Source organism: Homalodisca vitripennis, unplaced genomic scaffold, assembly GCF_021130785.1.
Source record: "Homalodisca vitripennis isolate AUS2020 unplaced genomic scaffold, UT_GWSS_2.1 ScUCBcl_2773;HRSCAF=7858, whole genome shotgun sequence".
NCBI classification, from domain to species: Eukaryota; Metazoa; Arthropoda; class Insecta; order Hemiptera; family Cicadellidae; genus Homalodisca; species Homalodisca vitripennis.
This window is the reverse complement of record NW_025778885.1, coordinates 1-65207: the sequence shown is the minus strand read 5'-3', so window position 1 is coordinate 65207 and position 65207 is coordinate 1. Positions and strand designations below refer to the sequence as shown.

The window sequence follows — 65207 nt, the reverse complement described above, 5'->3', positions numbered from 1 at the left end:
ATTATTTATTTTTGCCAGTCATTCCACAGCCTGACATTTAAGGGTATTTAAAGTTTAAATACACAAAGGTTACAAAAATTCTTATCAATATTGTTTTTTTTTGTATTATAATTTTGTAATGTAATCAATTTTCCTTGTGTATCTTGGTTGTATTATATTTAACCGTGAAATAATTTTAAACTACCATAAACAAATATGTTAGGTTTATAAGGAAAAACAGTGTTTACATTTGTTTAAATGTATATTTTGTTTTAGTAAATTGATATATATGGTTTTAAAAACTTAATTACAAATCTATAAATAACAGAAAAAACATATAAAAAACACATTTATATTAAAATAAAAGACTTATAGATAACATATAAAATGAACAGATGTGCAGAAATAGTTAAATGGCAGTTTTGACAATAAAATGAACATATAAAAGTAAAAAATTATACTTATAATATATATAATTAAAAGAAAAGGCTTATTATAGATATCACGTAAAATTAAAGGAGTTCAAAAATACTTACAAACTATTTTAAGCAACATATTTTGCTTATTGTTCTTTATACCCTTTTTACTGTATGGTAAATGCGGAAACGGAAATAATAGTTATCAATACTGTCCCTTGTTACTATTTTATGCTGAGTTATGACAAAATAGGTCTATAAACACAAGTAAATTAAGTAAACTTGAACAATATGTATCTAGCAAGAAAGAAACTGTCAAATAAATTGTTAATATTTCAAATTTAAAAATATTTTTGGCTATTGAAAAACAGCTAAATTTTGTTAATTGGTTAGTTTTATTTCAGTTTAACATGACTTGAAATACGTAGATACACTACAACTAATTACACAAAATTAAATATAATGAGTCATGCGTTGACTGCAATGCTGGATAGGAGAGTGGAAGAGAAAAATAGATTTTGCCTGCAAATGCAGGACACGAGAGCTTATGGACAAACCAAACCATTTAAAATCAGAGTTATGGTGCTGGATCTGCTGGATGCATTGCAGGCTACAAGAGTGATTGGACATTCTGCAATGCAGGCCAGGAGAGTGCAAAGGGTTTAAGAACAATATGACTATCAATTTCAAAACCCCACTTTTTGCTCCTTACTATCTTTTATTGTGCACACAGAAAACTTACGACATTGAATGTGGTTACTTAACAGAGAAATTCTTTTTATCTTTCTTTTCCAATGGAAATGGAAAAAAACCAGACTAATACCAATAGTTCTTGCAGAAACTGGCCAACTATTCTAATTCATTTTTGAAAAATATGTATCGTAATGAGATTGATTAACAAAAATAAATTGCATTTCTACTTGACCTTATTTTCTTTAAAAGAACCAAGAAATATATTTATTTCTTGAAACAAGTCTATAGTACAATACAGACCATTAATGATATTTTAGTGTAAAAAAAAACAAAAATTTAAATGTACAGCAAAATAAAATGAATACAGCAAACACCACAGCATGGTTGTGTAATACAATAATAATTAATTTAATATTACAAATTGCCAATTTTCTCTCAGTCTGGCTCAACTATAATTAAGTTATTAATGTTGGACAAGGCAGTATTGCAAGGCTATGAATAATTCTGAAAGGCAACAGACCAAACATGTGGGCCAAGAAGGTCACAGTCACTGAAAATTTGGCAACGAGAACCCATTTAGACCCAATTATCAAGACAATTAGTACACACCTTAAGTGCCTGAAGCAGTTCTCTAAAACTGTAATGCTCTGACTGACCAATACACCACCTAGCTACACACACACAGTATGGTCCTGTAAAATTAAAATATAAGCAAACATCCTATCATTTTATAGACAAATTACTAGTATTATACATATTTTACTTTTCATGACAAATAAAAATGCAGTTCTTTTGAAACAAATGTTTTTTTTGACACATTAAAAATACATAACATCTTTCTTACAAAATCTCAATGGCTTATATATTCTGATTCACAAGATTAAATTAAATATTCATCAATAAAATCATAATACTTGTACAAAAATATCAACATTTACTTAAAACATACTTTGTATTTTTTAACACAATCCTTTCTCTTTTTGCTAATCATTCTTTACAATGGTTCAGTTACTTTTTTGAAAAATAAATTGTATCAAAATGTCACCCTGTTATTTGTGCCATAATCTCTTTGAACCAATTACATCAAAATTTAAACTCAATTATAAATGTTTGAGTGGTGTTTTTTCTTTCTTTACAATTATTACTACAGTATGTAATACCACAACGTAATAAAAGTGTCGCTCTTTTCATTTGTTACTCAAATTTTCCAAGGTGATAGAAAAATTAAATGTAATTGAAACTGTAAAAACCACGATGCTGCATTCAATGTTGGGGCAGAAATTTTACAAAAAGGCAATTTTTAAATATGTACACTAGATGATATATTAAAGTGTTACAATGTACACTAGTTAACAGATAATGTGAATGTGTGTCCAATAATGATGTTTACAGTTATTGTTTTAACCTATTCACTAAATTAAAATAAAACAGTTAAAGCCAAAAAAAAAGCAACTTTAATCTTCAGAAGGTTTTGTTTCCTATACTTTGAAACCTCTGAAGAGTTTCACATGATTTTTACGCTTTTAACAAGTAAGAAACTTCAACAATTAGGCCTATGTGGTAGTGACTAAAATGAAGAACCGCTTCTTCAAAATCCTGCACAGTACTACAGCAGCGTCTCAGTGGATCTGCTAACCGGTTTTCTGCACTCTTACTTTCACCTTCACTGCATTCCTTAATACTTTTGTTTTAAAATATATAAAACAATTTATCAGGTTTTACCAGTCAGTATATAGAGAAGTTTCAACCCTGAATAAAGATAAAATCATGGTTAAGATCTGATCAACCCTCTAGGGTGAAAAGATGAGAATGTTATATTCCCACATGTAATTCATCAGCCACACATTTTTAATTCCACTTTTTACTTTTTTATATTTTTTTCTTATTCATCTCACAGCTGTGGGTATCTAAACCTATTGAGCACATCTGACCCAAGACTAATGCAAAACTGTTATGTATGGCAGTAGAAAGTCACAGTTTCTAAAACAATACTTATGATTGAAGATTACTCATGGGTAACATTTATAGCCCTTACATATATGTAGCCTTGCAGATGTTGCATGATGTAGCGGCAGTTGATAGATCCTCCAAGGGGTTTTCTGGGTTTAACGCTACAATATAACCTTCATTTTGATAATGTAGCAGGAGGACCAGCAAGAGGTATCTTTCCTTTTTTTCAATCCTTGAAGGAGCATGGTACCCCTGGTATTTTCTTGTATGTTTACTATGATTATTGCAGTCATTTTACATATTTGATATCTCTCCTCTGTGTGATCAATGATCAAGGTAGAAGATTTGTTGTCCTTCAAATGAAGGCTATTAGTATAATTTGAAATGCCCCACAAATAACACACTGCAAGGGTCTTTTTGTTGACCTGTAAGTGCTTTCATTGCTTTAATTGTGAAGGCTGTTATCCTTTTCCAATGTGACTGATGTGCTTGATCATTTCACTAGATTATTTCAATAGAGTAATCCTCTCTGTTTGCCTAATGTAAATATTCTAGCACATAAACAGTTTAGACGTCTAGGTATTGAAATGTTCAATGCTTTACCATTAAGCATATGTTACTGAAGAATTTGAAGGAATTTTACAATGTCACCAACTTTTGAAGTCATAGGTAATATTAATGTTAGTAATTTCATGGATGACAATTGTCCATATTTATCTTATACCTCTTGACAAAAATTTCTGATTCTTGATGTATTACGAATTTGAATTGCCGGTATTCTTATTCTTATTACCTTTTTGTAATACCAAGACACAATGTAGGTCCGCCAGCCAATGATAACCTCCAATAGTAATGCCACAAAATACATTTCTCAAACATGAAATGGTGGGATTCTCTGCTTACAGATATAACTGTATTTTCCAATAGATTACAAATGAACAGAATTAATTTTTCCAATACATCTCATTATGCTTGTCCAGGATCTATTTTTATTATTAAGAATCTATTTCATAATACAACTAAGTTCTGATAAACTAAAAAAGTCTGTTCTCACAATTTCAGTTGCTTAATCTTATCCCATTTAAAAAACCAATTGTTTTTTTTACAACACACTTTATTACGTTTACAACCATATAAATAAATTCTCCACTACGTTCTTACTAATATTGTAATAAGGGTTGGAACTTCTGAATGGACAACAGTCATGCTGTCTATATATTCTGAAATTCTTCAATGACTTGCTAACTCTTACTTGTTGCTCTATGTCTTAAATGTTGTTTTAAACTTAATTATATCTTTTTTGTTTTTTTTTTTTTGTTTTGAGTGGTCTGCACCGTGGTCGTCAGAATGGATTTTTTTGCCTATTCTTCAGTTAAGAATTCTTTACACAATAATAAGGCCTTGTTGTAAGGTGTTCTTTTAGCATCGACTTAAACTTTCCTGTCTTCCATATTTCTTATTTCTTGAGGAACCTTGTTATGGATTTTTTTTACAGGTATATCTTGGTCCATTTTGAGCCTGATTAGACTTTACTATAGGTACATGAATTTTCTCCTTTTGTCTAGTAGACCTATGTACTTCTTGATTTTTTATAAATCTTAATTTGTTTGTTTCCTTACTTTTATTTTAACCTAAACAAATATGGACAGGTACAGCAAAATCAAGGAGTGGCTCAAACAATCAGTGATTTTGCCAAGTTAGAATGATTCCGAAGGTGATTTTTAATCTTAACAAACAAGTTTATCTCAATGGAACATCGGTCTTTTACGGTCTCTAAAATCCGCCTGACATCAAACATCTGGTAGTGCAGTACTGATGAATAACGTAATCATGCAATCATATTTGTAGGTATATCATGATAGGATATCTTTATTGCAGGAAGAGAGGGATTAGTGAGTGCCTTGGGTAATGTAGTGCCGCCCACTACTACCACTGCTACCATAATCAAGAGCACCACTCCCTGTTGGCCTGTTAAAAAACCTATTTGTCTCACTAATCAGTACACTCCTCCACATGTGGGTCAAATCAAATTCCCACGAGATTTTAAGTTATTAGTAGATTATTTAATCAGTGGTACACAACAAAAAGTTTGTGTACCACTGAGAAGTTCAACGACTGGGTTTTTATGGGTTTTACTCATACATTCAGTCACAAGACCTCCAGTAAGCTCTCACAAAACATGCACAATTATTGGGTATATTCCCATGTATTTATTTGTATCACTGCATTAATATGGGTATTAACAAATTACCAAAAAAAATATATACTGTGCAGTGATTTAAGACAGAAAATGCTGAAACGGCACACTGGCACATCAGAAGGATAAACACTTTCAATTTGCACAGAAATGTCCCCAGCACATCAGTCCATATGAACACTATTTTGAGATATTTTTAAAATTTTCTGGAGACAACGCCTGGACATCAGTTTCTTCTGAGAGATATTACATACCCCTTAGACCCCTGAGAGTCCACCACCTCTACTTCTAGACATCAAGTATTATCTATAACAGGTATCCCGAAAGTCTTCACCAAATAATAAGTTTTGAAAAGAAACATATAAACCAATACCCAATACGAGATTGTTAAAAGAATAAAAGTCATGGTTTTTGGTATATACGATAAATTTAATCCCTAACCCTAAATGGGTGATATAATCCTTTTTTAAGTTATACAGTGATTTCTAGGAAGAAAGTTCAATAAATTGAAACTAACAAAACTGTATTAAACAACTCAATTCTGTAAGTAACCAAAATTATGCGAAATAGCTTGAGTCAAATTGAGAAACTAATATAGAGAAATACATTTAAATAATTACTGCAACATTTACATGAAACTTATTTTTAAAGGTTAACTCCAAATCGAAGCTAATATCTCAATTCCTTTTTTGGTCTGGTATATGTTAATTTTGAAAACATTTGACTCTGCTATCGTTATAACTTAATCAGTGTTTCTGTAAACCTGTTTAAGAATCAGATTTTATCTGTGATAGCCCTGAGGAGTTATCAATGGAAGTGTAATGGTAATATGAAACAAGTTTTGAATTATTCATTCATGTGATGACAGAGCCTCCTGGCCGGCTCACCCATGTACTTGGTTGTAAAGTGTTACACAGTCTATGTATATGTTATACATCTCCTACAGTATCTAAGGACAATTTATTTCAGACTTTATTTAGATCAACATAGTACATTATATAATAGCTAATGTCTCAAATACAATAAAAAAATAACATATTGAATGACAATAAATCAAATTTGTAATGTATAATTAATTATTTAATTCATATCTAGTAAATGTTTGAGAGCCTCAATTTACTGTTAGTCTATCTTTTTTTTCTAAGTAAATTTCTTTTGATTATAAAATTCTGACCAGTTTTTTACTGATTATGACAAACTTTTGTGTAATGTATTTACAACTAAAACACCCAGTCACTGAGTAAATTTCTAATGAACTTTTTGTTTTAACAATTTTGGATTCACAAGTTACCTTTAAATAGTACTTTAAATATATCTCTTTTAAGAATGATTTTTATGAGGATTTAACATATTACACAACTCTTTTTTAGGGTAATATGATTACAATCTAAAAGTCAAGTACCCAAAAGTATCATTACATAGGAAACATTAATCTTATATTACTAAATAAAAATTTAATTTTGATCCATTAATTTTAAAAAAGTGCGCACTTTTTTCTGACGAGTAACAAAATCGACTACAATAATCATAAAAGACACAACACTCGTATTGCCTATATTATTACAAAAAAAATCTATAGTTAAAATATTGGTTGAATAAACTACTAGAATTGTTTCAAACCACAGCGACTAATTAAAGAAAACAGGACTTGCTTCCGGTTCAATTAACACTACACCCTCAGGTTAATGAACGAGCAGAGCTAGTTTGGCAACCTCAAGAATGCAGAGGTCTCCAGATCCAAGTCTATTAATGGAGCCATACTTTAGCCAGCCAGTACGAAATCGCTGTTGAATTATTCATTGACACTGAGTATGGAGATTAGGGCCTGAGGGCAGTGTGAAACACAACTCTGAGATTGATACCGGCACGGTGTGTACAACACCTGAGGTGTGTCAACGGCCTTCAGGAGATATGGGAAATGTAATTATGAGGAAGGCCATGGGTAACACACACTTAATATTTCCACATTAGTAGCTTTTTTAATATGAATGTGTCTACATATACTACATGAAAATAGTTTTGGTTATCATAAACAACGTTTAATTCCCTAGGACAAAATCTTTAAACCTTTACTACAACTAAACCTTCGAGGTTTCTGTGTGGTTTTTTGGGGTGATAGGGTATTCACATAGTTTAAGGGTGTGGGTTGGGACTGCTCTGTAACGTTTATGTTTTATGGACCTCATTTTCGGAAGTTGGATTGATCACCCAACTAGACATTTCCACTGCGGAAGCTAGCCCGCAAAGTTGGCCGATGCATTCCCTAAAACTGAGCGTGCAGTATTTGCCTATCTAAGTTATGTTGGGCGCTGAGAAATTGCCGTAAGCGCTGTTGCCTAGCCAGAGCCGCCACTTTGGACCTTAGACCGGTGCGCCGGCAAGTTTAATCCCGAGCGGGTGATATGGCATTGTCTCGACAATTAGGCTTGTTCTGGATGAGCTCCCGACCTGTTCACTTGGATTGTGGAAGCCCTCTTCACGTCGTGGATTTTCAGCATTTTCTTCAGGGAAAATTTGCTTAGAGGTAAGGCAGACCGTCATTTTCTATAATTCAAATCTTTGTCAAAAGCAATATTTAAAAGCTTCAAAATTTAAATCATTATTAGAATTTTGCAATCATTAAAATAGGTTCTCTTTATTCATGCTTGGACAATCCTAAGTAAGGCACGTGGCACATAGGAACGATGTTTAATGTATGATTACTTATTTTACAAGTAATTAGGGTTTCGTTTATTGTATTGTCAATATTTTATGTTGTGTGATAAACTGTCCAATTTGTATTTTATTGGGAAAGAGCTGAATATGAAAATAGTACTGTCTGTTTAATGTGTATAGCGATATAAAATTCACTCATATAAATCTAACTGTAGCTTTAAATGAATACGAGCCAATTATGCAATATTAATTTTGAAGGAAGAAACTTGGAGTAGAATTTAGGGTAGTTAAAATCTGTTTCAGTAATATTTTGTAGCCATAAAATGTCTAATGTTAAAGTACATGTATATTTATTAAAAAAAAAAAATCAAGTACGTTCTTGTTTGTGAATATAAATGTCTCATTTGTTTTGTATGTTTAAAGAACGGGGTAATTTGTAAAATGTAAAGTTGTAAATTTGTCCAATTTTGAGACAACGATTGTGGTTTGTACACAATTGTTCGATGACAATGAATATTGCAGTAACCTTATTGAATATTGCCAGTAAACTTGATTTTATTTGTGCCACAGAATATGAGTGTTGTTATCAATATATTTATCTTAAAAATATTTACCTTTCGTCGTTAAGAACAGGTTATTAGCTGCTCTACTAGCTAACTGTCCGTATATAATATTTAATTATTGTCCACTATTTACAGAGCCAAATTTATTAATTGTTTCATATCTCGTAAATTTATTAATGTTTCATATCTCTGATATATCTCGTAGTAATGATTTTAAATGACAATTAATGATTTTGTTTAGTAAAGTTCTATGACAATTAATGATTTTGTTTTAGTAAAGTTCTAATGTGTCTAAACAATAACCTTATTTTCATACTTGTGATTTTGTATAAACTGTCCAATACTAGATTATCATTTATCTTTTACGTGTTATTTTGTGAGCTCGTGAGTTATGATGCAGTTAAGCTGCACAAGTATTATTTTATAGAAAAGGATTAAAAAATGTTTTGAAGTAACTGAAACAATATGTATATCGATATAATGAAGTTTAGAATTTTATGTAAATAAATGTAAAACAGTAACAGTTTTAAAGATTACATTCAGGTTTTAATTAAATGAATCCCAATTATTAAAAATATAAATAATATTATAAAATTAAACATATAAAAAAATAATGCTTTAGTAAATAGATTTATTAAAATGTTTAATATGAATCTGCAAAATTATTTGTTTTATACCATTGTAGTTTAATTATGTAGTTTAATTATTTGCCTACCAAAAATACTATATATTATTGAATATGTAGGGTTTTTATTTTACGTTCCGGACATCGTCAAGCGAACGGAACGGTTGGTTGACAGCCACAGCCATCAGCATCACGTCGCATCGCCGCTACCGCGTCGTCGCCGCTGACCGGTGGCCGTGGTGACATTGGCCCTCCCCGCCCCCGCACCGCACTGCCTCTGCCGCGGGCCTACTCACTGGGACTTCTATTCACTCACCGTATCGCCTGTCATGAACCGATAAGTGATAGAATAGTCATTCTTTTCCACTTGGTGAACTTGAATCAATATTATTTTGGATTTGGCTCGCCAGCACGGACTTAGACTGTGATAGTCAAAGTTAAATACAACGATTCTATTTCATATTAGTGCGGTTATGAGACTTCTGGACATTTCAGGGGACATTTCTGGACTCTGCCAGTGATGCAATTCGTCGCTTCATTTGTCAATTATGTTAGTTATTAAATGTCTCACTGTTCATTTAAATGTTTAATGTTTGTTTTCATGAGTACTCTTTTCAGCGGTGGCCACCTGCTTTGTTGTTTATTGTCATAATTGAATATTGATTATAGCTATTAAGTACTGATCATTGATTATTGTGATAGATTTTTATTATTGTCCGCCATGGTGATTTCTGATATATATTTTGGAGATTTATCATACTTTATTTAAATTAATTGTTGTGAATACTTGTGAATTCGACCTAAGGTCACTGATTAAGAATATTTACTTTCTCTCATGGAGTTTATTAGAAAGTTGAACTGATACTTATCAGGTTGATGAGCTGAATATGTTTCCTGTCTTTTGAAATTTTGAAATGGGTTCTTAATTTGATCATGTTTAAATAAATCCAAGATTTTCTGATATATATATAGTATTTAATTTTCCTTGAGAATTTAGTGATAGTTTTGTGGAATTGAAAAATATAACAAGCACAATTAGATTAAATAAATTGATGTATGCCAATTAAATTTAAATAATTTTGCTGTGTAACTTAGAGTCCCCTCAGGACTTGATTACAATTAGTTATCAGCACTTCATACTTAAGGATGGAGTTGTGCCGAGATACACAAACATAGTGGTTTAGTAAAATTTTAGTTTATCAAGGTGAAATAACTTTAGATGCTATTAGTGGATTTCCAGGAAACTAATAGTGTATTATTGGGGTTCATATCATAGCTTGTGAACCGAGCATGAATAAATGTTAGGGCTTTGGGTCTGCCTTACTGTGTGCTTTTGGAAGGGTTTCTTCCCCGTCGTTACCCTCAGCAACATTACCAACGGGGTGGCGCCCATTAAACAAATAATTTTCAACAACAACTCGAAGAACACAGTTAGGTTAGAGCCTTAGCACCTGGGACTTGGAGCTCTGCGCACAAGTATTATCAGAACCTACCCTTCTCCCTGAGTCTGAGTCGGAGCAATGTTGCCTAATGCTTTTGTGGCATGGCAAAATGGCGTTCCAACGTGGGGCTGAATATTTTGTGACTTGTTTTATTTTCTTATGAGGTCTTACAACTTTAGAAAATAAATATACTATAAGAATTCCTGGAATATACTCAGGTCCAATATTATTTTGGTTTTGTGCTTGGTCGTTCTAAACCTGGATTTGTTTTGAATTTATGAGTTTTTCTGTCGCTTTGTATAATTTATTGTCTTTGTTAAAAATGAGTGCCTATCATTTAAGAAAAGCTGAGATTAAGTATGAATTGAAAATTCGTGGATTGACTACAGAAGGCAATGCCAACGAATTAAGGAAAATATTCTCTCGGTGTTGCGCGGATAATATCCCGGTTAATCAGGCTGTGGTGAAATTCACTTGACCCCGAACAGGAACTTAGCGAGTGCGAAGGAACATTCTCAGATCTATCAGTTTGTGGTTCAAGATTATGAAGGTAACTTCAGTGACAATGAATGTAATCGGATCACCGCAAGACTTCATTACTTAGTAATGCGAATAGAGAGAATACCTATTGCACCCTCTTTGGACCTCGAACCAGCGCAGTTGAAAGATGACCTTTTGAAGAAGACTAAATATATGTTGGACACTTTTACTAACACAGCTCCGAAGACCAGTACATTAAGCAAACAGGCAGCTGATAACAAAACACCAGAGACATCGACTGAACAAGAGTACAGACCAGACACAGAACATGCGCAGATCACTAAGGAATGTGGTACTACTGTAGTCACTAACATTGGACAGCGTGCATCACCAGATGTTAATCAAGTAGGATTATATTTTACACCTAATGTAAATTTGGATTCTTTAACTTGTCCACCAACTCGACAGGAACAATTTTACCAGCCTCAGATAGTATGCAGTGGAAGTCGCTCTAAAAATTTATCAGTACCTGTATACAAGTGGGGTATACATTTTGATGTTGAGTCCGGACAAAGTGTTGGGGCTTTTCTGCAGCGCGTGGAAGAACTAAGGAGAGCACGTCGAGTCAGTACTACAGAACTCTTTGAGTCGGCTGTGGACTTATTTTCAGGTCAATCATTGGTTTGGTATAGGTCGGTTCAGTCAAGAGTTAAATCATGGGAAGAGTTGTGTCAAGAGATGCGCCTTGTATTCCAAACTCCAGATTACGATTTTAGGCTTCAACGGGAAATTCAGAATAGAGTTCAGGGAGATTTTGAATCCGTTGATATGTTTCTTGCATCTATGGAAGGATTGTACAACAGATTAGCCAAACCGGTTCCTGAAGAATCCCGGCTAGCCCAGATATTAAATAATATGAATTCTCACCTCCAAGATAGATTGTCACTTTGTGAGATTAGGACTATTGAAGATCTTAGAATGATGGGAAGAAGAGCTGAAGCAGGTCGTTTCCGTGCTTCTATACCTAGACAAGCACCCAGAAATTTTCCGTATTTGGAGCCTGACTTGGCATATGCAGAGTCATACCGGAAGAAAGGTGTAATTTCAGGCAAGGTCGCTGCTGTTCAGAAGGTTTCATCTGGAGCCAGTTCATCTACAAAATGTTGGAATTGTGGATCGTTGGGTCATCGCTTTAGGACATGTAACCAGGAAAAAAAGAAATTTTGCTATGGATGTGGGTCTCCGAACGTAGTCAAAGCTAATTGTTTGAAATGCTCTCCAAAAAACGTATAGATTTGGGAGCCAGCTTGAAAACTCAGGATGACTCCCAGAATCGAGGCAAAAACAATATTTTAATCAATTTCAGCTTCCATTCTTGTGGTAATGATCCGAGGCCTTACTTGGATGTTCGGGTATTTGGGAAGGGAGTCAGAGCTTTGCTTGACTCAGGTGCTTCTCATACCGTTCTTGGACGAGAAGGGATGTGGCTCTTGGATAAGGTCCCCTCTCGAGTTAAACCAACAACAGATCGTTGGGTGGAAACTGCCGATTCAGAAAAGCATTCAATTCAAGGACGTATGATTGTACCAATAACTCTACAAGACAGGACTAGGTGCTTGGAAATATTTATAGTTCCTTCATTGAGCCAGACTTTAATATTAGGGATTGACTTCTGGGAGAAGATGCAATTGGTAACTGACCTATCAAACAAAACTTGGGAATTCGCTCCATCAAACTTAAGAATTGCGTCAGTAGAACTTCAAGGGATCAAGGGTGAAGAACACTTAACCTCAGAGGAGAAATTAAAACTTAAGGAATTTATTGAAACGGAATTTGATGCCAATCCTACAAAGTTGGGACGGACTTCTTTAGTCGAACATGTGATAGATACTGGGGATTCCCAACCTATCAAGCAACGGTATTACAATCTATCCCCCGCTAGACAGAAGATAGTTCATGAGGAGCTAGATAAAATGCTCGAACTGGGAGTTGTTGTTCCATCCAAGAGTGCATGGTCAAGCCCAATTGTTCTTTTAGATAAGCCCGATGGCTCTAAGCGATTCTGTATTGACTTTCGGAAAGTTAATATGGTTACGAAGCGTGATGCTTACCCACTCCCACAAGTAACTGTCATTTTGGATAGGCTCAGGGATGCCAGATTCCTTTCATCTCTGGATATAAAATCTGCTTATTGGCAAATTCCTTTGTCTAAAGATAGTCGTGAAAAGACTGCCTTCTCAGTCCCAGGTCGTGGACTATTTGAATTCACAACGATGCCCTTTGGTTTACACAATGCTCCTGCAACCTGGCAGAGATTCATCGATTCTGTCATAGGCGCTGACTTGGAACCGTATGTCCTTCGTGTATTTGGACGACATTCTCGTTGTCACTAAGACTTTTGAGCACCACTTGGAAATCCTTAGAGAAATTTTTAAAAGATTGAAGTCTGCAAATGTAACCCTAAGTAAAGAAAAGTGCCACCTTTGTCGTTCTGAGCTGCGATATTTAGGATATGTAGTAGATCATAGGGGGTTAAAGGTTGATCCAGAGAAGGTAGAGGCCATCCTCCGAATCGCAGTTCCCACCACCCAGAAGCAGGTACGTCAGTTCTGCGGGACCGCTTCGTGGTACCGTCGATTTATCCCGGATTTTGCCTCAAGATTGTATCCGCTCACCCAGCTTCTAAAGAAGAAACAAAAGTTTGTGTGGAACGAAGCAGCGCAGCAAGCCTTCGATGACATTAGAAGTTGCCTCATCAAAGCTCCGATATTGACGTGCCCAGATTTTTCAAAAGAGTTTGTTATCTCGTGTGATGCCTCAGGAGTTTGGATTGGGGGCAGTGCTTAGCCAACAAGGAGATAATGGAGAACAGGTTATCGCTTATGCCAGTAGGACCTTGTCAAAGGCTGAACAAAAGTACTCCGCGACAGAACGAGAGTGTCTCGCAGTGATCTGGGCGATTGAGAGGTTCAGACCTTATGTAGAGGGGACACATTTCACGGTCATAACAGACCATTACAGTTTGTTGTGGCTCCACAACCTTAGAGATCCTCAAGGTCGTTTGGCAAGGTGGGCTTTACGCCTCCAACCCTACTCGTTCACTCTTATCCATAGGAAAGGTAAGGAACACGTGGTTCCGGACTTGCTGTCCAGATCTGTCGAACCCGATAACGTTCATGTTTCCTCTGTGAATCATCAACAAAATGATAGATGGTATCTCAAAATGGTTGATGAAGTTTCGAGCAAGAGTGATAAATACCCTCTCTGGAGAGTTGATAAGGGACGATTGTTCAAATTAGTTCTCAGTTCTAAAGACCCAATGAATTCAACTTCTGAATGGAAGGAAGTTGTGCCTAAGTATGAACGCTCAACTGTTTTGTCTAAGCTACATGATGAACCAACAGCAGGACATTTAGGGGTTCAGAAAACGTTCTCTCGCGTTCAAGAACGTTATTATTGGCCAAAAAATGCGAAAAGACATTTCCAAATATGTTTCTCATTGTCGTACATGCCAACAGACAAAGGATGGAAACCTGAAGCCAGCTGGTTTTATGGGAAGTAGAAGAGGGGTAGATGTACCATGGCAAATGATAGCAGCGGACCTACTTGGGCCATTCCCTCGGTCTAGTGCTGGGTACAAGTATTTATTAGTAGTGACTGATGTTTTCACGAAATACCCTTTATTGTATCCGATCCGAGCTGCAACATCAAGCATAGTGGCCAAACATCTCGAAGATGGATTTATGCATTGGGGAATACCGAAGTACATCATTTGTGATAATGGTGCTGAATTTTCAGGTAAACTGGTTAAACAGCTAGCTGATCAGTATAAAATCAAAATTCTTTACAACGCCAGCAGACACCCTCAAGCCAACCCCACCGAGAGAGTAAACAAAACTCTGGGAAATATGCTTAGAGCTTATGTTGGAAGCAATCATCGGCATTGGGACAAGGAGACACCAAAGATTGGATTTGCGTTGAGAAGCGCCAGACATGAGTCAACGACTTACACTCCGGCCTACCTGAACTTTGGCCGAGAGCTGAACATCAACCTTGAAGAAAACGATGACACAAGTGAAGTGATTCCAGAAGTAGAAGACAACAGGGACTACGGGAAGAAACTGGTAGAATTAAAGAAGATGTATCAGGAAGTTCAAGAAAGGCTTATTCAAAAATCACGAAAAGAATGCAAAACGCTATAATCTCAGGAGAAGACCAATGGACTTCAAAGTCAATGATCGAGTGTGGAAAAGGAACTTCCCGCAATCAGACGCAGCCAAAGCATTTTGTGCAAAATTAGCACCCAAGTTTACAGGTCCTTTTATAATATCAAAAAGAATATCCCCTTTGATATATCAGCTTCGAGACGAAGAAGGCAAGAACATAGGAAATTGGCACATCTCTGACCTCAAGGCGTATACTTAGATTGAGAAAATTTAAGAAATTTTCTTTTGGTGGGGGAGTATTGTAACGTTTATGTTTTATGGACCTCATTTTCGGAAGTTGGATTGATCACCCAACTAGACATTTCCACTGCGGAAGCTAGCCCGCAAAGTTGGCCGATGCATTCCCTAAAACTGAGGCGTGCAGTATTTGCCTATCTAAGTTATGTTGGGCGCTGAGAAATTGCCGTAAGCGCTGTTGCCTAGCCAGAGCCGCCACTTTGGACCTTAGACCGGTGCGCCGGCAAGTTTAATCCCGAGCGGGTGATATGGCATTGTCTCGACAATTAGGCTTGTTCTGGATGAGCTCCCGACCTGTTCACTTGGATTGTGGAAGCCCTCTTCACGTCGTGGATTTTCAGCATTTTCTTCAGGGAAAATTTGCTTAGAGGTAAGGCAGACCGTCATTTTCTATAATTCAAATCTTTGTCAAAAGCAATATTTAAAAGCTTCAAAATTTAAATCATTATTAGAATTTTGCAATCATTAAAATAGGTTCTCTTTATTCATGCTTGGACAATCCTAAGTAAGGCACGTGGCACATAGGAACGATGTTTAATGTATGATTACTTATTTTACAAGTAATTAGGGTTTCGTTTATTGTATTGTCAATATTTTATGTTGTGTGATAAACTGTCCAATTTGTATTTTATTGGGAAAGAGCTGAATATGAAAAATAGTACTGTCTGTTTAATGTGTATAGCGATATAAAATTCACTCATATAAATCTAACTGTAGCTTTAAATGAATACGAGCCAATTATGCAATATTAATTTTGAAGGAAGAAACTTGGAGTAGAATTTAGGGTAGTTAAAATCTGTTTCAGTAATATTTTGTAGCCATAAAATGTCTAATGTTAAAGTACATGTATATTTATTAAAAAAAAAAAATCAAGTACGTTCTTGTTTGTGAATATAAATGTCTCATTTGTTTTGTATGTTTAAAGAACGGGGTAATTTGTAAAATGTAAAGTTGTAAATTTGTCAATTTTGAGACAACGATTGTGGTTTGTACACAATTGTTCGATGACAATGAATATTGCAGTAACCTTATTGAATATTGCCAGTAACTTGATTTTATTTGTGCCACAGAATATGAGTGTTGTTATCAATATATTTATCTTAAAAATATTTACCTTTCGTCGTTAAGAACAGGTTATTAGCTGCTCTACTAGCTAACTGTCCGTATATAATATTTAATTATTGTCCACTATTTACAGAGCCAAATTTATTAATGTTTCATATCTCGTAAATTTATTAATGTTTCATATCTCTGATATATCTCGTAGTAATGATTTTAAATGACAATTAATGATTTTGTTTAGTAAAGTTCTATGACAATTAATGATTTTGTTTAGTAAAGTTCTAATGTGTCTAAACAATAACCTTATTTTCATACTTGTGATTTTGTATAAACTGTCCAATACTAGATTATCATTTATCTTTTACGTGTTATTTTGTGAGCTCGTGAGTTATGATGCAGTTAAGCTGCACAAGTATTATTTTATAGAAAAGGATTAAAAATGTTTTGAAGTAACTGAAACAATATGTATATCGATATAATGAAGTTTAGAATTTTATGTAAATAAATGTAAACAGTAACAGTTTTAAAGATTACATTCAGGTTTTAATTAAATGAATCCCAATTATTAAAAATATAAATAATATTATAAAATTAAACATATAAAAAAATAATGCTTTAGTAAATAGATTTATTAAAATGTTTAATATGAATCTGCAAAATTATTTGTTTTATACCATTGTAGTTTAATTATGTAGTTTAATTATTTGCCTACCAAAAATACTATATATTATTGAATATGTAGGGTTTTATTTTACGTTCCGGACATCGTCAAGCGAACGGAACGGTTGGTTGACAGCCACAGCCATCAGCATCACGTCGCATCGCCGCTACCGCGTCGTCGCCGCTGACCGGTGGCCGTGGTGACATTGGCCCTCCCCGCCCCCGCACCGCACTGCCTCTGCCGCGGGCCTACTCACTGGGACTTCTATTCACTCACCGTATCGCCTGTCATGAACCGATAAGTGATAGAATAGTCATTCTTTTCCACTTGGTGAACTTGAATCAATATTATTTTGGATTTGGCTCGCCAGCACGGACTTAGACTGTGATAGTCAAAGTTAAATACAACGATTCTATTTCATATTAGTGCGGTTATGAGACTTCTGGACATTTCAGGGGACATTTCTGGACTCTGCCAGTGATGCAATTCGTCGCTTCATTTGTCAATTATGTTAGTTATTAAATGTCTCACTGTTCATTTAAATGTTTAATGTTTGTTTTCATGAGTACTCTTTTCAGCGGTGGCCACCTGCTTTGTTGTTTATTGTCATAATTGAATATTGATTATAGCTATTAAGTACTGATCATTGATTATTGTGATAGATTTTTATTATTGTCCGCCATGGTGATTTCTGATATATATTTTGGAGATTTATCATACTTTATTTAAATTAATTGTTGTGAATACTTGTGAATTCGACCTAAGGTCACTGATTAAGAATATTTACTTTCTCTCATGGAGTTTATTAGAAAGTTGAACTGATACTTATCAGGTTGATGAGCTGAATATGTTTCCTGTCTTTTGAAATTTTGAAATGGGTTCTTAATTTGATCATGTTTAAATAAATCCAAGATTTTCTGATATATATATAGTATTTAATTTTCCTTGAGAATTTAGTGATAGTTTTGTGGAATTGAAAAATATAACAAGCACAATTAGATTAAATAAATTGATGTATGCCAATTAAATTTAAATAATTTTGCTGTGTAACTTAGAGTCCCCTCAGGACTTGATTACAATTAGTTATCAGCACTTCATACTTAAGGATGGAGTTGTGCCGAGATACACAAACATAGTGGTTTAGTAAAATTTTAGTTTATCAAGGTGAAATAACTTTAGATGCTATTAGTGGATTTCCAGGAAACTAATAGTGTATTATTGGGGTTCATATCATAGCTTGTGAACCGAGCATGAATAAATGTTAGGGCTTTGGGTCTGCCTTACTGTGTGCTTTTGGAAGGGTTTCTTCCCCGTCGTTACCCTCAGCAACATTACCAACGGGGTGGCGCCCATTAAACAAATAATTTTCAACAACAACTCGAAGAACACAGTTAGGTTAGAGCCTTAGCACCTGGGACTTGGAGCTCTGCGCACAAGTATTATCAGAACCTACCCTTCTCCCTGAGTCTGAGTCGGAGCAATGTTGCCTAATGCTTTTGTGGCATGGCAGCTCCCTGCCATGATCCTGTGACACGTTAGTATTAGGGGGATAGTCTAGCATTAGGGGGGATAGTCTAGTATTAGGAAGGATAGTCTAGCATTAGGGGGATAGTCTAGCATTAAGGGGGATAGTCTAGCATTAGAGGGGATAGTCTAGCATTAGGGGGATAGTCTAGCATTAGAGGGGATAGTCTAGTATTAGGAAGGATAGTCTAGCATTGGGGGGATAGTCTAGCATTAGGGGGGATAGTCTAGCATTAGGGGGGATAGTCTAGCATTAGAGGGGATAGTCTAGCATTAGAGGGATAGTCTAGTAATAGGAAGGATAGTCTAGCATTGGGGGGATAGTCTAGCATTAGGAGGATAGTCTAGCATTAGGAGGGATAGTCTAGTATTAGGAAGGATAGTCTAGCATTAGGGGGATAGATAACATTAGGGGGGATATTCTAGCATTAGGGGGATAATCTAGAATTAGGGGGGATAGTCTAGCATGAGGGGGGATAGTCTAGCATTAGGGGGATAGTCTAGCATTAGGGGGATAGTCTAGCATTAGGGGGAATAGTCAGCACTCTCAGTTATATCACCTTGGAAGGGGGAGGCTTTTGTTCCAACCTTCACCAGACAAAGTGGGCAGATTTCATGCGTCCCTCTCAAGTTTAGACTTGCTAAAACTTTTAACACTATGTAAAACACCACTCAGCTTTGGCGGGCCCCAGAAAAGATATTCGGCCGGGAACCCCATCATGTCCCGCCACCACGCCCCCGTCACACTGCTTCATCCCCCCCTCCACCATTATTCCATTGACAACATCTTAATATTTTGTTAACAAAAATTAATACAGAAATTCGGTGCTCAGTGTTTAACGTGATAACAATGATTTTAAAATTAATATTCACAGTTTTTTCAAAATTGTAATTAACCATAGTACAAATTTAGCCTATAATAGCGTTACAGTTATTAGATTGAGCTATCTCATTCTTCCAAACAGTCCCGACCTGAGCCCCAGTAAAATTCTTCAAAACAACCGGTATGAGTACGGGCCTGGTGGTGGTGTATCACTCCTGAAAATCCACGGAGTTGCCCAGACATAAATAACATCATTTTTCCTGTAGCCAGGGAAAGTACAAACCAGCTTCAAACTAACCCTCGTGGGGGTATCATGATCAATCTTTAAATTACTAGCCTCTCAATAACTCAAATGTTAAGTGGGTTTCACAATGGCTAGAGCTACGTACTGTATAGTTGAAAAGTTCATTATTTATTTTCAAAAAATAAATAATATAAATAGTGAGATTTAATTTAATCACAAATTAATTCCGAAGTAAAACTTTAAAAATAATATAAAATTATTTACTTTTTTAATAACAGAATTTTAAACAGTTCTTCAGGAGAATAACTTTATAGCAGTTCACTAAAAAAAATAAATTAATCATGATTTAATTCTTAACAATGCTTTATGTTATCCAAGAAGAATTTATGAGCATTTAGAAGCAACGTTAAAAGCATGTCTAAACATTTTAAACCGATTCGTATCAGTAAAATGTTATGTTATAAAAACTATATCTGTTATCATTTAAAGAGTTCTGACACTACAGATAAATATATATATAAGAGTCAAAGATAGCTATATGAGTATTTGTTGTTGGTATCATATTCAGAGATTGCAGATTTCAATTTGGCACAGGTTCAAGTAGAAGTATAGAACACATCTTGTGCATTAGCACTGCTCTTTTAATGTGAATGAAACTTATCACAAAATGATTCATCAAGGCTTTGGTATATTTTAGGCCTGTTTCAGTAATCAGCTCACTAATAGCCTACATAGCTCCTTATCATATCTAAACTTGTTCATTCTACATACTTTGTCTGTACTTTGAGTTCATTCATTGAACTTTATGTAAAGCTATAAATAAACATTATTCAATGCTGAAAGTTAACAACATTTATCTCCCATGTACATTTATTTTTGAAGGTAAATTGCACCATATCGGCATAAATAATACCTTTGTATTTATGTAAAATTAGACACAATTCTATATAATAATTTAGCGTATTTGCAAATATTCCATTTTGACGGTAAACAACAATAAGTATAGACAAAAGTTTTGAATGGTAAAAACAACATCGGCCATAAACCAATAAACAGATTGATTTTGATTGAAATTTGCATGCATGTATTTCTTGTATGTTTGTGGTTATATGTTAGTTTTAAAATACATTTGATCATTTTTATAAAATTTTTACTGTTTACGAAAATCACAATTTTGGTGAAAATTCCAAACAAGAAACTAAACATAATTATTGATACAAAAATAAAATTGTTTAAAAGAGGCACTAATTTTGTATTACAATTTTACTAGCATTGCATTACATCTGGTACATCAATATCGCACAAAGAGCAACTCTCTAAACATTTTTATTAGAAAATAATGTGTTTTATTATTAATTTGAGTGAAATGTTATTAAAATTGTGAATATTAAATAAAGATGCCCTGATCTTCTTTTAATATTTATATCTAATTCAAATCAGTAAGTAACCTCTCTATTTATTGACATTTAAAATTCATTAAATTTTGTATTTTCAACTTTAAAATCATGTTTTTGTTTTAAATGTTTTCAAGAACAGGCTCCAATGATAATATATTTATAAAAATAATAACTATTTTTTATTAATACCATTTTTTGGAAAAAAGCTCATTGAGTTCATTTCTCTGCATGTTTATCTTTGTAACTACTTATGTAAAACCAAAACATACTACATTATACTGACATCATTCACACAAACACTGCCACTCTTTGGTCAGGACCAATCAGCATATTTACAGCTACTTATTGTCGGCTGTCAAGCTACAATTTACGACCTCCTGACTACAGGGCTTGTTACTAATAAATGATTTATAGTGAGTCATTAAGTTGGTTATATGTCTCGGTTAATAACTTTGGTGGCTGGCTCGTGGAAAAATTGTCTTCCCGGCAGACCGACAACCAGATGTCTGTCAGTTAACCAGGCCTCGTGTCAGCACACCATGTCAGCTTATGTATTGCAGCTAGTTGAAGTCAGTTACAACAAGGTCTCTTTTCTGTATATTGACTGACACTTCATACTTCATACATAACAATATCAGGGACGTATTCAGTGAGAAAATAGGGGGTCAATCCCCCAACATTTTCAAATATAACTGTATTGAAATATAATGAGTTAAGACTGACATGTTATATGTGAGGTTTTAGTTGTGTATAGTTTACTTTTCCAATAATAAAAACTAACTATTGATACTAAATAAAATAATGATTATATTGGTCTATATTGTTTACACCCTCCACTTCCTAAACTACACAATATTATAATAATAATAATGCCCTAGTACAATACATAATACATACATACAATACACACATTAACATGTTCAAACCCATTGAAGCAATGATAATGTCTTACACAAGTCAGACCACTGGTACTGACAAAGCCACAGTGGCGTCAAGTACAGGAGTGTTTTTCACTGCCAAATTTTTACTCTTTAATAATAAATCGTAATTATACCTATATTAAATGTTCATTTAGATGTCTAAGAATACAAAATCGACCTTGGTTCCGGAAATCACTCTTCAAAATATTGATTTTTTGTAATGTTTACAACTTGAGAAAAAGAAACCGAAATCAGACAAAATCCATCTTTTCTCAGATACAGACTCAGAAAAACAACAACACTGGTCTTTCTTTCTGGTAGATCTTACTCAGTGTTTGTTTAGGCGTGTTGTATACAACCTCTATCCCAATGCACAGGAAGATCATTAGAAATATATAACAGAAATTCATTGTTATGGAATCAATGAAGAGTTAATGAAATTAAACTAATGAACGTGTGGTATTTTAGCGCTAAAGTCACAACAAACTGGAACTTTCTCTCTGAAAATGCCTAATTAAAAGAGGTGTTCCTCAAGGATCTGTCTTGGGGCCTGTACTGTTTGTGCTTTTCATTGGAGACCTTCAGGAGCACTTGGGGGAGGGTTGCTATCCAGTGTCATACGCGGATGACACTGTCCTCGTCACAAACAACAAGTCGGTGCAGGCACTGGAAATTGACACCCACACATCAATAACTAGAGCTAAGCACTACTGCCTGAACAACAATCTGATTTTCAATGCATCCAAAACCAAATGCATCATATGGGGAAGACATAAAGATTATGTATCTTTGCCACTGGATCTAGAACAAGTGCTCTCTGCAAAGCATTTGGGTGTCACAATTGACAATCATCTCTCATGGAATCAACATGTAGACATAATGTGTTCAAAACTCAGCACAGCTCTTTTTGTTTTAAAGAGAGTTAAACACATTAGCACACCAGAAGCTACTAGAATCACTTACTTTGCGCTTTTCGAGACACATGTTCGCTATGGAATAGTGCTTTGGGGGGCTCTTCTATCACCAACCTTCAGCGAGTCCTAGTTATGCAGAAGCGTGCAGTGCGAATCATGGCTGATTTAAATCCTCAAGAAAGATGTAGAGATGCTTTTAAGAACTTGGGCATACTCACAGTGGTGTCTATTTACATTACGGAGGTAATATTACTAGCTATCAGACAAAACTGCTTGAGGAACCGTGATATCCATGAACGCCAAACAAGACATGGCAATGACTTCAATCTGCCAGCCCACAGATCAGCCCTATTCGCCAAGAAGCCAACCTATGCAGGTGCCAGGTTGTACAACATGCTACCAGGAGAACTTAAGAACCTTGGCCCACAAGTTTTGAAGAGGAAAATGTTCAAGTGGCTAGTGGAAAAGACTGTATACAGCCTAGAAGAATTTATGACCATCAACACCTACTAATAAAAGTTAACAAAAATGTTTTAACTTATACTTTTTAAGATTTGACGCTGTCTCTGTTCTTGATGAATATGAAAATAAAGTCTATTGTCTATTTTGTAGAGTTGTGTTCTGCTAACTAAACTGTTTCTAGCATCTTTTAAACGATTTACAGAACCGATTTAAAAATTATGAATTCTTTGTTAAGTTCATAATCTGTTACACAGATAGAATTATTTATAACAGTTTACAGCACATCAGACAACATCACAACACCAATATATGAGCACATGGGTTACCTGTAATCAACCTGCCACTGGGACCAGTGAAAATTAACAAAGAATAATTTATGTTTAATTATGTTCGTGTGAAAAGTAAAGGTGACTAATACTTACACCACTTAAGTTCTTGAAGTAATAAATCAATATATGAGCACATGGGTTACCTGTAATCAACCTGCCACTGGGACCAGTGAAAATTAACAAAGAATAATTTATGTTTAATTATGTTCGTGTGAAAAGTAAAGGTGACTAATACTTACACCACTTAAGTTCTTGAAACACGTGTATCTTTCTGTTCTTTTTAGAAAATAGATAAATCTCCGGTTCACAAAAAAAAGTTAATTTCCATGTTTAAGAATACGCACACTACAAATCAGCCTGTCAGATACATCTATGCAGATCCTTCACGGTGAGCATTCTACTGTCAGTGATAAAGCAGCTAAGATGGAAACACGCTGACATTATAATTGGAGATATACATCTTGTAGAATCATAAGGTTGTGGTTGTGCGCGGCGCGGCACATGCAAAACAGGCTTTGTGTTATGAAGAGCCACGCATTTATATAGCTGATTTCGAACAGTTAATGCATGCCCTATTGCTCTCGGTCGTAAGAATCGCATTAACTCGTGTACGTACTTGTTCCAAGATTTCCATTACAAATTCACATGGACATATTGCAGTTCTCCCCATTTAATTCAATTTCCAAGCATGAAATGGAATAGGTTCTCATAAAAATTCAATTTTATGGTAATTTAATTTCTTCTCATTTCAGTGAGGTTACTAGTATGATGGGTCAAAGATTATTTAGCAGTTGGGAAAATCGCATACCATGCACTTATGGAAACCCACTTAAGGTACGGCAGCACTTCAGCAGCAAACCTGAAGCAAGTGCTGAAAATACAAAAATCAGCTGTAAGATCTCTAGCCAATCTGGATTGCAGGGGCAGCTGTAGACCAGCATTCAAACAACTAAAAATAAAGACAGTCACAGCGATATACTACGATATATATCCAAGAACTCATTCTACATGTGGACAAGCTTGGACTTCCCAAAGTAACACGACCACATTTCTAGAATACCTGGAATGCATCTCTGACAACGCCAGTCAGACATCGAACTGCCCTTCATGATAAGAAACCCTCAACAATGGGTGCACGACTGTACAATCAGCTCCCAGCTTCCTTCAAACAACTAACTGGGAATGCAATGAAGCGGAAACTCGATTTATGGTTATTGGAACATCCTATCTACACTGTTCAAGACTTCACTGAAGAGATCAGCCAGACTTGAGACTAAAACTCAATCAACCATAAATGACAATCATGTATCATACGTATATTCTGACACATAACTCAATGTTCATGTTAATAAAGAGATTTTGACTCTGATTATTTAATATTTAACAAAGAAGTCACATTATTAATTCTTTAAAATAATAAAATATGAGTTTATCATTTCTTTTTATAAACATGAAACAGCCTTACTACGGAACATTTATTACTGTTGTATGTACATATATTTTGTAGTTAAATAATACACGGAGATCCAAAGAGTAAGAAAGCAACAGGGCCTAATAGGCTGGATGCATTTATATGACAGAACATCTGATACCGTCTACTGACTGACATTGTATCATCTGAAAGTGTTTAGCTGTGAAAGAAGCACCAGTGGACCACCGCCACCATGACCACCCGGCCTCACACGTGCTCTCGATAAGAGTGAGTTACTTATGGCCGGCCTATGAGTGTGTACCGTAAATCGTTATCGGCCTTAACACTTCTGACTGTGTAGTCTTATTCTTGTACCATGGTTCATCCATTCTAATGTACTTCTAGTTAATTTGAGAACGAGACAGGCCAAAGAATGCGATGATGATATGTATAAACATTTTTAACATGATAGTAAAGTAAAAATTAAATAAACTCCACCCCACCATTAGTATCTAATCAAGTTACAACTTTTTGATTTCTGATTTTTTAGTGTTACTAATTTATTGTTTCACTGAACAAATATTCAATTGCAAATATTCAGAAAAATCCTGTTTCCTTTACAATCCTTTCATCGTCAAAAATAAACATCTAACAAAGAAGTATATTTTTTGGTGGTCAATCTGATTACAAGTGGAGAAGTTAAGTAATTTTTATACATGTTTCAACTAACAAAATATTTTAATGCATCCTTTTAATATCCTCCAAAATACATTTTACTTGTTACCAACCGTTTTACAGGTGTTTAAGTTTTCATATTAACACAACATATAAACTTTACAAACACATTTTATTGCCAAAATATAACCTATTTTTGAAGGGTAATTATTGCAAATAATTATTAAAAGCTTGTAAAATTAAAACTGTCATTTCCAATTTTTTAACAATATTATGTTATATTAATATTAAAATCTATAATCAGAAATCATAGAAGGTATATTTTTCTCTACAACGCATTTTACGGCTGAAATCAAAAGTTACAACAGTTTTACAGTTCCCAAAAGATTGTGTTCATCAAAACTTCAAACAAAACTAAATTGTTTTATAAAAAGTATTATTCCAAAGTGCCATTGGATTTTATTTAAAATTACAGAAATGATCATGTTTGTAAAATTTATATTTATTGTATTTATAGTACTGGACAGAGCTCTCTTTAGAGTCTGAAGCAATAATTGTTGAAGCATCATTTATATTATTTTTAATATCAACTAGCAGTACACATGGCTTCACACTCAATTTCCTAGGCTTTGCACTCGCATGAGCACTTTTGGTTAGCGTGAATTATATTTCTGAAGCCAATGTTAAGTTTGCCTTGTTGCCATAATCAAGAAAAATATAAAAAAGTATATATATATATATATATATATGGTCATTATAATTTACTTCGGTCTCAGTATTTTATGTGCCATATTTGGTTTCGTCTTGTTTCTCCGACCAAAATATATGTATACATACACAGGGCTGAGAAGTTTTTAAATTTATAGTAAAAGTTAGATGGTAACTTAGTCTTTGATATCTGCATTACAGTACTGACCAAGCACTGTGTACTTAATATTTGCTAAAATGTGTAGTTAAAAAAATATTTTTACTTTTAATTTTATTATCTGGATATTTGCTTACACTGTGCTAAACAGCGGTTACAGAAAAGGTTGACATAAGAAGTAATTAACAACCTTAATTTAGTTCTTAGTGAAAGAGACTAAGAATGTCCATTTAAGATTTCAGTACAATCGGTCCAGTAGTTTTTATGTAATTTAGTAATACATATGACCACACAGACAGACACATTAGACTTTTATATCTTAATGGTTCCAAAATATTGTGACAGGCTCCATTCATTACAAACACTTACAAAGTCTGAAGGATAGCTGAATGTTTCTGGAGCGAATGAAACTCACTTAAAACAAAGCTAAATGACACAAACAGCTTGTAAGTTGGGTTTTTAAAATGGAAGAGTAAGCAACTGTTAAGAGCCTCCAGGGAATACAAAGCGGACGAAACAATGGTGGGCCAGTTGTGGCTAGCATGTCAATGTATCGTCATGGGTGTCCTTTGCTCCACTTCTCCTCCATTAATCTTATCTATCTCCTGTATCTGTACTCCCAGTTACCAGCATCCCAATGTGCTGCTCCACATTGCTTTAGTTCCACTCCGAATTCCTCCTACTCAGGTGGTCCATTCAACCCATTAGTGGATTCCGTGTGTGTCACATGTATCAAGACAACAGTTGTAGATTCCCTTATAATGATCGGTGATAATTTATGTAAAGTATTTATTTCCGTGCGTTTACATTTTTGTTATAAATAAATAGGGTCAAAATATGGCACAACATATTAACCTTTATATAAAGTATAATGAAGTCCACTATATACAAACTACCATAAATTCACGGAAGGTCAAACTGATATTTGAGGTTCTAAGGTGAACATTTCATTTTTATGCAAAATCAAAATAAAATCCTTTTGTTCAAGTTACTTACAATGCAGATATGTTATAACCTATTTTAACCATTTAATAGAACATCGATAGTAAAAACAAAATGAATGAATAATAAAATTCATAAAATATTCTGTTTTAAACCAAAAACGTGCTATTTAGGCATAAATTATATTCTACGGAATCCAAGAGTCTTAAATATTAAAAAGGTTTTCTGAAGTTACTTATAAATTAAACTTATTTTACACAAAATTTTAATTCAATCAAAATTTGAACAGTTGAAGATACCTGAAGAAGAAATATTTATTTTTTGCGGATAGAAATAGCTTTGATTGCTTGAAATAACTTTATTTGAAGGTTTAGGCTAACCTTTTATAATATTTTATTTTTTAACATTTTAACCATATGTAGACATGGACATTTATTAATTATTTAATAAATAAAGTAAACAAATTGGAAGAAATTAAGTTTTTACTGCCTATTTCCTATGGCTTAAAGTAGAAAGATTGTGTAATAATGTGTATCAAATTCATAAAGCAATTCTGTTACATAGACTTTGTAAGTACTGTTTCACTTTTTTTCAAAACATAGTTTTTGTGACATTTCCCCTTCTTTCCATGACGTATTCAATTGTGTTTAGGAAATTTTATTAGTGAGACATAGCAACATAATATAGATTCAACCTTTCACGAACCTCAAAACTGGAAAATACCTCCAAAATATATCAATTGCTTATAGTAACATACAACTTCTTTTCTACAGCTATCAGTGTGGATGGGATGTGCAGATACCAGTGCCCAGATAATTTCATCCGGCTAGCCAACAGCTATTACTACCTGAGTGTTTATATGGACTGGACAACACCTCCAAAATATATCACTCTTGTATAATAACACACAATTTCTTTTTTACAGCTATCAGTGTGGATGGGATGGACAAGCGCAGATACCAGTGCCCAGATAATTTCATCCGGCTAGCCAACAGCTGTTACTACCTGAGTGTTTATATGGACACATGGCGAGGGGCTCAGTTTACGTGTCAAGACATGAATGGCAGCCACCTCGCTACGCCAGACAGAAAGTGGAAAGATCGGAGGCTCAAGAAACTCCTCAGCATGGAAATGGCAGGTAACTAAATAGCTAAATTTAAATCCTTCAGGAGAACAGTATATCAAAATAACCAGTACTAACTACCAATAACTCACCTAAAGCAAGAATAGTCATATATTTAAACTAATTCACTAACAGACAAATTCTTTGGTACTTGCTAATCATAAAAAATGTCTAAATAATGAATTCACCACATATTACAACACAAAATTCAGGAAAACCAGTGACGTCACTGGAAGAAAGACTTAAATGAAAAAATGACCATGCTTTTTATATTACTATCTATTTCCAAACGACAAAATTAATGTTTTTTTTTTAGTTTGACACCTTTTTGCTTCCTCTATGGCCATCATAATCTGATTTACTGGGCCCGTGGGAACGTACAGGTTTGAAGAAACTGATTAACCTTTCATCGTGGTATGCCATACATGGTGTATCATTCCCTTCCACAGTTGCCATACATAGTAGACTATGAACAGTTGACTGACCAACAGGCAATAATATCTAATGGAATTTTACATGGAACTTTCTCAGCCTTAACATATTTTACAGTAGATGTTGAATGAACCTGTGGTCCCAAAATATCATATTGGCCATTTACTCTGTGCTTTGTTCAAATGGAAATAAACTAATCAGCTGTTCTGGTAAGTTAGTGAGTCTGTCTATTAACAGCATTTGTATTTTAATTTTAATTACATGGAGTATTGCTCGTATGTATTGTTGATTATAATGCACTGTTTATGTAGTGAGCATTGTGTAACTGTAATGAAATTTTACAAGTGTTAAGAACAAAATAAATTAGCAAGTGGTAGTAATACAGAATAGTTTTACAAACTACTGAGTAACACTGATGTATTTTTATTTTAAATCCAAGCTTAGAGTAATATAATTGCTTTTAACAAAAATGCCTTTCAAAATATTAATACTGAATATAAATATAAATTGTAAAAATATTTTTATAAAATTACTGAAATTGTCACAAGAGTTCCAGGGATGAATACATAAAAGACATTAAAAACCAGTTTAAAAAGTTGAATTGGACATACGTTTAATGTAAAAATACAATACTTATATAAAATGATAATAATATGAAAATATTTTAAAAATTTTAAACAAAAAATAATGACGGGTACATACATGGACAGTTGTTGTGTAAAAATTACCAACCATGTGCTCTACATTATATATTTCGAATTTTAAAATATATTTTTTTTATCTATTGAAATCAATACTACATATTTTTATTAAAATGTTAATATGTTTATGAATTTGTTATGAAAAATATTTTCTTCTTTTCATTCTGCTCCCAAAACATGTTCAAAATGTTGTTTTATTAATTGAATAATCTTGTTTTATAAGAAACATGAAAGATGAATGGACTATTGATCGCTTTGGTAGTAAGCAATACAGCAACTATTGTGTCCAGCTGGTCTATACGTTGGCCCTAGTCCAAACTAAATGTTTATGTCTGCCTATGTTGTTATCCAGAGTCAGTTTACACTGACCACAGCATAGTCTATAGATGTGTCAATCACAGCACTTTTATAATTGTATTACGGTTTTAGAACAACCACTGTTAGTGTTAGCTTTGGGTAGAAACTTTATTTACAACACAAGTCAAATAATGGCTATAATATCAATCTGTACAATGTGCACACTCACAACACAAGAACAGCCAGCCACTATACCCTACCACAAACACAGATTGGCACTCTTTGAAAGGCAGCCAACTTATAAAGGGACCAAATTCTTGAACATCCTGCCCGAAAAAATAAAAAACACTAACTGTACCAAGGAGATGCGGAACTTGCTAGTCAAATGGCTCCTAGAAAGACCCTTCTACTCCATAGAAGAATTTGAGAACTGGAGAAGAGAACCCCTACAAGACAATGAGATCTACGCACCATGACGGGGACGGGACAACAAACCCAACTTCAAAGAGGAGAAGACACATATTAATATGACTCATGTACTTTTCTCTATGATAATGTACACAGTTTGTAATAAATAAAAATAAATTTGAAATTATAGAATTAAATATTTTGTATGCTCACCAAATGTATTAAAATAAAATTTAATGATTATTAATTTTGTAATAGTCAGTTTCACTGTATTTTGTGCTTATAGATTTTTATGATTATTACAAGAATCTTACAAGAAAATTGGGGATAAACATATATTTACATCACCTACAAGAAATGTCTTTACTTTATTTCTCTGACATAATGTGTTTCTTTTTTAAATTGTGTCTTATACAAAAACATACTCCTCTTAGAGTATCTCTTTACCTGTGATAGTGTTCAGGAAGTAAGCTTAAACATAACGAATTTTAATAAAAACAAGCCATGTAACCCGATATCACAGTTGTAAAAACCAGATACGATCAACTCGACCAGACAGAAATTATGCAAATGAAGCTCAAGTCTGTAAGTTAGCAATTTAAGTCAAATGAGTCATGCGTCTGAGTACTCTCCAGCCAGCACTAGAGCGGAGACCTTGTCTCGGATATTTTTAGTTACAGATGATAACAATACAACTTGACAAGATTCACTGCCGATTGCCTTGGACGTGTTTTCTCTTGTTACTTGGCAAATTTGAAGTTTCACAACACAATTACCATTTCTGTGCTATCAAAGCCATTATCTCGGCTATTTATACGAAACCCACAAGAGGCTGTATAATGCCTGCAATACCCATACTAGGCAGGTCTTGTAGTCCGTCGGTTGTATTGATCAGATTCTCTGAACTAACACAGCTGTCAATAATGATTTGTTGTTATCGCATTTATTCATTTCAGTGTGAAATCAAAACATTGTTATACATAGTGATATTTTAGTGATATTCTTGTAATGTAAATCCTGCACTTCGATGAGCGATACATTGAATTGTATTACTTAAAACATTGAAAATAATAAGATAAGAAAACCAACACATACAAGAGCTATAATTTTTTAATAATTTGAAAAATACTTTATGATATTAGATAAGCATTATTTTCTTCAAAAGTTTGACTCAAGTTTAACCTTTTAGTAATACAAACAGTATTAAATGGTACAACTATTTCAAGTCTATTTACCATGCGGACACTGGATAGTTCAAAGACTTTAAATAAGAATGCCAATGGCTTATAAGTACTTATATGACTTATTAGTGCATAAGCATATTGTCACAATTTCCCAGATGAAAATCAGGGGGTTTTATTTTTTAACTACATGGTTTGAATAATCATGACGTATTTTGAATTTTAAAAACATGCAGTCTTCATAACAATTCAGTATTAGTAACTACAGGAATTAACTTTAAACAAATTTAGTTGTAGAGTACATTGTATTCTTATATACTTAACTGAAACATATTTAACACTAAAAAACATATAAATACTCAAGAATTTATTACAAAATTACGAGCATTTTGTAATTTCAAATCGAGCAAAATATTACAAATCAAATATTGTACATGTTGAGTTATGATCACGTTAAAATGTTTTGCCAAACTCCTTGTAGACCATCCTCCATTTGATGTGAAGAGTCAATACGTACTTTAAAAACTTTTCTTAAGCCCAGTATTCATTTACTAAGTTTAACTTTCAAAACTTGAACCAAGACAAGAATATTAAACCACTTAGAACAAGACTTACATTGTACAAGTTTCAAACTTTAAACCAGTGTAATTTTTAACGAGTGTACCTTTTCAGGTCGGATTTGCGGCATTGTACTATACTAATAGGTACCTTTAATTTGTACTACTCAACCTATGCTCTAATTTTTTATTTTCTTCTGACTCCTAGTGGGCCATCCCCTTACATGATAAAAATGGTAGTTACTTCAAAAAGTAGATTTATAGGTGCATTAATAATGTACCAAGTTTTATTCCTTTATCTGTAATAATCATTCAGGAATTTTTAAAACCCATGCTGGTCTTTTTTTACACCCTGTATATCTCTACACTACTTCAAATCAAATCAGATTTTTATTGCCGGAACATTCTATAATGCATGGCAAAAGTCAACTTTTTACTTGCTAGAATTTTGTCATACACCCCACAATACTTAGTATTTGAACAAAAATTATTTAACATTTGACCTTTCACATTTTATTTTAAATCCATTTGTTGCACTTGTTATTCATTAATCACCAAAATAATAAATGCTGTATGGTGTAAAACGATGAGAAACTTCTTAACCAATCTTTTGTTGAAAAAGCTATTTGAACAATCCCGCCAGAGACTATTTCCAGACCACTATGAAATCTATGACAGTCCAGTCCAGTCGCATCCACAAAGAGATAACAATAGGGATTGGCCAAGAGCCTCGGGTATATATAGCTGCTGGATCTGACGCACTGTAACGCTGGAGTAGTCGAGGGATTTATGTGTTACACAGTGTCCTGACCACACACAGTAGCTGTGTAACATTCACCAGACCGTAGATGTGTAACAACTGTGTGGCCTAGGGTGATATCATTAACTGGGGCACTTGGACAAATTTAGACCCTTCTGGAACAATAAACTATAGAATACCAACAGCTAGCACTTGTGTTGATGAAAAAAGTATGGAGTACATTAAGCTCCAGCTTATTTCTTATTGAAACATGTTTCACAGTATGCTCCAAATTATTTTTTATTGGAGCACTTTTCACACTAATCTCCTGCTTATTTGTTATACAAATATGTTTCACACTAATCTCCTGCTTATTTTTTATAAAAACATGTTGCACACTAATCTCCTGCTTATTTTTTATAAAAACATATTTCATACTAATCTCCTGCTTATTTGTTATACAAATATGTTTTCACACTAATCTCCAGCTTATTTTTTATAAAAACATGTTACATACTAATCTCCTGCTTATTTTTTATACAAACATGTTTCACACTAATCTCCTGCTTATTTTTTATACAAACATGTTTCATACTAAGGTCCTGTTTTTTTAAAAACACGTTTCACACTAATCTCCTGCTTATTTTTTATTAAAACATGTTTCATACTAAGCTCCTGCTTTTTTATTAAAACATGTTTCACACTAATTAGCATACATTTTTGCTTTATTTCTTCGGACTTTGGCAATAAACATACCTTGAACCTATTTAATTTTAGAAATATTGTACATTGAGAATTATTATTACATTAAAAATTTATAAATTATAAAATATTAAATGTATCTACAAATTTTAAAATGATTCTAATTTATTCTATTTAGTTAATTTAAAAATTACTATGTCATAACATAATTAAATGCCAAGAAATTAGTACATTAATAAAATTACCAACTTGACATGCCTACATACTTATATATTGTAAGGACATTATTAAGGTAAACATGAATTAAGATTAAGTTGATAACATGTTAACACCCAGCCTAGAAATGCACCACAGGTTACAACATGTTTTTTTATCAATTCCATTTATTAAACCCTATGATTGCTACATATAATCAGTCATATAAATAAAGTATTTTTAACTACATAAAAGGAGCTACAATGATGTCATCAGTACTAATGGTATTATCAAGTGATGTCATACGTCATGAAGACCTAATATTAGAGATGAAACTATTGATATAGCATGTATTAATGTTTACATACTATTATAATTGCTAAATATATTTTTATAAATTAATTGATTTTACTTAGTCCTACCATTGTGGTCAATTTGTAGCAAAACATTTGATAAACTGGGGGAAATCCAAGTCAGCTGATCAGAGCAGTTTACTTAAAGCAGCTGATAATTCAATTCAGAAACAATAAAAAACTACAGTACTATTAAAAACTCTCAAGCTAAAACCTGGGATTTTCCCATCTTTTTATCACTTATATGGTTAATTTATAGAAAACAAAGTCAGTTTAGTATACTTAAAATATTTCAAATAAACATATTTATTAGCACAGAGTAATACATAATATAGTACAGTGAAGAATTCTGCAGCATTTACAAACACATGTACATGATACCACTATGGTTTCACTGGGCCTGAATGTGTAAATGATTAAGGATTAATATTAGATCAGGATGTTCAGCTAACTCCAATAATTTAATTTCTTGTACAATTCACACATTTTTCAAGTAAATATCATTAAAATTCCAGGATAATTGAACCAAAAAATTGTAGTCCTTGCAAGTCTTTCTCAAGGTTATATAATGTTTAGTTACTGTATTAAAAATATATCTGGTACAATAAAATGTATTCTTTTATTAAATTATGTTCTATCTAATATTCAATTGTTTAATAACATTTAAAAATGTTTTGTCAGAATGACATTATTTGCGTACATTTAAATTTATTTTGAATAAGTGAGGGATTTTAAGAAATAAATGAATTTTCCTGTTAACACTTTTTTTATCAACAAAAATACAAAATAGCAAATGTATTAACCTCCATAAAATAAGTAGATGAGCTATTTATAGAACTTAAAGAAACACCGGAGTATGATATTTCTTTCAAAGCCAATAACAAATTATGGCAATCACTGAGTACCATACACCACCATAAACTAGACTGTTATAGACATAGAAAGACTAAACTGATTGACCTGCATGACACCACGTACTTTCACTGGTGGCGAGTGGCCTTGAACTGTCCACTCATCTCACAACCCTCTACCCTCTCTTTCATGAAGTCAGCGCTGTCCAATATCCTTGAACTTAATCATAAAAAAATCAACATTAGACGTGCTCCGTTTATTTTAAACTTTTTACACATTTTTCTCAAAATTCCTGTACATATCCTGCATTTTTTTTTCCCGTACACAGTAAATTTAAGTACAATTCCCGCACTTCCTACATTCCCGCACACTGGACACCCTGCTGATCTCCTTTGCTGCCTATGGATACGGCTATGGCTCTCTAACAGAGAGATCAAATTATGAAATATAAGTTCATTGTTAGGGAGGTCAATGCATTTGTAAATCCATTCACTCCGTTTTCCCTTACAAATGCTTTATATCGTTGGTAACAATGCCGTTGGCATAGAAAGAAACATATGAAAATAAAACTTCTAGCCTAGTTAACCAAGATAAGTCCAAACCATAGGGTCTTTGCTGTTTTGGTACGTTGCTGAAATCCCACTCTCGAATGCAAAATGTCTTTGTTTCCATCACCTAAAGGTGATCCAGACATATGGCTTCATCTCACACAAGGAGCTAGCACAGCAAAGCTAATTCCAACTCATCTTAGCTCACACCCATTCCCAAAAACTAACCTCCTAGTAGCTACAACACCAGCTCCCATCGATACAGCTATTACTGTTACTATAAGCAAATAGAGAGGACATAAGAACAATTCATAACACCTGTAAACCGTATTATATTCTAAATATAGTTCAGTATACGAAAATAATTAAGTCGTTGGTGACTTCTTTATGTTTCAGCACGTCTAGAAAGGTGGATAGGTGGCATCTTTGACTGGGGACGACACAAATGGGTCTGGGGAGCAACTGGCCGGCGTATCAAATATCAGGTTTAGTTCATACTTAGATCATAATCTGTCTTGTGAAAGTGTTTCAACATTTTACTATTATTCTGAAACATCCAGAAATAACATTAAGATAAAATTGTATGCCAATATTGAATGACCTCTTTATTACAAAAACAGTAACTATCATATCAGAAAGCCTATATACTTGTACAGTACTATATACATTAAATTTATCAGTTGTAAAATAATTTTCGATTATAATTTACTATTTTTAGAGAGATACTAGCTATTTCTCGCAGCTTCACATGCTTTACATAAGCTTTGCCTGTGTATGTGCACTTCTGGTTCAAGGGAATTATATCTCCACTGCCGATGTAAAGTTTGCTTTCTTGCCATGATCAAGAAAATGTGTGTATGTTTATAGCCATTGTACACATACATGTACTTTATTATAAAGTGATCTAACACTCAAGCTTTAAGTTCAACCAGAAATTTATCTTGAAGACAAATATACATCATAACTTAGCGCCTTCAAGTAGTGTTTGGCTACTTAATATATATAACTGTCTTATAATTGTAGTTTATAGTGAGGAGTAATTGCAACCTGGGGTGACAAGTTACAGACAAACATTAATTTGTATGTATATAGATAGAGGTCCTTGTTGTATACTTTTATACTATTTATATTATCTAATGCATGCTCTTAAAAAAGTATTGAATGATTCGAGATAGAAATACAGGATGGGGGTTAGGAGGGTTAAAATGCATTCTCTTGTAATTGTTGCTGTAATGTGTTTTTATACCTCATCGACTTTTTGATTGATAGGGGAATGATTTTTATTAATATTTGTAAAATTATGATATTTTCTGGTAGCATTATAATGTTGTTATTTAATTATTATTGCGAACAGACATATATGAAGAGAAACTCTGTATTCACCCAAATTTATATGTGTAATTAATAATTGCTTGTAATTGGGTAAATGCCTGTTTTTTCTTTTTTAAAGCATTTTTGCAAAATAAATAAGTAAACCTTTTCAAGTAATTTTTCTAAACTGAGTATATCAAATACTTCTTTGGCTGAAATAACTATTGTAGTAATCCATGTTATTCTATTGGACATGTACAGTGTTTTGCTAACTAAATAATTTTGTCACTTAACACTTTGCAAGAAAATGCTGAACAATTCTAATTTGAAGTATTGACAGTAGCAGACGCCTTACTGTACATATCAGTTTGAGGGTACACAAGAGTACTCGCGTTGAAGGTGTTAATCAATATCTGTAAATGGGTGTTTCCTTACACTTTTTGGAACCAAAATAATAATAGATCAGTTCATGTATATAGAAAGATAATTTTTGTAACTTGTTTTGGAACAGGGATTCACGAGGAATTCGAATAATGAGAACGAGTGGCACTGCATCGCCATGGACCCGGTACTACTTTATCGTTGGAAATCGGAGAGCTGCGTCAAACGCAAACACTACATCTGCGAGTTACCTCTACGCAACATCGGAGCCAAGCCCACCGACATCTACCCTAGGCGACGTAAGGGACACCGGAGGAGGAAGGGGCACAAACGGCGCAAGAACCGTTTCAACAAGGAACCAAACAGTATTCTGTAAATAACTTATCTTCTTTAAGTTGGAACTTTGTTTCTGACTTGCAGATGAAAATGACTACCATTGGACGGACAAACTATGGATTTATTTGATTCCTTGAGATCTGTAACAATCTAAAAACATATGCAGTGTTTTTTTTTTTTTAAGTTGCCATCTTGAATTCCCTCAACAATAATTATGGTAAACTGACACACAAAGTCATATACTATCGTTTGTTAATGATGTTCAAACAAGATTACCACAAAGTAGTTGCTAGTTTATCAATGTTTTAGTTAATGTTTGGAACTTTGCTATTAGTTCCTGCATATACTGTATTGAATCAATAAGCACGAAAAGAAAAGAAAAATAATTATAACTCTGCTAACTATAAGAAAAAGAGGTAACCAAAACTAAAATACTAAAATGGCATACCTATTCTGTAAAGACAAAATATACAACACATTATGTGTTAATTATATGGTAAATATAAAATGTAGGCTAATTTACTACCATAGCTGATAATCTAGCTTATTGATTATTTATATTCATCTTTGTACAAAAGTTATCTAAGTTAAGAATATTTGTTTAGTTTAAAATAAGCTTCTCTTGTTTGTACGTTTTCTTGTGAATAATATTAATTACATCTTTAATAACCTAAATGTATTTACCATGAGCATATAATAATGATCTTGTAGATTATTCTTAAAAGTTGTTTAAAATATGTTCCTGCCTTACTTACATTAGAGATAAGTATTATTCTAGTAAAGCTAACTTTTAAGAGCAGAATAATTATCTGTATTGGTAGCTACAGTTTTTTATTCTTATGATTCTTGAAGCGAAAGCTTGATTATAATTAATTATGTATGATGAAATTCTGTACAATACACATTATCTGATCGTATTCACGTTAAATTCAATGTTATTAATAATGCAGTTCTTACAAACTGACTTAAATTCATAACGTTCAAATTATTTATCGCAAAATCACTTATGAAAACATTACCATGATAACTTTTACTTTACATTGTTCAATAACGAGACATCAATCTTGCATGTATATAATATAATTTCATAATTTAGCTGTGATATTTTAACAGAAATTAAAATTTAAAATTTCACCTTGTCTAATACATTGCGATACTACTTAATTACTGATCAGGGTTGCTACAGGAGTCCAATAATGAAATTCCCTGACTTTTCCCTGATTTCCCAGACCAAATTTTTCATTTTTCCCTAACTTTTTTCGACGCAATCCCCAGGGTTTTAGGCAATTAATGGGTGGAAAAAAGCGGTGTTGAGGCTAACAGGGTGGCAAATATAAAAAAGCAAAAAAGCCTGCTTCATGCGCCGCATCGTCTGCAGGCTTGGACTCGGCGCGGCAGCAGTAAGTTTATTTGTGTAAAGGGATTTTATATTTTTCCCTAACCAACGTCGAAATTCCCTGACTTTTCCCTGACTTGAGACCGGATTCCCTGACTTTTCCCTGATTTCCAGTCCTGTTTTTTTCCTTGACTTCCCTGATTTCCCTGACCTGTAGCATCCCTGCTGATCTAGTTTATCGTTAGCTTCATTTTATGGCTGACCTAAAACTAATTTCACGATATGTGAAACCATTTACATCAAGTTGTACCACAAGATCACTTAATCCTGACACGTGGTTGATACAAGGAAAGGACTATACAGACTGGTTGCCATGCATGACAAAGTGATGATTGTCAACGTTGTATTGTAGTTCTATGCTAATACTTATTTTTTTGCTCTTATAGTATTAAGGATACAACAATTTCCTACTCCATCTTTCCAAGTTGTGTTCATTGTTCTGTCTACCTGCTTGTATTAATTTGTACATTGTACTTACATATTTAAAATATTAACTGTACATGCATAAAATTAAGTGTTTTTTGAAATAAAGTTAGGAAGCTTTTTATTTACCTTTTGACATAAAAATCTACCTTACTAATCTTATAAACATAAATATTTATATTTACCTATTTCCTTGGTTTATAAGACACTATTCAAAATTCAAAAAAATTTTTAATTGTGTTGGTGATACAACAAATTTGCAAATTTTGTTTAAACACAATGAAATCTACATATTATTAAAACCAATTTCATGACAGTTCAAAAAATATACCCCTGGGCTCAGTCAGAAGAAAGGTAGATCGTATGAGGCTGTCAACTGACGATGCATTTTTAGTTTGGATGTTTCATTCGCACAATACTGATACGACAGCAACCCTCAATGTTGGCATGTTAATAAATAACCATAAGACTTTCAAACCTTTAGAAAGTTCATAATCTTTGAACCTTACAAGGCAAAAATTGTTTTAACCAAATAAATGTCTTTGTAAAATTGTGGATTTGATTTAATTACATTTAATCTTAAATTATGATTTTAAAAACATTAACCACCATTTTTAAACATTTTATTACTTAAGACTGGCTTAATGAAGTTATCCAAGCTATGTACAAAAACATTGTCTATGTACCATGTTGGTCTGAATCTATTGAGAAATATGGTAATTATTGTGTTTACAAATATTCCTACTATGTTGTGTACTAATTAAAACTTAATACATCCGCTGTTTGGAAACCATACATGATACCAAAAAACATGTAAAAACAAACATTGTTATAAATGACCTGAAAACTCTAAAATACTTTTTTGTTCTGCACTATAATGCAAATTAACTGATACTTAGGGTGAGGCAGACCGCCAGTCCACAATTTATAGCGACTGAACTGAGAAACCTACCTTCTTCGCTTTAGCAAAAATCCCAATATTTCGACCCCAAAGAATTATTAATTATTAGCATAAAGAATTTCCCAGAATGGCACTTTTGGAGGGGGGGTCAGTTTTGAAAAATTTCAAATGTAAAGGTAGGTCGAGCCTTACCTCATTTTAAATGTTTCAATTCACTGATCACTTTGAAAAAAGTTTAAATTTATTTTTGTATATTGGATGGTCCAAAATGTCAAAGTTGTAAGGTATCACAGTTTTTTACTGCTACCTCATTAAAGATTTTAGTAATCCAAATTTTTATCCAAGGTTACCAAAGAAGTACTTTATCTACAAATATGGTAGTTGTCACTGTTTAGTACATTTACAATTTTTTTTTTAATAGTTCAAATCTTTTATATTTTAAACTCGTTAAACTTAAAAAATTCAAATAGTAAAGTATGACTTGCATTACACGTATCAATAGCTATCTCAAAACCTAAAATTTTGTGTATTTAAAATTTGGCTTTATCTTAGATTATTTAGAATGGCACCAAAAAATACTAATTTTCACAACGCATTGTTGGAAATTTAGTATGCCGTTGTGTTTTAATTATTATTAAACTATCATGTTTCTGTTATACAGCAAGCATGCAAAGCTGTGAATAACAGTAGTATTCTTCAAAAAAGTAGTATTCTTTAAAAGAGAAACCCATCACTCACTTATCACTAAACTTGATGACTAAACTTACTAAACTTGTTGACGTTAAACTTTTAGTTTCATATAATACCTTAGTGAGCTTAAATTTAGCACACCCGTTACCTGAGCAGTTAATGGGAAAACTAAAGTAGTGGTTTCCACAATTTCACATCCTAACATAGAAATTTGTGAAAACTGTGAAATATTTAGTACCAACTTTAAGTACCTCAACACAGCTAAAAAAGACCTTTGTGTTTTTGCCTAAAACCACTCCAAATATGTCAAAAGCGATGTTTATACCTTCCAGTCGGGTCCTACACATGTTTGGCATCTCACTGTAATAAATTTGTTTTATATATATGATATTAAAATTATATATATATATATATATATATATATATAATATATATATATATATATATATATATATATATCCAGAAACATGCAGCAAAACGAACAACCTACCTAAAATTTTAATATCTTTTGCAATCATGGCAAAGTGATCTAGAATATTTGAAATTATTACTAAACACCATTTCAGTTTCATGGATCAACTTTTTTTAATAGCATTTTACAGTATCTTTCTTTGAAGTAAAACTTTTCCTGTGCGAAAGTCATAGCGTTCAATCTTGTCACCAATGTGGAAATTCTGTATCCACTCCCTCCCCTCCTACTATGGTAGTAATCTCCCTATTGAATTCACTTGGTTACCTCAACGAACAATAGCTAACATTTTCTAAGCGACTGTGATGTAAGGCAGAAACTAACCAAGAATTAACGCTCTGAAATGATAAATCCCATGCCAAATGACAAAGAACCCATGTTATTGATCTCATCTCGATATCAGGCAACCTAAGCAGAGTAGCCTGCATGCTACCAATTCACAAGCACTTCTATCTACCTACACAAGATCATCTGTGTCAAACAGTTGCTACCCTGCAGCAGATCCTCAGCGGTCACAGCTACCTTGCCACTTACATCATTTGATGCTTAATAGGAACAAAGATGTAAACTTGTAACTTGTTAATGTAAAACAAAGAGGATCGATAAATATTCATGGAAATTTCAGAGGAGCATTTTTATTATCCAATCAAGATACAAACGAATACATCTACCCTTGTGGGACTACACCCTTAAGTCTACACCAGCTAGCACCGCTACCTAGAATCAAACATCTGGAAAAAATACTACTATAAATCATTTTTCAGGGTGAATACCTGAAAGTAAGTCCTGACAATGAGACAGCCTGCTTCAAACAATCCAGAGTTGTCTGAGGACCCCAATTCAACTTATCAAACAATAGAAGGTCAGCTAACGTAAAAGAATTGATCCACTATCTCTCAAACATCACAATGAGGCAATACAAATTCAAGGACAATGTAATCACGCCTCAGTCACGTGATGAAACTGTGACATCTTACCTCCATTCCATAGACCATTAATTTCGTCAAATGATCTTGATACTTTTTAACTCTTCTTATACCATAAAAATGTTAGCACTCACATTAAGTTAAATGCTTAAGACTGTGACTTTCTCAGCAGATCCATTATCAATTCTAACAAGACTCTAGCACTGAAACCAAGATGTTATGTAGATGACTATCAATGTGTGATGTCTATCAATGACATGATCATGAAAGATCAAAAGATGATTGGCAGAACATTGTTTCATTTCTTAGCAATTAAAATTGGTGTGTATTACACAAAATAGCCTATTGGGCTTTAAAATACTTAAAACAGAATTTATCTGATTTATAAAGTTTTTCAGATGTACATTTGAGACACTACGTAGTTACCATTAAATTAGTATAAAGGAGTGTTTAATATTATTTTTTAAATTTGTAATTAAATTACATAACTACCTTAATAAACTCGGATAGTAAGCAGTGAAATTATTCATTTTACGATTGTTATATTTAAACGGTTGTTTGGCAATTAATTGTCAGACATGAGAAATTTTTCTTTAGTCTTTGTTTCCTAAATTCATTTAGTTTGGCATTTCTTAAGACTGATAAGACAGATAAGTACATTTTACATAACTAAACATTGCTTAATCACACATTCAAATAAGCCATTATTAGAATAATTCTTACTGATCAGTCCTCAATATTATTCTGTCAAAACAAAGAAAGAAAGAAATAGATTGGACATACGCAAGTGGCAAGTGAAGCCAGGTCAGAACGGGTTCACAAATAGAAGTCCAGAAAGCCATCTACTAACAAACGTCGAAACTTCACTAATTCACTAATTTTACTTGTGCAAATTATTGTAGTATACTAATATTCTGTATACTTCAACAACGTTCATTTAGTTTAGTTTAGTGGAATTTTAAATATTTTAGGAAAACAATTAAAAATTTTTAATGTAGTTTGATGTATTTTTTAATTTTTTCTGGGCTCTATCAAAATTTAAAAAAATATAAACTTCATTGTCTTTATTAACTACCTATATACATCATGTAAAAGCAATAAACTATTTGGAAAGACATCCATTGTCCAATAACTGCCCATCGTATTTTCATAATTTTTGATATTTTTTGCAATAGAGTGAAGAATATTATACATATTCCATATATTGTTGAAACAAAAGTAAAAAACATGTTTTCAGTAAAAAGAATTTACCAAATGTTTATGTATTTTTAGGGTTTTTGCAATAATATAATATGAAAGGCCATATAAAACTAGCCAATTTCATGTATTATTCATTTTATAGTGTGAAATAAAATATTATACGGCCTTTAATAATGAAATAAAAAGTAACATTTTGTTTAAAAAGCAAGGGTTGAAAAAAATTAATTAACTTTTATACATTTTTTGTAATTTTACTGAACATAGTTTGTAATAAAATGTAATACTTGAGTAGTAATTAATTTAGTTTTTAACTAAAATTAACAAAAATAATTCTCCAAATAAAACTTATATCCCCATTAAAAAGTTAATGTTATATACTGCATTTTTTTAGTTTATCATTTACTATACTATATAAAAGATAATTAAAATGTTAAAAAATTTCATAAACATGTTTTTGAGATATAACGTTGTAATATATTCCTCAAATAAAACACTATCTGTTAACGCCTGCTCTACCACTCTGGTCTGCTGTCAAGGAAAGGTACAGACACTTTTGTCTACTATCCTGCTGGTAAAAGCTAATCTCATCATTGACACAGTTTTCATCGAATATTTCTATAATTATTTCATGAAAAATATTAACTATAACAAATGTTAGAATTGCTGAAAAGAATGCAATGTTCCTAACAAAAATTAACCACTTAGCAGAAAACCAGTTAAAAATAATATGTTTCCACTTCAAAATAATCCACTACAGTGCAGTTATGCAAACAATAAGTACTATAGTAACTAATATACAGGGTGATTCATGAAGTTCTCCCCCCACTTCTACAGCACATTGTACTAGTAAAAATAATGAAAAAATGTTATATAAACATAGGTCCGAAAACGCTTCGTTAGCGAGTTACAGCTAGCGAAAGATTTTGCCTGAATTCCTGGGTAAAGAGTAAAATAAAGCCATACATGAACTTTTGGAAAGGTTTAATTAAGTAAGAAATATCGTGGATTCTTATGTATTTTTACCTGATAAAGCTAATAAAATAGGTTTCAGAACTGTACCTGTAGTAGTTTTTGAGGGATTCAGGGTTAAATGCAAAAAAATTGGGGCACGAAACAATGTTTTTTTAAGTTTGATGTACAATAACTTTGTTAAATTGGTAATAAATACATAAAATCAACAAACATTAATTGTAGAGAATTTAATTCTGAGAAAATTGATATAATCAAAGTCTAAAATAAAACAGAAATAAGTAACAAAAAATCGATTTTATTTCAGTATAATACATTACTAGTTTTAAGCAAAAATTAATCAAGGTTGGGCCAAACCGTACGCACCTTTTTATAATAGATGTTCGAAAATGAGGCCATAATTATCAATACATTTTGCAGCACGTTTGTGTATTACTTTTGTTGCGTTTCTTAATTTTTCAGGACTTCCCTGTATCTGCACAGCCGAATCCATAATACGGGCAATTAATTCATCACGAGAATTCACTTTTGTCTTGTATACAATGTCTTTCATCCATCCCCAGATGCAATAATCCAATGGAGATAGATCTGGTGATCTTGGTGGCCAAGGGTGAGGCCCTCCACGACCAATCCAGTGTCCAGGAAATTGATGATTTAAGTAAGCAGAAACGGCACGTGAAAAGTGGGGAGGTGCTTCCGTAATGCTGGAAGTACAAATTTTGTCCTGAGATGTAAAGGAACATTCTCTAACAGCTGCGGCAACTCTTCTTGAAGGAAATGCAAATAGAACTCAGCATTTAGGCGTCCAGGTAATATGAAAGGTCCAATCAGCCGATTGTGCAAAAGGCCACACCAGACATTGACGCTAAATCGGTGTTGAAAGTTCTGTTCCACTACCTCATGTGGATTTTCTTCTGCCCATGAGTGTTCATTGTGCAAGTTATTGACACCATCCCGAGTGAATTGTGCCTCATCCGTAAACAAAATACGCTTTGTAGAGTTGATTATTAATATTCAAAAAGTTGCAAAACTCCAAGCGAAGCGGACCATCCCCTAGCTGTAGATGTTGAACCGTTTGTTTATGAAACGGATAAAAATTTGTTTCGATTAAGTGACCTCCACACCGTTGACTGCGAAACTCCTATCCGCCTACAAATACGTCGTGTACTTACACCTGGACTGCGATGAACAGCATTAATAACAATATCATCATCAAGTTGGACAGCTCGTTCATAATTGGTTCTAGTACTTGGTAGTGATCCTGTTTTCCCGAAGAGTACGAAAAGTTCCTGAAATTGTTTTGGTATCTGGAATCCTCCTATTAGGGTAACGTAGTTCATATTCTTCTACAGCAGCTCTAGCATTACCATTACAGTAGCCCAAAATAAAAAACCATATCAGCGTATTCCTCTGATGTAAATAAGTAAGGCATTTTTTCGCTGAATAAACAATCGAATTATAACTCACAGAAAAATTGCATTTAATAACACGATTCACAAGAACCCGATCTCCTGCTGTAGCTTGCAAAACACCACTAATACACAGTTCTAACGTAACAGTACAGAATACCATTGTTGATCAGCTGTTATTCGTGCGTTACCAACTTAGAAATTAATTAAAACAAAAAACTGCATTTCGATGATTAGTAAACAGTAATGGGAAAATGTTTGTTTCATTTATTTTCGAACATTTGATGTAATTTTTATAAAAAAAAATACAACGTAATAAAACATGATATTTTTATTTTACAAACAAATTTATTTAACAGTTAATCTTGTTTTCTCAATTTATCTCATCATTAAGGAACAAACATTTTGTTTTTGTTTTATTTTAACTAAATACTGTACGGTATTTCTTTACAGCTAGTAATGTATTATACTGAATAAAATCGATTTTTTGGTACTTATTTCTGTTTTATTTTAGACTTTTGATTATATCAATTTTCTCAGAATTAAATTCTCTACAATTAATGTCTGTTGATTTTTATGTATTTATTACCAATTTAACAAAGTTATTGTACATCAAACTTAAAAAAACATTGTTTCGTGCCCCAATTTTTTGCATTTAACCCTGAATCCCTCAAAAACTACTACAGGTTACAGTTCTGAAACCTATTTTATTAGCTTTATCAGGTAAAAATACATAAGAATCCACGATATTTCTTACTTAATTAACCTTTCCAAAAGTTCAGTATGGCTTTATTTTACTCTTTACCCAGGAATTCAGGCAAAATCTTTCGCTAGCTGTAACTCGCTAACGAAGCGTTTTCGGACCTATGTTTATATAACATTTTTTCATTATTTTTACTAGTACAATGTGCTGTAGAAGTGGGGGGAGAACTTCATGAATCACCCTGTATACTTTTTCAATCTCGTTTGCATCCAAACACGCAATATCGGCACATATAAAAAAACACCAATGGTAACGTAGAGGAAAGCCAGGTATAAGATGGTTCTTGCTGACATTAAAAAAATATCTGCGAAGGTGAATGACGGGGTGCGTGGTGCTGATTGGTGACTAGGGTGTGCAGTATACAGGGAGTGTGCAATTCTGTATAAGAGTGATTATAAAAAACAATTATTTTATATTAATTTGTATTGTAAATTATAAATAGAACTGAACACTTTTGAAAACTATTCAATATAAAAAAAAAAAATTGTATTGTAATATCACTATGTTAAAAGTTTAATTTGACATATTGAAGTGTACTATATTACGTATCTATAGAAACTGTTAGGTTGCTGAAGGGAGTGGAGGGAGGAACTTGTCTCAGGTTTTGGTTTGGAGGATTTCTTGATTTTGTTACCTAAACCTGAGATAGTCCCTCCCTCCACTCCCTTCAGCAAGCTAACAGTTTCCATAGATATATAACTTAGTACTCAATACACTATCAACAGTTATACAGTGATAACAGTGCATAGAAAAAATTGAAAAAGTGAATTGGCAAACCTGCTTCCTAAATTGACTCAGCAACCCAAAGTGAATTGACATCTAGAATGCTCTCTATTGATGGAGAAAGATTGCAGTACAATTGAAAATGTCTAATTGTGAGTAAAATATGTGTACTTTTATATGTTCATTACAAAATCAGTGGAACCTAAAAGGTAGTGTTCAAGTTAAGCTTGCTGATTTTTCTATCAACTAGTAACAATTGTTTCATAAGATGTAACTCATTCTTTATTCTCTCATTATTAACCTTGATCAACTTAGCTGCCTTTTTTATCATAGTAACTGGGTGTTTAAGTGTTGTTGGGAGTCTAAAAGTTTTTAAAGAGTTAAAAAGCATTGGGAAATGGAATCCGGAACACAATTACTAACAAAAGAAACAACATAAAGAATTTATGATGAGTTTGAAGAGCACAGAACAGTGAAAACGTGCATTAGGAGCTACAGGGTTGAATAAATTACATACAGAACACTAAAAGTAAGTTTCAATGATGGATATTTTTACAAAATTGTATAATATATCTTAGCCATTATTTTTAAACAAGTATTTTGAAAGCTAATAAGTAAAAAAAACACACATTTCCAAAGACTTCTTAATGCATTAAAATGGAGATGATCGAAAAAGGTATCTTTTTTTTAGTTAGTGGTTTCATGAATAATGTAATATATGATAGACTGAAAATTTGGTAATTTAGTTTTTGAAGTAAATTGATAAATTAATAGACAACTGTATTTACTGAGTTGATTCTAATTTACACAGATTACAGGGGATGTGCTTCAATGGATGTAGACTCACTACCTTACAGCAGAATCAATGGCTTCATCGGTAAAGAAGTTTTAATAACATTAGTATAAAGCTAGATAAAGATAGAATTTGTCCATAAATCCATAGTTTCCATTGCTCAGCAATCTAATTCATCTTAAGGCATCAATTATTTCAAAAAATAATACATATGGGGATTTTGAAGTGGTGAGGAGTTAATTTAGATCTACATTTATCTGAAAAAAATTCTTTATGTTTCCTTAAGGTGTTTGCTACTTTGCGTTCAAATGAATCAGTCGGGTCTTTATTTAAAACTGTATATTTGCCAGTATTTAAAGTTTCCGTAATCTTTAGCCAGCCGTCACGATTACCATTGGCTAGTCCCTCTGGTCAGTCGTAGGTGGTTAGTAGACGAGTGAAGACGTATTGTGACCTGTATTCCGTAGTTTAGTTTTAATGATTAGTGTTTTGTAAGGTTTTGTACTAAGTGCATGTCTTTAGTGTTAGTGAAGTTGACAAACAACATGTAGGTTGTGATTCTTGACTTAGGCGTGCCACAACGCTTTAGTAGGATTTGTTTATTTTAACCTAGTTTGTAATTATGTATTAGGTTAGTTCTTTACCTGAAGAAGAGATCAGATTGCAGATCTCGAAACGTAGTGTTACTGTTTTCTTGTTTCACTGAACGATGGCAAATGTCCGGAAAAATCCTGTTTCCTTCACAAAACACAAATCTCGTATCACATAGGTCTCGGAAACTTACTTTGGTCAAAAAGCGTATATTTCCCAGTCCTTGTCATATATTTCAGGTCTAAGATATTCCCAGTACCATAGTAGAGTTTGCCTTGTTGTTATGATGAAGAAAATGTATATATACTTACATAGGACCGAGATGCCTACTTCGGTTAAAAAGTGCCTTGACATAAGACCGTTTAAATTCACTTACCTACTATGTTACAGGTTAGCTTGCCATATTGCCTCGATTAAAATACTATATACGTTTGATTATATAGTTCTCGGAAATCTATTTTGGTCAAAATCGTGTTGGCATAGTTGAGTTTGCTAGGACTGAAAAGCCTATTACGACCTAGGGGAAGTCCTACCTACTTCTTATGTACTTCCGGTATAAGGGGGAAATCCTTATTAATGTTATGCAACATTCCAAAATTATCGTTTTTAAAGTTTTGCGTTACACTTGTCTTTTGGACTGTAGCCAGGGAAAGAATGAATCGTTAAGGTATGTTAGTATTCATTTCTCTGTTTTTCCGTAAGCCATTGTTAAAATGTAATATCATAATGTCAAGGAAGCCCACCAGTTTAAAGTAACTTATGTGAAAACATTCATAACTTTGTTCATTAAGGTTAGTTTTATAACAGTATTTAATGCATTAGATGATTTTAATTCGTCACTGGCGCAATCTGGAGTAAAATTTATATATTAATGTTTTATTTACTATCTGCATTACACTACCGATCAAGCACTGTTTACTTATTATTGATAAAATTCAAATGTAAACAGATGTTTCAGAAAGTTTGTCGAACTATAGCTGTCAGCAGCTGTCAAAATACGTTTCGTTCTTATCATAACATTTGAATGTAAATAAACTAATTTTTTAATTTGAATTCGACTTTATTTGGTGAAATGAATGTGTTATGGGTGGTAAAAAGCACGCTAAATGTTAATTCAGACCAAAAGCTAAACCTATTCCAAAATTTCAGCACAATCCGTATAGCAGTTTCAGCGTGATTCGAGGACAAACCTCCAAACATCCAAATATCAAAACATTCAAACTTTCGCATTTATAATATTAGTAGGATCAATTATTAATACTTACGTTTACATTCATTAACACTTTCATGGTAATAGTTTGATCATGTGTTTAAACCTAAAAGTGGGAATCGAGCGAACCTGGCGATCAAATTATGCATTGCTTTTGGGAATGAAAAATGTTATATACACACATACATATAATATATATATACATATGTATATATTAAAAAAACAAGACAGAAGGTACTTATTTGTGACAAAAAGTGAAAAATATACTAAAAAAAAATTAATTTCCTACCTTAATGTAAGTGCAGAGAGCATCGCCTTTTGGAAGAGAGGTTTGGGGATCAAGGTAGATCTTGACTTTCATCTTGCCGCTGTCGATGTCTCGCATGACCAAACCACACTTCTGCATCACATCCACAAACTCTGATTCCGTAATGTCCATAGGCAGACCACTCACATACACTTTCGTTGATTCCTCACCAACATCGAACCAAGCTGGAAAAATAATCTTCTTCAAATAAAATATAAAATTACTGTAATAGATTCCCTTTCAACATGGAATTTTTTTATATTTCAAATGTAAAACCTCTCAAATAATTTTAAAGTTCGCAGTACCAACCTATATTTTATAGAGCATGAAAAAAATCTTAATTCAGCACTAAGCTTGTTATATTAGCCAACTCATTCTAAAGTCATGAAAAAGCTTTATTGAGATTTGGTAAAACCTGAGTTATTAAGTGTTTCGCAAGGAGTATGTAGTGCTGGAACAAAAATTTTAATCATGTCCAGTCTAAAATTTCAAAAGGGTTTCTGCAAGGTTATTGACACTAGATTAGGTATTATTTGACACTTTTATTTCTACTAATGATGTATAGTGAAAACTGGCAACGCACTGAGATATCTACATTGTATTCAACTGAAAAAAAAAACTCAAAGAGATCATTGCTGTGACAAAGGAAACAAGACAGGCCAGAAAACTTTTAAAGGAAGTAAATGAAAAGAACAAAAAATCAAAATTAAGACCAAGACTACGATAATGGCAAGTTTTGATAAATAATTCAACTTGTTATTTTGCATACAAAAGTTCCTTACAATTTTCCGTATAATGTTTTAATACTAATGCACATTTTTCTCCAAGAGTACAGTCAGTATGGCAGAAATTTGTTGTAATAATGATAGATATTTATTTTTTATTTATCTGGTCGTATTATTGTGAGTTAGGCATTCACCAGAGTACTTTTCTGAGAAGGATAACAATTGGGATGCGGTCTCAAATTATCAGCCATGAAGATATCGCTAAAGTTGACCATGGTGGGCGAGAAACACACTACATTTGTGCACTCTTTACGATTCTTTTCTTGTTTACTCCCTTCTTGTCCACGAATCTCTTCACTCACCTAATACAAATGAGCACTTAAATTATGAACACTCTGACTGTTATTAGTTGTTAAAGCTCTTAGGCAATTTGGCTCTCTTAACATATCATGAGCTGTAGGGTAATGGATCTAACAAGATATGGATGAATTTCAGGCAGAGGTACTTGGTAAAGGGATACGAATCTCCTGAGATTGAACCTTGAATTTTAGTTATCTTTAACAGGGCAATTTTAATTTCATCCTATTATCAGATGTCCAGGAATGTATATAGATAACCAAATAAACTGGAACCAACATACAGAATATATAAGCAAGAGGCTTTCTAGAGTTATTTACCTGTTAGGTCGCCTTAAGAGTGCTGTTCCAAAAAACTATGTGAGGACTGCCTATTTTGCGTATTTCCAAGCAGTTTTTTCGATATGGTTTAATATTTTGGGGCAACTGCTCAGGAACTGAAGACATCTTAATTCTTCAAAAAAAAAGCTATTAGAGTAATGACTAATTCTCAACCGCTGGAACATTGTAAACCACTTTTTATTCTGTTAGAGATTCAAACGGTTATCAATCTATATATATTTGATTTAATTAATTATATTCTAAAAAATCCAAAATTTTTAAAATTTAACAACGAAATTCATTCATACAATACAAGAACTAAAAACAATGCTGCAATTGGTTATCACTGCCTCAGTAAAACCTTAAATAATCACATGGTGACATCGCTGAAAATCTATAATTTTTTTAGAACCTCTGGTAAATAAGTATCCACATAAAACCTTCACTAAGCTTTTTTATAGTTGGCTTTTGAAACACCCTTTCTATAGTTTAGACGAGTTTATGGAATTAAAAAACATTACATTTTAAATATATAATAATTGTTATATGTAAATTTTTGACAATTGTATATTTACTATTTAATTTATATATCTAGGCCTAGTTTATTTTAAATTAACCTTCACTGACTAATTTATGTTACTATAGGTGAACCGCTAATAAAGAAACCTGCGCAGAAGAAGCAAATATTTGAGCAGCACAGCGCAGGAGGGGGCCCCCCTCCAGCGGGGGAAAGTGGCGAGTGGGCGGAGCATCTTCTTGTCAGCTGTTTAAATCTTGTCTTGCTCGCGCCATATTGTTTATACTGCAGTTACTTACTTGGACCATTCAATTCGAACGAGTCAGTCAGGTGAACGAGTGATCCAGATCGGAGAGTGTTTTTCAAAAGATCCGTTCACTTTGAAAGTTTTGTTCAATTTGGCCTGGCAACTGAATAAATTTGATACTTTTTTCCAAATCATATAGTACAATAAAACACATATACACGTTTTGCAACAAACGTAAGCAAATATATACAATGTCTGAAATCATGTATCAGAGTGTAAGAATACGGTACTTATACGTAGTTAATTATTTCTTATTATAATAAACCTTGCATTAATTCTATTTAATTTAATTAAAATTTGAAATAAGAAGAGTAGTATAACCGGGATAAGCCTACATGGGCCTAGGACCTGTGCGTAGGCTCTGGTCGTGAATATTGGAACTCAAAACTAATAATAGAACAAATGATTTTATAAGTAAAAATAGTAGTTTAGTAATTTTTTATATTATTAATGGTTTTTGAATTTATTTTTAATCCGGCTCGATGGCAATGACAACAGTGACCACGCAGGCAATTGATGAGTCACACTGATAATGATACGTAACTGAGTATAAATCTAGTTTTGCTGCACTGTCGTATCAAGTATTAGTTATGGACGTTATGGTAATTATAGTGAAGGACAGACCGAATAACAATAAATAGCGAGGAAGGGTTAGAAGTTCAGCGATAACAAGGGAATATAAGTCTATATACTTCTTCGCCATCTAACAATAGTAACCCATCCTTCACGCGTTTTTAAACCAGTAAAGATTAGGTAATTGAAACACATAAGCGAAGTTGTAACTCAAACACACGTTACGGCACAACACATGAGAAATATAATACAAATTTGTTACGCTGAATGTTTTTTTTTAATATAGAAACTGTAATGACGACTTGTTGCGAGTAACATGTGTTATGAGTATAAGTTGCGAGTAACATAGTATGAAAATTAATGTATAAGTAAATAAGAATGGTTTTGATTAACAAATTTCTTATAGTCATTAGTTCTTCCTCGAAGAAAATTAATTGTAAAGAATATGTTGTACTCTTAAAGAACATTATTTTTAGTATCGTTTTTTGTTCAAAAATAATGGCTCAAGAATAGTTTTGGAAGCAGCACCATGGACTATAATACCAAATGAAAGTTGGGATTGAACGAAAGCAAAATAGACCACTTTAATTTCCTTATCTGTGAGTACTTCTCGTAATTGTTCTATAAGATCTGTCTTCGAAAAAAAAAAACTGTTATATTTGAGCCATTAGAGTTCGCCAAGTTCTGACCCACATTAGTAAAGAATTTATTAAATTCGGTAGCTACTTTAAGCTTAATTTTGTCATTGAATAATTTGGTATTTGGCAAATATTTATTTAGGGAAGAAACTTTGTCCTCTACCACTCAATTTAATTAAAACCCCCCAAAACATATTTAAATCACCATTAGCTTGGTCGAATTTATCACAAAAATAATATTTTTTAGTTGCTTTAAATTTCTGCTTAAAATTTTCCTGCAATTGACATAGCAGGTTTTAAGCTCCACATTAAATGGTTGCTTTTTCACTGCTTTACGTAATTTATCTCTTTGTCTTATAGCATGGACTAAATCTGAAGTATCCGTGGTTTTAGCTTTTTTTGACCTCGTTTTAAATTTATTCGATTGCCTATTGAAATTGTAATAATATTCTGAAGTTGTAATGTAAAAACATTAACATTAGTGCTGTTAAAAATTTATTGCCAATTAGCATTTGAAAGGTTATCATGTGGTAACACATGGTCGCTGTAGGTGCGATGTGCAGGGTCGATCTGAGAGGAGGCGTTCTGTGTAGTAGTGTGCGTAATATTATTTTAATGACTCAGCCTGGGTATTATGAAAATTGGTGGTAACTTAATCGATTTAAACGTTTAAAATGTGTTGTTATTTATAAAAATAAATTATTTTCAAACAATGCGATGTGTTTGTTTGATATTTGGTAATTTATTGAAACATTTGTAGTGAAATAATCTTATGATAAATCAAAGGCATATTAATCAACCAAGTCCATTGTTCTTAAGTATTAACGTTTAAAATATGTAGTAATGCATATAGTAACATACAGTTAATTTTTGTTAATCATTTCTATTAATAATATATATTTACATTTACTAGATTCCTGAAACAATACATTTATTGTTACTGTCCATTCACTGTAAAATATGTTGTTTCTTCCTCTATCCGAACACATTTTTGCAAGCAGATCCTTTCGTTCACTTGGTCATTACATCCAGTCGTTCATTCGTTCATTTTGTTCAGTAAACACGATGACCGGTAAAACACGCTCTAGAGGGAAGGCTTAGTAACTCTGTACTGACCGGTTCAACTGAACGGGTCGCAGCAGTGAACGATACCGACTGAGCCGGATTAGTCAGCTGATTTTATTAGATTGAAATAGAATGAGTTGCCGAGCAGTGGTGGGGATGCTTGGAGGGGCCGCCGAGGGTTATTTACCCCACCCTGCGTGAACTCAAATCAACCAAGGTTTTTTTGTTAGCGGTTTACCTATAAAGCACTGTTTTTCTCTTTTTTTAATGTTAGTTTAAGTTTAAATTATTTTGACCATGCCCTGGGCTGCAATATGACATTGTCAATGATTGTAAGAATTTGAACGACAAATAAAGATTTATTTATAGAATGTTGGCACTGAAAGAGTTCAAAGTTCTGAGAACATGAACAATTAACCTTCAGAGATTACTTTAGTAAATGAGCCACTAATAACAGGATTTTCCTATAAATGAAAAATTCAGTAAACCTGGTTCTTGAGGGGCTTTTCTCTTGACAGCGTCAGCAGCCGGTGGTGGAGGCGGCTCTGGCTTCTGTTCTTCTGATGGCTTGTCTTCAGTAGGATCAACAAATCCATAACTCATCTGATACTGCGCTAAGAAGTCGTCATCAACCTGTAATTCATATTAGTTTATAATCTGTTCATTCCATAATATACAATTATTTTGAATCTGAAAACATAAAACAGTATTTGATAAACGGTTTTTTTTAAGTATTTAAGATATCTAAGAGAAAAATACAAATATTCACGAGAGAATTAATAAATAGTTATGATCTTCCAAATTCCTATAAAAAATACATCTATGTGTATGAAAACCTTAACAATTAATTGTATAAAAACTCAAACCAGTCTTCTATAACTCTAAAATATAAACTTGTGCAAATCATTTGATTAAAACTATAACTTATTATATTCCAGGAAGAAAAATGATTCCTAAAGGATTAAGAAATTCAATTTAAAGTATACAATAAAAAGATTAAATTTATTTTTGGACGATATATATTATTTATTTTTCAAGTATAACAATGCTTAATTATTTTATGACGGATTATATGTCATCCAAACATTAGATTAAAATAGATACTACAAATGAGTAAGATAGTTGGAAGAGTGCAATGCCATACATCAGAGAGTAACAAATTTCAAAGCTAAGTATTTTCTGAAAGGCTACGTATTACAAAATTTTATGTTAATATATCTTTGATGTGCAGCGTGTTTTTTTATGTTTATTTAATATCAAATAATTGACATTAATAAAAGATAAAAAATAATAAGATTCAATAAAAAATCTCAGAGTAAAATTGTGTCTAAACTTGTCATTCATTCACTTGCAATAGCATGAAATAAAACAATTTTGTTTTAGTGATTTTATATACATATAGACAAGATGGTATCTATATAGTTGCATAATTATAAACACATATGTATTTATAGTATTTAATTTTATAATTTATAGATTATTTAATACATTATCAGTTATAAAATAGCATAAATAGGACAAAATTATGGACAACATCCGATAAGAATATAACCCAGTTTAACGCGGGCGTAACTGCATTTACGAAGTTGTTATTGTTACAAATCCCACATATATACAATTATATGAGGTGTGTTTTTTCGAGTATTTTGAAGTATCGCGAATTTTGATTTTTCGCGGGTTACGTATATACGAATTTCGATTTTTTTTTTTTTTTTTTTGTGGTGTTATGTTGGTACATATGTCTCTCACTTATGTTGACAATTTCGGCCATTTTGAATGTTCAGTTAATTGTTGACAGCTGCTTTGCTTGTACGTCTTTTGGTTCGTCTTTAATTTTTACCTATTCAAAAAAAATGGAAACAAAGAACCTGTATCAAATTTTGTGTGGAAAACAAAATTAAAGTGCGCGGATGCATTCCAAATGTTCCGAAAAGCAACGTTTATCGGTGGTACAAAATGTTTTTAGAAGGCCGAGAAGATGTCAATACATAGAAATAAGATAAAATATAACACTATTCTTGTATTTACTGTGCAAAATATGAATAAAGATGATTGATTGATGTGAACGACGAAGAGCGTGCCGGACGCCCGATCACTTCAACAACAGACGAAAAAATTGATGAAGTGCTGAAGAAAATGGTATTGGCCAATCGTCGAATCACCGTTAGAAAAATTGCCAAGAACCTAGGCATATCGTTTGGCTTGTGCCATTCGGATTTTAATCAGTAATTTGGGCATGAGACGGGTCGCCGCAAAATTCGTGCAAAAATTGCTCAATTTCGATCAAAAACAGCGTCGTATGAACATTTCTAATGAGATGTAGGAATCTGTCCGCGACGACCCGAATTTGCTCCAGAGGGTCATAACTGGTGACGAATCGTGGGTTTATGGTTATGACGTAGAAACCAAAGCTCAATCATCTCAATGGAAGCTGCCGCACGAACCAAGACCACAAGTGTATAATATCCCAGGGGGATTACTTTGAAGGGGACAAAACAGATATTCACAAATAAATAAATAAATTTTGAAAATACACAAAATTTGCGATACTTTTGAACACACCTCGTATATTAGACATGATTCAATGAAATAGGTATGAATGGACTAACAAGAGGCTAGGTTGGATAACAAACAGGTGTCTGAGTGGCCACCACAACAACCCAATCCAACTCAGTAACCTACCATAATTTGAATTTTAATGCAAGCCACAACATTCCTCATTTAACTTAATTAAATTTCTACAGGTCTTAGCACAATGTGTCTTTATCATTAAATTTCTACAAGATGAGGTTTAGAATTATGTGAGAGTGTGCATGGTATGTTTTCTTAGTTCAAATTTCCTATGGATTATCACTCCAGTTATACGACAAATGAAGATAATGTAGGTCGTTAGTCGTGAATAAAGAAATAAGTACTGACATTTCTAAATTTACCACCCAAAATAATCTCATAAAAACTACTGTTTATACCTTAGGAAACCAAGCATTTTTCTCCTTGTCCCAAAAGTATTTTGATCCATCAGAAGGGTCTGTGTATGTATGAGTGTCATTTTCATACCCATAATGACCTTTGGACATATCCTGCTTTGTGATCTCTTTTGATTTATTTTTCGCATCATCTTGGTTATCTTCATCGTCATCAGAGTCTTGTTCTTCATCCACATTCTTTGCAGCTTTCTTCTCCTTGTTTAGTTCTTTCCACTCATTCGTATCAACATCCCAAAATATACTCAATATCTGCAAATTCATAAATTATTAATTGGTTTACAAGTTTAGCATCTGACAATGGGTAATGGATACAACTAGTTACTTTGATTTTATTGATTCTGACACTGGATTTTTATATATTTAAGGTACGGAGAAGCTCTAGCTATTTCAGATACACCAGACTTCTCTAATTGTCCAGTTCAACTAGAAGCAGATACCTAGTGATAAAATATTGTCCTTGAACATTAATGCTTAACCCTTTGACTGTTGGCTTTTTAACAGTGCCCTAAAATGTAACTTATTGAGTTATCTTTATCGTGTCTATTAACCCTTTGGCTGCTAAGAATTTTTTGACATGTTATCCCAAAAGTGCTAAGCCAAAAAATGGTGAATTTGTAGAGTTTTACTAAAAAAATCATAAGTTCCTCAAATTTTAACCTATTTCATTGATTTATGTTTTGTTTTTTTAGTATAATATATGTAAGAAAATAAAAAAGTAATACATTTTGAAAAATACAAAACTATGTAAACAAATAAATATATATATATATATATATATATAATTAAATTTAACTTTTATTTTTTTAAATACATTTTTACCTAAAACCATATGTTGTTTTGAGTAAATACTGAAATTTTCATGCAAAAATATAGATTTTTACTTATGTAATGAAAAAAAACACAAAATCTTACCCTGTGCTATCTAGATCACAGCTGTTTTTGCTGTTAGTGTACTATAAAAAAAAAACAGCAAATACAAGTGTTGTTATTATTTTTAAGGAAAAGTAAACTTATTCAACTGTCATTTACCGCAATCCGCGTGTAAATAACGTATTATTTAGTGCTGGAAAAAAAAAATTCGCAACAACGAAATATTGTTCCATAGCATTTTTCGGAACAAAGGCCAACTATGATATATCATTGCATAGCATTTTTCGGCACGATTACCAAAAACTACATATCGTTGCATAGCAGCCAAAGGGTTAAAACAAAACTAATACATAAAAAAATTAGTTTCTAACAACATTTCTACAACAGATGGATAAAACCATATTTTGTTATTCATTCAGATGAACTACAGGAACACAAGATTACGGCTTCTCAGGTTTCATTAGAAATTCTTAAGAGTGTATTTTTAAGTGTTCTGAAATGAATGACAGCCACAATCATTTTGCATGAAAATGCACAAAACCAAAAAGAAACTGAGAAAAACAATTAGGTGCGAACCATCAGGGAAAAAAGAAACTAATGAAAGCATTTCCAACCATTTTCTCTAGATCACTACGTGCTAAAATAGTTAAATTCTCGAAATACCTAGATTGTAAAGTTATCCAATGGGTAATTTTGAGTAAATATTGGGTCAACATCTTTTATATTTTTTATTACAATCAGGCAGTCTTTAGAAAGTAAGAAACATGAAAATTAAGTGTTCCATCAATGATGTTAAGCGATAAGATGGTTCATTTCCCACGTGCCGTGCCACTTCTTATCTCGTCTGGCCTGAAAAGAGATTGAGAAATTTAAGTGATCTGAGTTTGATTTTTAGATACTATCTCAAGGGGTGTTTTTTATTTATCTGCCAGAAGTATGGAGTGACGGCAAAAGCTCCTCCAAAACCTGGACTGAGGGGCAGGAGACTTTGTAATCAGTATTTAATAATTTGGCATGAGAAAGTACCAATCACAAATGTCCCTGGCCATCCTGCATTGTTGGCACATCAAGAAAAACACTGCTCGAAATAGTACCTAAATTCAAACTAAGGCCATGTTATCTATCTAATCTCAATGAGTATTGCATACATTAAATATATTAGGTAAGGTTAAATTTACACTTTAATCTATCTAAAATAGACTCGCCATCACACAAAGAACAACACATGGACTCTTATCGCTCAGCAATATCAACAATTGATTAACCCATTGGCTTATACATATTTTTACTATCAGCTCAACTGGAGTTATGCTATTAAAAATGCTAAAAGCGTAAGAGTTTTGTTATATGTTTATAAAAAATTTATTTTTCAAGTTATTTGGTTATATTTTATATCTTTTTGGATTAACATGAAATGGGCTTTAATAATAAATAGATAGTAATATATTTTGTCATAATTTAAAAATAATAATGCTGCACAAACTAAAAAAGTTTTGGAATTTTTTAAATTAAAAAATTATTTTTTTTTACTCAAATAATATAAAATAAAAAAACCTCATTGTTGCTTTTATTTTATTTTAAATGTATTTCTCTACCTAGAAATACTAGAATATGTGTATATGCATAGTTTGTCAGAATAAATGTTTTTTTCTAAATACTGAAAATTCCAAGAATTTTGATTTTTTTCTCTTGTAGTACACTAATATTCTTATAGTAATTTATTATTCATTTAAATTTCAATTAATTGTAGTACTGCAGTTTTCTTATGTGTTACAACAATATTAGTCAAATTTATACTAACATTTGGTTGAAAAAGGAGTTAAAAAAAAATTATTTAGATGGCGCTGTACTTGTCACGGAAACGGTTCCGTGATATAAATTTTGAGCCCAGACTAGCTGTCACGGAACCGTTCCGTGATACAAGGCCAATGGGTTAATCTTTATGTTTCTTAATTTCTAAGGACTGCCTGATCATCATACTAAAATATAAAAGAAATTGAAGTTGACCCAATAATTGCTCAGAATTACCTCCAAATGTGATTTTGATTCTTATAAAATAGAATTTATGGTATTTTTAATTGAGTGCAACATACTAGTTTCTTTGTCAGTATACTTGTATGTTTTCCCATCATATTCATAATCCTTGTCGGAGAATGAACCAGGAGAGTCTCTTGCCACCCATTCTTTTTTGACGTCATCCCAAACAAATTGACACTTAGACTCAGGTTCAGTGTAGATGCAGATTCCATCCTCGTAATGTAAATTATCTTCATTAAGAGCTTGGTTTTCTGGAGCCATTTTATCCTTATCCTCAACTGTAGAGCTTTGCTCCAGAGTCCCAGACTTTGCATGATCTGCATCTGAGTTTTTCACTTCACTTTCCTGTTTCATTTCAATGCTTTCTTCAGTGTCACTTCCTGATTTTACTAGGGCATCTTCTTTAATAATCTTCTCTGCATTCCCCTGATAATCCATTTCTCTACTGTATCTGCAAATCTGTGAATTAAAACAAAACTATTATCATTCTTATCTCAAGTGATCAAACATGTATGATTTTTATTTCAATTATCTTACCTTGACCTACATCAACATTACCACAATAGAATCATAGTATATCCTTAAAAACAGTAAAATGTAGTTAAATGTTAAACTGTTTTGTTTGTTACATTTTATAGATACACAACATAGATAGTTTTGATATAACGTAATTTGTGTCAATATTTTTGTTTCTATAGTTTATATAGTCATATACATGATTCTATTGTGATAGTGGCCTCTTATTATACTGCAGCCTTATTTAATATTGTTAGCTGTGTTTCAAAAAACTTAAAATATAACTGCCCTTGGGTATTATTTCTGTTTATTATTTCTTCTTTAAATAAACAAGAAGAAATAAAACTTTGATACAAATGTATTTTTATCTCTACAAGCATGCTAATTGTATCTAGACAAATTTCCCACAGTACTTAAGGATTAATACCAGTTCAACCAGTAATCCTGTAATTTATTGCCATTTTAATAACTGTTGAAAACTTAAGGATTATAAGACAAGATGAAATAAATTAATAGTCAGTGTAAGGCTGATAGAATAGGTTAGAGTTGCTACAATACCACTTTAATGGTGCCGAGAGACTTTAATAAGCGGCCTACACTGGTTATTCGGTTGTTTTTTATCGAACAATTTTATATATTATCCAACTTTGATATGTATAAACCATACACAATAAGAGTTATAATAAATTAACGTAACAAAAAAAATCTTGTACATTACAATTTCAAAAACATAAATTTAACACTAACATTACAAAACAACAAAAGCCAACTTGGCATGGCTAGACTTAAACAACAAAGATAGCCTACCTTACAATATTTGTAACTTGCCCAGCTTGATATCAATGAGCAACCGCTTTTGTCAAATGGAGGAAAGAATTCTCCACATGGCTTACCAGGAGTCAAACCCGCATGTTTGAAGCCACTTAAATAAAGCTCGCCACTTTGTGAGAAATATCTCATATATTTTTTTCATATTCATCACCATTTTCAAATGTCTCAAAATACTAGTTACTTCTTGCTGTTTAATTGTTTACATTAAAATTACTATAAGTAATAAGTTGAAATCATATGCTAAGTTAAATAAATTGTAATATCGAACTATTCCTTCGGATAAAAACATTGAAACCATTCGATAAAACAATCGAAAAAACGAGTGTAGGTTGATTATTAAAAGTCTACTCCTAAGCTTATTGAGTAAGTCTATATTTTTAGAAACCAAACATAAAAATGGTTTTCCTGAGGATAGGACTGCTAGAAAATTGGATGAATTCCCAATGTAATTACAATAAGCTGTCAAAAACTGTAGGCTAAATACCTGGTTAATGTTTTGAAGTTAGAAAAGATATGAATATACCTGATTAGGAACATTTTAGCAAAGATTCTCACAAAACAAATAATGTATTCCTAACCAATAACAAAGTACAGTTATGTGATACCACATTCTATTATTTTGTTGGGGGAGTTAGAAGACAAATAAAATTGTAGGCCAATATAAAAATAATTAGAAAATTAGTGTTATTAAATAACAACAACCACAAAACACATCCATACGAACTGGTGATAATAATAATTTAACCACAAAAAAAATGTAATTTTGTTACAAGAAATTTAATTCTCAATTTAATCACCAAGTTAGGATAACTTACTTGTAATTTGGCAATCGGCAGATAGTTGAGGTTATGTTTTTAGTTTTTAAACAATCGTGCATCAACATCAACAGTCAACTCCTCGAGGAATGTCCGTCTGTCTGAAGCAGAAATGCCAATATATACAAAGTCATACAATGCTCAACAAAATTTGTATACTATGAAAAATCTTTTTGTACTAAATTTTGTAAAAACAAGAGGGTAACAAAAGTAAGTAGACACACCCATTCATTCGTATTCAGAACATGCACGGTATAAGGTAGATAAATACTGATAGATAAATTAATTGACTACGAATCCGATTTTTAAATTATGCTTTTTATTGATTTATTTTATGGGCAATTTAGAATGAAAGAGACATTCTTTAAAGCGGTTTGTTTTCCTTTTGTTACACTAAGGTGGAAAGTAATTTATAATGTTTTTTATATTTATGGCGAGAACTACATCAAAATGTGGGAAGAATGTTCTTCCAAAGTCTGTACCTTTCAATTCTCAATTAATTAATCATCAGCATTGTCTAGCTGCATTTATGAATTCTTCCACAATTTGAATCTTATAGCGTATATCTGTATCAATACACTAAAATCCAAATTTATTTATTTAGTTTTTATTTGCATATACTTCCATTTTGTTAGTAAAAACATCATCCTTTTTCAATATTTTAATTTTTTCAAAAGTCTAAATTTTTTTTGTGTGTACCGTATATAAATAGTTTTTTTTGTAGATAGAAAATACATAGTGATGTCGTGTCGTCGAGAAAGTGGCTTGGGGTACAAAAAATAATGTTAAAATAAAAAATTTACACAAATTATTTTTTTTATTTTGCTCGGCTTGATTTAAAAGAAGAATTAATGTATTGTATTTTTGTGAAGAAGAAAAGAAGGAAAAAGAAACAAACAACCCTAAAGTCACTAAGCCAGACATTCTTCACACTTTAATCATATTTAATAATTTAATTAAACTGTAAGAAATAAATATCTTTTGGGGACAATGTACCTTACACCACTGGTATTCCAGTTGGTGGATTAACTGCTAATGTTGTTATCCTATGTAACTGAATGCTCAGAATAGTGAGTTAAACTGAAACAGTGAAATTGAGCTAAGGCAGTTAGGTGAAAAATGTCACTGTGCGGACCCAGAAATACTAAAAACTAAAAATCATGGGAGATAATTAGACGATTATTTGGGTGTTAAAATCTTCTCCTACCGGTAGGTACATAATGGCGGAAAACTGTTGATATAAGATAGCAAATATATAGTTTAGAGTTTGTATATTATAGAAACTATGGTTTTTAAAGATAAAAAGGTATGAGTGTTTAAGGGGTTATGGTGTATTTTTGTACATTGTTTTTGAAGTACACAGAAGTAAGCACCGTGTTATGCCCGTCTAAACCTATTACGTTTCCTCAATTTTTTTCTGATTGGTGATAATTTCAGTGAATGTTTGGTTTTAAGATGACATCATATCTTAATGTGCATAATTTCCTTTTCCCGTTTGTAGCTGAGTCTCCTCCTGAAGCTCCATCTGGTTTCTCCCTCAACTTTCCTCTTTTCCCTTAGCAATGGACCACTTATCGCAGAAAAATTAGAAGGCCTAGTATTTGCGTGATGCAATTTCAGGCTATTGAAGAGCATTTAGCATCTAATGCTACTTCATCACCTGTATGAAGATGGACTAGTCTCCCTTAAAATACACATAAAGGAAAATCTTCAAATAATGGCGTACTGTCTGAAATTTGCTTCTGCAGCCGCAGGCATCCAATGAAAGTATCACACAAAGTAAACATTCAAGATCCACTTCAAACATACATCAGTATAACATTTATTTAACAACGTCCACTCTCTCCAAGGGAATTGCATATTACCCAGTAGCTCACTATTTTAGATAGACAATCAAGAACTTTTGCTGTCAATCACATCCCAAAATGATATTCATGCATTTTTAATAAAAATGTATTTCTTCATGGATGGAATTTTATAAGAGGATTTCTGGACTTGTCTTGTGGGAGGTCCTGTATGAAAATAATTTGATAAAATTGTAAAGTATTCGGAGTTTGACAAAATCATATCA

The 65207-nt window shown here is 32.8% G+C and overlaps 2 protein-coding genes across 2 annotated transcripts; one reads left to right on the top strand and one right to left on the bottom strand.

The window, feature by feature from the left end:
* Positions 1-28580: 28580 nt before the first annotated feature.
* LOC124372226 (lithostathine-1-beta-like) lies at positions 28581-38270 on the top strand. The gene is made up of 3 exons (XM_046830602.1): positions 28581-28830; positions 36177-36265; positions 37603-38270. The coding sequence occupies exons 1-3, from the start codon at positions 28635-28637 to the stop codon at positions 37846-37848; spliced, it is 531 nt and encodes a 176-aa protein (XP_046686558.1). The 5' UTR covers positions 28581-28634; the 3' UTR covers positions 37849-38270.
* Positions 38271-42368: 4098 nt separating this feature from the next.
* LOC124372227 lies at positions 42369-61436 on the bottom strand. Its single transcript, XM_046830603.1, has 6 exons — positions 61031-61436; positions 59552-59574; positions 58050-58316; positions 55569-55713; positions 50561-50763; positions 42369-42404 (listed from the first exon to the last, which is right to left on the bottom strand). The coding sequence occupies exons 1-6, from the start codon at positions 61410-61412 to the stop codon at positions 42369-42371; spliced, it is 1056 nt and encodes a 351-aa protein (XP_046686559.1). The 5' UTR covers positions 61413-61436.
* Positions 61437-65207: the final 3771 nt, after the last annotated feature.

Excerpts from the sequence above, each read along its gene's own strand:
- LOC124372227 (XM_046830603.1), bottom strand. The coding sequence starts at position 61,412 with ATGGATTATCAGGGGAATGCAGAGAAGATTATTAAAGAAGATGCCCTA. Across the intron at positions 59,575-61,030 it reads GTATACTGACAAAGAAACTA|CACGTAGTGATCTAGAGAAA; the intron begins GTATGTTGCACT and ends TAACTATTTTAG. Across the intron at positions 42,405-50,560 it reads CTCTCTGCACTTACATTAAG|GTAGCGGTGCTAGCTGGTGT; the intron begins GTAGGAAATTAA and ends GTTTGATTCTAG.
- LOC124372226 (XM_046830602.1), top strand. The coding sequence starts at position 28,635 with ATGGACAAGCGCAGATACCAGTGCCCAGATAATTTCATCCGGCTAGCC. Across the intron at positions 28,831-36,176 it reads CCTCAGCATGGAAATGGCAG|CACGTCTAGAAAGGTGGATA; the intron begins GTAACTAAATAG and ends TTTATGTTTCAG. Across the intron at positions 36,266-37,602 it reads GCCGGCGTATCAAATATCAG|GGATTCACGAGGAATTCGAA; the intron begins GTTTAGTTCATA and ends GTTTTGGAACAG.